Source organism: Moschus berezovskii, chromosome 1, assembly GCF_049115385.1.
Source record: "Moschus berezovskii isolate FMDL1 chromosome 1, NW_MosBer_1.0, whole genome shotgun sequence".
Lineage (NCBI taxonomy): Eukaryota > Metazoa > Chordata > Mammalia > Artiodactyla > Moschidae > Moschus > Moschus berezovskii.
This window is the reverse complement of record NC_142460.1, coordinates 131,801,796-131,855,082: the sequence shown is the minus strand read 5'-3', so window position 1 is coordinate 131,855,082 and position 53,287 is coordinate 131,801,796. Positions and strand designations below refer to the sequence as shown.

The 53,287-nt window shown below is 38.7% G+C and overlaps 2 protein-coding genes across 3 annotated transcripts; one reads left to right on the top strand and one right to left on the bottom strand.

Annotated features, from left to right (window-relative positions):
- Nucleotides 1-3,889: 3,889 nt before the first annotated feature.
- GFM1 (G elongation factor mitochondrial 1) lies at nt 3,890-52,662 on the top strand. 2 transcript variants are annotated; one of them, XM_055410835.2, is made up of 18 exons: nt 3,890-4,081; nt 6,306-6,458; nt 7,903-8,035; nt 8,485-8,689; nt 9,800-9,916; nt 12,671-12,821; nt 20,081-20,235; nt 20,800-20,884; nt 23,440-23,577; nt 25,025-25,126; nt 26,178-26,234; nt 28,757-28,894; nt 29,954-30,036; nt 40,000-40,162; nt 43,121-43,265; nt 48,940-49,100; nt 50,097-50,150; nt 50,310-52,661. In XM_055410835.2, exons 1-18 carry the CDS (start codon nt 4,001-4,003, stop codon nt 50,439-50,441), a joined length of 2,253 nt encoding a protein of 750 aa, XP_055266810.2. In that variant the 5' UTR covers nt 3,890-4,000; the 3' UTR covers nt 50,442-52,661. The 2 variants fall into 2 exon arrangements, with proteins under 2 accessions (XP_055266810.2, XP_088695599.1); XM_088839473.1 differs by lacking the exon at nt 3,890-4,081 and adding an exon at nt 4,116-4,136 and having other exon boundaries at nt 50,310-52,662.
- Nucleotides 30,053-36,005, bottom strand: LXN (latexin). The gene is made up of 6 exons (XM_055410863.2): nt 35,675-36,005; nt 34,257-34,319; nt 32,812-32,989; nt 32,382-32,518; nt 30,677-30,739; nt 30,053-30,406 (listed from the first exon to the last, which is right to left on the bottom strand). The coding sequence occupies exons 1-6, from the start codon at nt 35,801-35,803 to the stop codon at nt 30,308-30,310; spliced, it is 669 nt and encodes a 222-aa protein (XP_055266838.1). The 5' UTR covers nt 35,804-36,005; the 3' UTR covers nt 30,053-30,307.
- Nucleotides 52,663-53,287: the final 625 nt, after the last annotated feature.

Sequence of the window (53,287 nt, the reverse complement as noted above, 5' to 3'; positions counted from 1 at the left end):
TCATGGGAAATAGATGGAAAAACAGTGGAAACAGTGTCAGACTTTGTTTTTTTGGGCTCCAAAATCACTGCAGATGCTGATTGCAGCCATGAAATTAAAAGACGCTTGCTCCTTGGAAGGAAAGTTATGACCAACCTTGATAGTATATTAAAAAGCAGAGACATTACTTTGCCGACCAAGGTCCGTCTAGTCAAGGCAATGGTTTTTCCCGTGGTCATGTATGGATGTGAGAGTTGGACTGTGAAGAAAGCTGATCGCCGAAGAATCGATGCTTTTGAACTGTGGTGTTGGAGAAGACTCTTGAGAATCCCTTATACTGCAAGGAGATCCAACCAGTCCATTCTAAAGGAGATCAATCCTGGATGTTCATTGGAGGGACTGATGCTAAAGCTGAAACTGCAATACTTTGGCCACCTCATGCGACGAGTTGACTCACTGGAAAAGACTCTGATGCTGGGAAAGGTTGGGGGCGGGAGGAGAAGGGGACGACGGAGAACGAGATGGCTGGATGGCCTCACCGACTCTGTGGACATGAGTTTGAGTGTACTCCGGGAGTTGGTGATGGACAGGGAGGCCTGGCGTGCTGTGATTCATGGGGTCGCGGAGAGTCGGACAGGACTGAGCGACTGAACTGAACTGAACTGAAGTCAGTGAAAGTCACTCAGTTGTGTCTGACTCTTTGCAACACCATGGACTATACAGTCCATGGGATTCTGCAGGCCAGAATACTGGAGTGGGTATCCTTTCCCTCTCCAGGGGATCTTCCCAACCATGGAATTGAGCCCAGGTCTCCAGCATTGCAGGCGGATTCTTCACCAGTTGAACCACAAGGGAAGCCCATTCTGAAGTCAGCTAGCATAAAAAAGAAGGCTCGCCGTAACTTGTCGTTCACATATTATTTTTTCTTTATTGACAACCACTGATCTTCCTGGAAGTCTATGTCTTTGGGGACTATAAGGATATTAACTATTTGGTGAATGTGGCCTTGACAGTAAGACCAAGTTAAGTACTTAGATTCCTTGCTACTTTAGCGATTTTCCTGGCAACTCAGTCCCAGGGATAGATTTCCATTACTTACCTTTATGATTTCATTATCTATTACAGTCACAGGGCAGTGGCAGGAGCACATTGGTATCAAATGATGACTTGCTCATGGCAATATGATGGTATTTGGATGTGGGGCCTTTGTAAGGTTATGAGGGTGGAGCCCTCATGAATACAATCAAAGCCTTTATAAAAGAGACCGACTCGATGGACTTGAATTTGATCAAACTCTGGGAGATAGTGGAGGACAGACTGGTACGCTCCAGTCCACAGGATTTCAAAGAGTGGGACACGACTTAGAAACTGAACAACAAAAAGGAGACCCTGGGTTTCCCTGGTGGTTTGGCGGTAAAGAATCTGCCTACCAATGCATGAGATGCGGGTTTGATCCTTGGGTTGGGAAGATCCCCTTGGGGAGGAAATGTATTTTCCTGGAGTATTTCCCACTCCAGTATTATTACCTGGGAAAATCCAATGGACAGAGGAGCCTGGTGGGCTACAGTCCATGGGGTTGCGAAGGGTCAGACATGACTGAGCAACTAAACAACAACAGAAGAGACCCTAGACAGCTCACCTGTTCTCTCTGCCTTGTGTGAACACAAGCGAGAAGTTGGCTGCCTATGAACCAGGAAGTTCCACACACTGTCACTAAATCTCCTGGAACCTTGCTCTCAGGCTTCCCACCCTGCAGAACTGTGTGAAATAAATTTCAGTTGTTTACAAGTCACCCAGTCTACGGTGCTTTTGTTATAGCAGACTGAATGGACTAAGACCGTAGTATTCGGCTAGTCAGGCTAGGATATTTTGGAGAGTCTACTGAGGTTTGACTAGACCCTCACTGCAGTGAATCAGGACCTTCATTGAATTTATGTTTATTCTTATATATTATAAAGTGACTGAATTACCAGAATGTGCAACTACTTTAAATAATATAATGTATGTGTATTTTTTGCCATTTTAAAACTTAACAGAAGTAATTTATAAAGTGTACTCAGAAACCAAGCTAGACAGTTTTTGGTTTTTGTCTTCCAGTTCTTTCTGTGGAGCAAAAAAAAGTTTATTACTTTGGTTAAAAGTGGTGATTAATAAAAAAAATTAAGAATATACTTGGTATAATAATTACAGAAAAATATGAATATAATATACACACACAGGAAGAATATGAATTTTTACTCTAGGAAATTTAGTTTGTTATAATGGTAATTTCTAAAAGCAATTTCAAAGTAACACACTTTTTTACTTAAATTATATCTTAAAATTAAAGTAAAACATTAATTTTATTACCATTTACATAACTATTATTTAATTTGTATATTTTAAACACATACAAAGGTTTACAAAGACTCAATTTTTGAAAGCCTACAAATAAAGTTTGCTTAAAACTGTATTCAACATTAATGGATTTATTCATCAAAGTCAGTCCTTTACTACAAATTAACACAAGGTTGATATACAAAAAATAAGTCCAAAATTCATCATCGAATCTATGATTTTTCTTGTCTCTTGTAATTTACTCTGATTTCTATTTATTTGCTCTTACTCATTTAACAAGTATTTATTGAGCACAGCAAGGAGTACAGCAATTAACAAAATTAAATCAACTGTCCTTTTGGAGCAGTTCTCATTGGGAGAGTCAGACAATAGACGGTCGTGTGAAGTGTGTCTGGATATATCTAAGAAGAGATCTGAAGGAAAATGAAGCAGTGCACAAACAGGGAAGAGCTTGCTGTTTTGGAAGAGTTGGTCAGGGAACACCTAATTGATAGAGGATATCTGAACAGAGAAGAAAGGGAAAGAGCCATCCCTGTATAGGAGGAAAGCAATGGCTCTGAGTATGTGAGGGTCAGCAAGGAAGGCGGAGAGGAAAAAGAGCGAGTGAAGCAGGGCCACGCTGGAGTGGCTGCTCAAGCAAGGCTTTCTAAGTGCTTATTCTGAAGGTTAATTTTTAAAAATTTAGTTATTTACATTTTTAAGGTAATGAAAAGCTTTCAGATTAAAAAATTAGTTAAAAAAAATTTCAAGCCTACGCTAAAGTAGAGATGACTAACAGTGATTCACTGGATGGGTGTTTTCAGCAGAAAAATGACACCGTCCGGCTTAAAAGGATCCCTTTTAGTGACTGTGAAGGGAATAGACCGAGCAGCTTCAGAGCAGAAGCAGTAAGGTCAGGTAGGCTATGACAGTAATTCCGTAGAGACAGCAGTGCTTTGAGAGGGGAGAAGGTGAAGATTTTGGATCCATTTTTTAACGTAGTGCCCGTACTACATGCCGACTGACTAAAGCAGGAAAGTCAAAGAGCGGTTCAAAGTGACATTTTTGGTCCCGGCAACTCGAGGAAAGGAGTTTCCGTTGAGACGAAGACTGCAGAAGAAGGTTTTGAGGGGAAGATCATTAGCTCCGATGCCTCCAAGAAATCGAAGTGGAATCTCAAGGAAGCTACCTTCTATAGGGACTAGACATATAATGTTTAACACCGAACAACGATGGAACGTCTTGAAACGAGAAAAATCACTTGTAGATATTTTATTTTCCCAAGTTTTTTACAGAGCATATCCTGTAGATTATTTTTTCATATTTTTGTAGTAGCATAAATAACGATTTTGAATTTTTAATTTTAAGTATTATTATAAACATTTCTCCACTTTGCTGTATAGGCAAAGCAAATAAAGGCTGCATCTTTCTGGCAGCATGCATAAAAAGCCTGATTAGCTACGCAAAGCGACTGCACTTTCTCTTCCCAGTCGGTAGAGGGCATTGGAGCAGCGGAGGACGCCGCTCTGCGCTGAGATCCGGAAGCTTCTCCCTCTCTCTTTTTCTCTCTTCTCCCTCCTATCCTTCGCCCCGGAAGTGCTCTTCGGCACTGATTGCCGGCGTGACTTTCACCGCTTCCAGTAGTAGTGCTGGTTGCTGGACAGAACCGGAGTCGCGGGACCGTCTCGCCTGTGCTGCGTCCGCCATGCGGTTGCTGGGAGCTGCCGCCGCTGCGGCTGTGGGCCGCGGGCCGCTCCCACGGGCCCTGGGCTGGCAGGGGAAGCAGGTAGTGGAGTCCGGCGGGGCGAGACCGCACTACGGTCTGTCCCCGGGACCTTGCGGTGCGTCCGGGGCCAGGGGGGAAAAGACACCTCTCCCTCCCTGGCATCTCCTTACTGGCAACTCCGAATGGACCTCAGTGTGAAAAGCCCCCTGGGTGTCTGCACCGCTTCTGGTTTTTAATGAGCAGCGTCTCGGTGCCCTGGGAGGTTGGGCGGCCTCCGGTTAAGCCTCGTATTTTTGATATACCTTAAAGAGAAGACGTAACTAGAGTGAAGATCAAGACGACTGAAAATTTAGTTTGTTCAGGGCTCGAACCCAGGGCTTCTGGCTCATTATCCAGTGCTCTTTTACAGAGTGTCCTTCGGCTGAGTGCTCTTTTAGCTGACCTGGGTTATTTGATTTGTAGCCTGACCTTCCCAGCACTTTTCCTTGGTTCTGTTTGCTTTTTGGGAGACGCGGGGAGAGGTCGCAGAGTGGACTAGCATTCAGTTCAGTTCAGTCGCTCAGTCGTGTCCGACTCTTCGCGACCCCATCGACTGCAGCACGCCAGGCTTCCTTGTCCATCACCAACTCCCGGGGCCTACCCAAACTCATGTCTGTTGAGTCGGTGATGCCATCCAACCTTCTCATCTTCTGTCATCCCCTTCTCCTCCTGTCCTCAATCTTTCCCAGCATCAGGGTCTTTTCAAATGAGTCTGCTCTTCGAATCAGGTGGCCTAAGTTTTGGAGTTTCAGCTTCAACATCAGTCTTTCAAATGAACACCCAGGACTGATCTCCTTTAGGATGGACTGGTTGGATCTCCTTGCAGTCCAAGGGACTCTCAAGAGTCTTCTCTAACCCCACTGTTCAAAAGCATCAGTTCTTTGACACTCAGCTTTCTTTATAATCCAACTCTCACATCCATACATGACTACTGGAAAAACCATAACCTTGACTAGATGGACATTTGTTGGCAAAGTAATGTCTCTGCTTTGTAATATGCTGTCTAGGTTGGTCATAACTTTTCTTCCAAGGAGTAAGTGTCTTTTAATTTCAAGGCTGCAGTCAGCATCCGCAGTGATTTTGGAGCCCAAAAACATAAAGTCAGCCACTACCTCCACTGTTTCCCCATCTATTTGCCATGAAGTGATGGGACTGAATACCATGATCTTAGTTTTCTGAATATTGAGCTTTAAGCCAACTTTTTCACTTTCCTCTTTCACTTTCATCAAGAGTCTCTTTAGTTCTTCTGCATAAGGGTGGTGTCATCTGCATATCTGAGGTTATTGATATTTCTCCTGACAATCTTGATTCCAGCTTGTGCTTCCTCCAGCCCAGCATTTCTCATGATGTACTCTGCATATAAGTTAAATAAGCAGGATGACAATATACAGCCTTGATGTACTTCTTTTCCTATTTGGAACCAGTCTGTTGTTCCATGTCCAGTTCTAACTGTTGCTTCTTGACGTGCATTAGGTAGGAGTTGATCCTTTCCTGTCATGCAGACCTTTGCTCTGCTCGCTGATATCCCTGGATTTTAATCAACTAAGTGCTGATCACCCTGATTCCATTTTACATCTTCTACTTCCCCTTATCTAGAAGTGGCTGCAGTGAATTTTGGATGTGCAGTCCTATAAGGAGAAATTTATATATGTCTTGATTGCATAAAATGCAGAATTCTCCGTCACCACTGGAGTAAAATAAAGTTGTCGTTTTTAAAAAGTTATTGTTTGGGGGTAGAAGGAACTGGCAACCTTTTGTACACTACCTTGAACATGTTGGCACCCCCGCATACAGCTTAAAAATCCTCAAAAATCCCTGCTGGCTGTGAATCTACAGTAAGAAGGAACGGGGGGAAATCAAAGTAAACTTTAGAGTGAAAACTATTTCCTATTAAAGCAGCTGTTGGGAACTGTCTTCTTGCTTTTATCAGCCCAAGTGTATGTTTTCAAACCTGTGCCATTTACTAAAAATATCTGTCCATTTATATTTATTTAATAGAATGTATTTTTTCTGAGTTTGTTTTTTTTTTTTTTAAGAGTATGCTTTTCCTGTTCTCCCTTGCAGTCTCTTCTTTGGTTATAGCAGTTGGCAGTTGAGACATTCACTGTTTTGCCTTTTCAGGCTATCTCCTATGCCGTTTTGTGTTCATTGAGATTTCTTAGAAGAGAGATGTCCACTCAGCCCTTTCTAATTGTCCATTGTTATCTCATAAAAAGTGCACTGAATTGAGCTCTTATTTTTTCAGGCTAATTGGAAGATCTGCCGATGGTGTTCATCAGAGGTGATTCCTAATGAAAAGATACGAAATATCGGGATCTCAGCTCACATTGATTCTGGGAAAACTACATTAACAGAACGAGTGCTTTACTACACTGGCAGAATTGCAAAAATGCATGAGGTATGGGGTTCATGGTTGACTTCAGATTAGTTTGACCTTGGTTTTGATTGTTTTGTAAGGATTTGATAAACTTCACAATCCTGAAAGATTAGAAGGATGGTAACCCTGGAAATTTAATCAGAGTCACAAAGTGGATAGCTCAGGTTGGCTTGAAATGTTGCTCTGAGGAGTTTCTCTCGAAACCATCACTCTGGGTGTCCTGGGTAGATTGTTTTTTTAAGAATGTTAAGTCAATCTGAGAAAAACATAATTGAAAAAGACACGTGTAACCTAGGGTTCGTCACAGTGCTATTTACAAGAGCTGGGACTTGGAAGCAACCTTGATGTCTATCAGCAGATGAGGAGATACACACACACACACACACTAATGTTTGTGAGATGGAGTCTGTTATATAGAGTAAAGTAAGTCAGAAAGAGAAAAGCAGATATTGTATATTAACGTATATATATGGAATCTAGAAAAATGGTTTTGACGAACCTATTTGCAGGGAAGGAATGGAAACGCAGATGTAGAGAATGGATTTGTGGACACTGGGGGAAGAAGAGAATGGGAGGAATGGAGAAAGAAGCATAGACGTATATGCCCGGCTATGTGCAAAATGCATAGCTGGTGAGAAGTTGCTGCTTAACACAGGGATCCCAGCCTGGTGATCTGTGACCTAAAGGGGTGCGATGAGAAAGTGGAGGGAGGCTTAAGAGGGAGTGGGTATATGTACAGTTATGACTGATTCATGTTGATCTGTGACAGACCAATGCAACATTGTAGAACAGTTTTCCTCCAATTAAAAAATAAAGAATGTTAAGTCAATATGATACACCCCTAAGCAGCCAGTAAAATAATGTTTACATACTTTTAAATGTTTTGGAGAGATGTTTATAATGTTAAGTGGGGAAAGGGTTTAAAATGATGATGTATAGTATTAGTCTACTAGTTAAAAATTACAGTTATCAGGGAAAAATTATTTTAGAAAATCTTGGAACTCTCCCAAAGGCATTACATATGCAGTAACTCAACTTTCCACTTAAAAGTGTTACTTCAGATGAAGACCATCTTGTTAAATCACAGACTTTAGAAGCTGAATCCTTCCCACCCAGCCCTCAAAGTCCACGAGTAGCATAGAAGGGAAATAGCTGTTCCCTGCACACCTGCTCACAGACTAACACGAGGCAGGTAGGAGGAAACATGGCAGAGGGAGCACGGTTGGCTTTAAGGCCGGGTAACGTTCAGTGGCAGCAGCTGCAGACAACAGCAGTGAGAAAAGGGTTACTGTTAATAGAGGCCAAATACTGTAATCAGTTTTCAATTGATATTTCCTGAGATTGGGTTTGACAATTAGGTTTCTCTAAAATTAGGTTTCCCTGTGTTCTGGTTCCGTCTGTAGAGATGTCTTCCCTTCTTGGAATGCAGGGACAGAGAAATCTGAATTGCTATGCTTGTGTTTAGGTGAAAGGTAAAGACGGAGTTGGTGCTGTCATGGATTCCATGGAACTAGAGAGACAAAGAGGAATCACTATTCAGTCAGCGGCCACCTATACCATGTGGAAAGATGTCAATATCAACATCATAGATACTCCTGGTGCGTTGAGTTCTTGGTTCTATTGCAGCCTTTTGGGCAGCACCACACTTACTTCTGTCCTCTCCTATGACCTAGCTGATTTTTGAGTATCAAATAAAACTCCAGAAGTGTGACTGTGAATTCCCTATTAGAGAAATCTGAATGGGACCTAGAATACTTCATCCTTAAGTGGTTTCTTTGAACAATAGTGCAAATAAATAGTGATTAGGAAGATTCTTGCCTTTTACATGTTGCTGCTCATTCCAGAGGTGCCCATGCCCTAGTATCTTTTTGAAGTTTGATTTTGTTGGCCCCCTGGACCTTATGGTTGGTGAACGATATTGATGGTTTAAAAAATCCACATTCTAATTAGAAGACTTCCATAATGATCAGAGATACAAAGACTTGTGCATATTGTAAAAATTCAGACTGCTTTTTAAGACGCTCACACACTTCTCTGTCTCGCTCAGGGCACGTGGACTTCACAATAGAAGTTGAGAGAGCGCTGAGAGTGCTGGATGGTGCAGTCCTTGTTCTCTGTGCAGTTGGAGGGGTGCAGTGCCAGACCATGACTGTTAACCGTCAGATGAAGCGCTACAATGTTCCATTTCTAACTTTCATTAACAAACTGGACCGAATGGGCTCCAACCCAGCCAGGGCCCTGCAGCAAATGAGGTACTGCACCTTAGAACAGAGCAGAGTTATGATCTAGCTAACAGACCTTACATCTAGCTGCTGCTGCTAAGTCGCTTCAGTCATGTCCAACTGTGTGACCCCATAGACGGCAGCCCACCAGGCTCCCCCGTCCCTGGGATTCTCCAGGCAAGAACACTGGAATGGATTGCCATTTCCTTCTCCAATGCATGAAAGTGAAAAGTGGAAGTGAAGTCGCTCAGTCTTGTCCGATTCCTAGTGACCCCATGGACTGCAGCCCACCTCTCTGTCTTACTTTTTCTACCATACTTTCTCATACTTTCTGTTTCCTTCTCATTTTTCACTGGGTTATGAGAAAATTTTTGAGGTTAGTCTTCTGACTACTTCTCTGGTATTCTTCTGTTATTTAGCCTGGTTTTTGTTCTTTTTAATCCCAGCAATTATGTAGTTCAGTTTCATATTAATAGAGGTAATTACTTCTTGGATCTTTACATTTTATTTTCTCTAGTAACTCTTTCCTTGGAAGTTAGTACTGTTTCTTAACTCCCATCTCTTTCAAGCTATTCGTTTCCTTCAAGTATTTGGTTGTTCTTAGTTATCTGGTCAAAGTTACAGACTAAACTGTGTTAGCTAGAGCATATTTCTACTTGAATGTGAATTCCTGCCGATGAGTGTAATTTCCATTCTGTGGTTGTGCCTGACTGGGTGTACAGGCTGATGATGTGTGTCTAACAACCGCTGTATGGATTTTCCCCCTAAGGAGCTTCCTTTTCAGATAGCTGTACTTGGCTTCACTTGTATTAGCTGATCTAAGAAGGAGATGTGGGCCCAATTATCCCACCATCCTTTAATTTCCTGGCCAACCACTCAGTGACCTGTCTTCTCCCTTGGGTCTGATTCAGAGTATTCTGGGGATCTAATGGGAAAAACACTTATCTTACAGTTATTTTTGTTGCCTAAATAGGGTTGTGCTTCCTGAGAACAATGAATTTGTCAGTCTGTTCCCAGCTGCTTTGTACCTTTGGCTAATCAGTTCCAAAGATCTGCCATTGATTTCTTTTTTCATATTTTGTCAGTTGAAAGAAATTTGGTGAAGAGAAAAAGGGGTAAACATGTATTTTTATTTTTCAGGTCTAAACTAAGTCATAATGCTGCATTTGTGCAATTGCCCATTGGTTTAGAGAGTGATTTTAAAGGTATTATAGATCTTATTGAGGAACGAGCCATCTATTTTGATGGAGACTTTGGGTAAGTGTTAAAAATATACTATTCAAATCTTATATTTTAAAAAAGTATCAAAGAGAAGGAAATGGATGAGTGCTTTAAATATAAACTTTTTTGAAATGAGACTGAAAAAATGTCATCTAAGATGATTTTCTTTTAATGCAGTTAATTCTAGTTACTTCCCATTTTGCTTAGCATTCGTTCCATGGGGGAGTATGTTACTCTTTGGATGATATATGTATATCACATGATAATATACATGGTATGGTGAAAGGAGGCCTTCAGCTTAAACTAATGATGTAAAAGCTCTTTTTCTACTTTTATTCATTTATCTGTTCATTCGTTCTGTAGATTTTGTTGGAACAACTACTGTGTCATGAGTATTGTTATAAAAGCTGGGAAGAAAGAAGGGATTATAAATACTTTTCTACTTCATAGGATTACAAAGATAAAAAGATCAATGTGTAAAAGAAGTTACATATTCTTTTATGTAAATAAAAGAATGTAGTTTGGGCAATACAAAAAGCAAATTGGTAACTTTTGACATGGTAGTTGGTCCATCAACCAACTTTTGAGAGACCTCTGCATACAAAGCCCAGTGGTTATCAAACTGTGGTATTCAGAAAAATCACCTAGAAAAATGCACATATCTGGATCCAGTAGCAGGGATTCTAATTCAGTAGCTATAGAGTGGGGCCTGGTATTTGCATTTCTGGAATGCTCCCAAGTGGTGCTGATGTTTCAGGCCTGAATGCCACAGTTTGAGTGGCACTAAATAGACAGTGTGGGGAGTTGTAAGTGATCCTTTGCTCTTAAGAGTCACTCCGGAGCCTGGCAGTTTCTCCAAAGGTCCTTTTGAAGAGGGTCCCTTCCTCTGTTTTAGAACTGAGATTGCTAGTCTGGCAGGTGGATGAAGGCCATTGTGATCAGGTAACTGTAGAGTTTGTCTTTGTTGACCATCTTTTACATAAGGAGAAGATCAGGCCTATTCAGTGGACAAGGCGTTTCTCTCACTTTTTGTTCCACAACTAAGTAATGACAACCAAATTTCCCTCTCACTCCTTAGAGTGGAAGGGACAGGAATTTTTATCAGGTTTATTCGCTGCTATGTCCCCAGCCCTAGAACTATCTGGTACAAAATAGGGACTCAAAAAATATTTTTAAGTAAATGATTGCATCGCTTGCCCAGAGTTACCAGTGCACACATTTCTGTCTTCTAAAGTAGAGGTTTTTAAACTTTCATGTGCATCAGAACCACAGCTGGAACTTCTTAATACAACTGCGCCTTTTCCCAGCCATAGACCACTGGGTATGTATGTTTTGAAAGGAAGTTTCTGAAATGAAAGACTTAAGCAGGGACCTTGCCAGGATGGAGGAAATTAGATTCTGAAGACTGTGAAGAACCATTCTTTAGGATAATAAGAATTATTTTCTGACTATTTGAGATTTGCTTCTGCCTTCCTCACCCCTTTTTTTTTTCAGGAATTTTTTTTCTGAAAAGCTTGTTATTACTTGACATTAGATTCAGTTTTTAAAGAAATACTTTTAAAGTGTTCAGACTGATGTTTGTAAGTATCAAGTATGTCCATTTCTCTGTTGTGTGTATTTATTTGTGACTTTCAGCCATCTGGCCCCTAAAGGAATGGAGAATGGAGGTCAAGTTTGAAGAATCTGTCATAATTAGTAAACTTTTTTTTTTAACTACAAAATTGAGTATTCTGTATTAAAAAATATTGTGTAATTGGATTTGTTATTAATGACCCGGAATAGTCAATTCTTTAATCTTGCTTGTCAAAGACTGGGATATTCTGATTAATTTGGTTAATAGAATTTTCCAGTACAGTTGACCCTTGAACGGTATGGAGATTAGAGGTGTCGATCCCTCATCCAGTCAAAAGTTCAAGTATAACTGTTGACTTCCCCCAAAACTTACCTATTAATAACCTACTGTTGACTGGACGCTATCAAAAATGAAAAGATAAAAGAAATTTATATTTATTTATAGGTATAACAGTTCATGCATTGATAAGAAAGAGGCAGCAATGTGTTGCTTTATGGTGCCTAGTGTAATTGGTGTAAAGCAGTAGCCTAGCCTAGTCATTATAAAATTGTTTATGGCATATGATATTATAATCATATTCCTAATACAGTATTGGAAATTGTGACTTAAAAAAATTACCTGTGATGGTATGCAGTTTCTCTAATTCTGTGAGAGAGGCACACTGTATGGATGTCCTTCTTTGAAAGCAAAGTTATAAAATAGTAATAAAACTAACACATTTTTAATTTCATATTAAATACCACTTATTCCTACATAATGATAGGCTGTCCACTTCAATACAAGTCTTGCACACAATGTAATACACGTATTTTTGCAAGTTTATTGAAAAACATCTTTGTATAAGTGGACCTGCACAGTTCAAACTTGTATTGTTCACGGATCAGCTGTATTCATGGCTTTGGAGTCAGTTTGGCTTTGAATTGTGTGTGGCTTATACATTTACTGGTAACCCTGAGCGATTTGCTTTGCCTGTTTTAAAGTATTTTGTCCACTATTCCGTCTGAATTTTACAGGTGCATATTTTTCTTATTTGGATTTTAATGCAAAAATAGCAGATCTGTTATCTCAAAAAACATTTTGGCCATTAGTTTATCTTTTTCATTGATAACTTATATGTTTAATTGAATATTCTTTTTTCAAATTAATTTTTATTGGAGTAAAGTTATAATTTAATTGAATATTCTTAAAGTACCAAAATAAAATATTTCTTCTCTTAGTCAGATAGTTCAATATGGGGAAATTCCAGCAGAATTCAGGGCGGCGGCAGCAGACCACCGGCAGGAGCTGATTGAATGTGTTGCTAATTCAGATGAACAACTTGGAGAGATGTTTCTGGAAGAGAAAACTCCCTCAATCTCAGATTTAAAGGCAGGTGCTCTCAAAATATGTCTTATATTAACAAGAAAAACAGCGATTTTTTGGTTTTTGTAGGGAAGGGACATGATGCTTTTATGTAGGGGCTTTATTAATGAAATCCGAGCAAAGTTGTTTAACATAATTGGTTCCTTCAGAAAAAAGTGTGACATGGCATATTACTCTTTTTTTAAGTAGTGAGTTATATAAAATGGGAAAGGAATCAGTTTGTCCTAAGAAAAAAGATATTTAAGCAGCAAACCTCTTGGACCTATCATTATCAAAAAGAAGAAAAAGATGAACTATAAATGTATGCTGTTGACTATTTGGAAGGCCATACATAGATTCCTTTACTTAATTGTTCAGCTCTTTAAAATGAAGTGATCCTCCGCCTAAGACTGGTATTCAGTTTTTAAATAGATAATTCTCCATTGTTGCTGCTCGGTCGCCCAGTAATGTCTGACTCTGCAACCGCGTGGACTGCAGCACACCAGGCCTCCCTGTCCCTCACCATCTCCCAGAGTTTGCCTGAGTTCATGTTCAGTGCATTGATGATGCCATCCAGCCATCTTCTCCTGCCCTCAATCTTTCCCAGTATCAGGGACTTTGCCGATGAGTTCTCTGTTTGCATCAGGTGACCAATATACTGGTGCTTCAGCTTCAGCATCAGTCGTTTCAGTGAATTTTCAGGGTTGATCTCCCTTAAGATTGATTGGTGTGATCTTGCTGTCCAGGGGACTTTTACAAGTCTTCTCCAGCCCCACAGTTCAAAAGCATCAGTTTTTTGACATTCTGCATTCTTTACCATCCAGCTCTCAGAACCGTATGTGACCACTGGGAAGACCATAGACTTAACTATATGGACCTTTGTCGGCAGAGTAATGTCTCTGCTTTCAACACACTGTCTAGGTTTGTCATCGTTTCCTGCCAAGAAGCAATTGTCTTATAATGTCATGGCTGCAGTCACTGTGTGCAGTAATTTTGGAGCCTAAGAAGAGGAAAGCTGTCACTTCTTCCACCTTTTCCCCTTCTATTTGCCATGGAGTATGGGGCCGGATGCCATTATCTTAGTTTTTTTTTTATTTAGTCTTAAGCCGGCTCTTTCACTCTCCTAGAGGCTCTTTAGTTCCTCTTCACTTTCTGCCATTGGAGTGGTATCATCCCCATATTTGAGGTTGTTGATGTTTCTCCCACCTATCTTGATTCTGGCTCGTAACTCATCCAGCCCAGCATTTCTCATGATGTGCTCAGTGTGTTGATTAAGCAAACAGGGTAATAGCCCTGTTGTACTCCTTTCTCCATCTTGAACCAATCAGTTGTTCCATACAGGGTTCTGACTGTTGCTTCCTGACCCACATACAGGTTTCTCAGGAGACAGATAAGATGATCTGGTATTTCCATCTCTTTAAGAGCTTTCCACAGTTTGTCATGATCCACACAGTCAAAGGTTTTAACGTAGTCGATGAAACAGAGATAGATGTTTTTCTGAAATTCCCTTGCTTTCTCTACAATCTAGTGAATGTTGGCAATTTGATCCCTAGTTCCCCTTCCTTTTCTAAACCCAGCTTGGACATCTGGAAGTTGGTTTGCATAATGCTGAAGCCTAGCATGCAAGACTTTAAGCATGACCTTACTAGCGTGGGAGATGAGTGCAGTTGTCCGATGGTTAGCACATTCTTTGGTACTACCCTTCTTGGGAATTGGGATGAGGATTGACCTTTTCCAGACCTGTGGCTACTACTGGGTCTTCCAGATTTGCTGCCATAAAACCTTGATGGTGTCATCCTTTAGAGATTTGAATAGTTCTGCTGAAATTTCATCACATTCACTAGCTTTATTAACAGCAGGGCTTCTTAAGGCCCACTTGACTTCGCACTCCAGAACGTCTGATTCTGGGTGACTAACCACACCATTGTAATAATCTGGTTCATTAAGATCTTTATATAGTTCTTCTGTGTATTCTTTCCATCTCTTCTTGATCTTCAGCATCTACTAGGTCTCTGCCATTTTTATCCTTTATTGTGCCCATCTTTGGGCTGAATGCTCCCTTGATGTTTCCAGTTTTTCTGAAGAGATCTCTCGCCTTTCCCCATTTGTTGTTTTCTTCTATTATTAAGCATGGTTCATTGAAGAAGGCCTTTTTGCCTCTCCTAGCCATTTTTTGGAACTCTGCGTTTAATTGGATGTACCTTTCCCTCATTCCCTTGCTTTTCACTTTTCTTTGTTCTTCCACTGTTAATAAGGCCTCCTCAGACAACCACTTTGCCTTCTTGCTTTTCTTTTTCTTTGGGATGATTTTGTTTGCCACTTCCTGTACAGTATCATGGACCTCTGTCGGTAGTTCTTTAGGCATACTGTTAATTAGATCTAGTTGCTTGAACCTATTTGTTACCTCTACTGCGAATTCATATGGCATTTGATTTAAGTCATACCTGGCTGGCCTATTGTTTTTCCTGGTTTTCTTTAGTTTAAGCCTGAATTTTGCTATGAGACACTGATGATCTGAGCCATAGTTAGCTCCAGGTCTTGTTTTTGCTGACTGTATACAGCTTCTCTATCTTCAGTTATAAAGAATGTAATCAGTTTGATTTCAGTATTGACTAATTGATGATGTCCATGTGTAAAGTCATCTCTTGTGTTGTTGAAAAGGGTATTTGCTATGACTAGTGCATTCTCTTGGCAGAATTCAGTTAACCTTTGCCCTGCTTCATTTTGTTCTCCAAGGCCAAACTTGGCTGTTACTCCAGGTATATTTTGACTTCCTACTTTTGCATTCCAATCCCCGATGGTGAATAGAACATTTCTTTTAGGCGTTAGTTCTAGAAGGTCTTCTAGGTCTTTGTAGAATTGATCAGCTTCAGCTTCTTCTGCATCGGTAGTAGGGGCATAGACTTGAATTACTGTGATGTTGAACAGCTTGCCTTGGAAACGAATTGAGATCATTCTTGTCTTTTTGGGGGCTGTAGCCAAGTACTGTATTTCTACTCTTTTGTTGATTGTGAAGACTACTCCGCTTCTTCTATGGGATTCTTGCCCACAATAGTAGATATAATGGTCATCTGAATTAAATTCACCCATTCCCGTCCATTTTAGTTCGCTGATTCCTAAGATGTTAGTGTATATTCTTACCATCTTCTGCTTGACCATGTCCAGTTTTCCTTGATTCATGAACCTGACATTCCACATTCCTATGCAATACTGTTCTTTGCAGCATGGGATTTTACTTTTATCACATCCACAACTGAGTGTCATTTTTGCTTTGGCCCAGCCACTTCATTCATTCTGAGGCTATTGGTAATTCTCCTCCACTTTTCCCCAGTAGTATCTTGGACACCTTCAGACCTGGGGTACTCATCTTCGGTGTCATATCTTTTTGGCCTTTTATGCAGTTCATGAGATTCTCACGGCATGTATACTGGGGAGGTTTGCCATTCCCTCCTCCAGTGGATCACATTTTGGCAGAACTCTCTGCTATGAACCATCCATCTTGGGTGGCCCTGCACGGCATGGCTCATAACTTCATTGAGTTGTACAAGCTCCTTTGCCACCAAGGTAGTGAGCCATGAAGGGGATACTTAAACAGCCAACCTCTTGGACATTTCCTTATTAAAAAGAAAGAAGATAAACTAGAAATGTACACTGTTGACTATTTGGAAGGCCATATAGATTTCTTTACTTGATTGTTCAGCTCTTTAAAATGAAGAGAAAATTACCTGCCTAAGACCGGTATTCAGTTTTTAAATAGACAGTTCTCCATAAAAGAGGACAAGTGGGTCAATAAACACATGATAAGATGCTCAGTATCACTAGTCATTAGGGAAAGCAAATCAAAACCACAGTGAGATACCACTTTATTCATTAGGACGACTGTTACTTAAAAAGCAAAATAACAAGTGTTGGTAAGGATGTAGAGAAATTGAAATCCTTGTGCATTGCTGGTGGGAATGTGAAATGATGCTTCTTCAGTGGAAAACAGTAGGTGATTTCTCCAAAAAAAAAAAAACCAAGAACTACCATGTTGTTGTCATTCAGTTGCTAAGTTGTGTCCGATTCTTTGCGACTCCATGGACTGCAGCACGCCAGGCTCCCATGTCCTCCACTGTCTCCCAGAGTTTGCTCAGATTCATGTCCAAGAACTACCATACGGTCCAGCAATTCCATTTTTGTATACACAAGAGAATTGAAAGCAGGGATCAGATATTTGCACACCAATCTTGATAGCAGCATAATTCACAGTAGCTCAAAGTTGGAAACAACTCAGTGCCAATCTGAATGAATGGACAAATAAAATTGGCATTTCATACAATGGGGTATTATTCAGCTTTAAAAAGGAATCAGATTCTAATACATGCTACAATATGGGTGAGTCTTAAGGATATCACGTTTAGTGGAATAAGCCAGACATAAAAGGACAAATATTGTATGATTACACTTCTGTGGGATAGTCGGAAGAGTCAAGTTCCTAGTAGGACAGTGGTTACCGGGGGCTGGGGGAGGGGAGAATGGGAAGTTTAATGGATCCAGAGTTTGTATTTGGGGTGATAAAAAAGTTTTGGAGACAGATAGCGGTGACAGCAATGTGAATGTACTTAATGCTACTAAACTGTACACTTACCAATTGTTAAAATAGTCACTTTTGTGATGTTTACGTTATCATAATAAAATAAGACTGACACTTATTTTGCCAAACCACCTGGTGCACTTAGCAGAGATCAGATAAGTAAACACTGTGTGTAGTACAGTGCACTCAGGGAGTTTATGGATCAGGAACACAAGGAAAGAACCCTATTGAAGCTGAGATGCTTACTAACCTATCTCAGCTTGAGTTCAGTACCATTCACAAAGGCCTTATCACCTCAGCTCTAATGACTGAAGAACTCCGTATAGGAAAGTATAGGTCTGGGCCTTACGTAAAGTCAAGCAGTGTATTCTAAGAACCACCAGAGAGAGGTCTTGATCTATTAAAAGGAATGTGTCAGGAGTCCCCAAGACTACTCCAGATTTTGTGATTCACTGGGACTCAGGACTCAGCACGTAATCACACTCATGGCTATGGTGGATTACAGTGAAAGAATACAAAGCAGAATCAGCAAAGGGAAAAGGCATGTGAGGTAACATCCAGAAGAAACCAGGTGTAAGCTTCCAGGCATTCTCTCAAGTGGTGTCTTGCCGTGCATGCCTGTGTCCTCGAGCAGCAAATTGTGACTGTACCTGTGAAATGTCTATCAGAGAAGGTCATTAGAGACTGAGTGCCCAAGGTTTCACTGGAGGCTGGTCACATAAGGCTTCCCTGGTAGGTTAGATGGTAAAGAATTAAACTGCATTGCAGGAGAGCTGGGATCAATCCCTGGGTTGGGAAGATCCCCTTGGAGAAGAGAATGGCTACCCACTCCAGTATTTTTGTCTGGAGAATTCCATAGACGGGAGCCTGGCCAGCTACAATCCATGGGGTCACAGAGTCAGGCATGACTGAGCAGCACACTCACTCACATAGACAAACCCTGCGTAGCGCATACCAATTTCCAGACTTCCAGAAGGAAAGCAGGTATTTAGCATACATCCCATTGTTTTTGCAGCAGTATAGGCACAGTGAACCAGTCTTACCAGCTCTGGAATGCTGGGAATCCCCTGATATCCAGATTCCCAGAAGCCAGCCAGGGGCCAGCCTTGCAGGGGGCTTTCAGGGAGAGCACTTGCAGTCCTGCTGTATTTCCTGTTTTCTTCCAGGATGCTGTGTACTTTAGTTTCTGTGTTGTTGTTGCATATATTAGGGACAGTGGGAAGGCAATAGTTTTCAAGTGTGAATGTGATTCTCACAAAAGTAAGGGAAATTTGGGGTAAGAACATAGCTTTTGTTAGGCTGGTATAGGTTTAGTTTTAATTTCTCCTTTTTTCTATTCATCAACCACACTCATGTGTTTCTCTATTCAGTGGAAGTAAAGTGTGGTAAGATTCATTCGTTCCTACTTTTGCATATAAGGGAGGGTTGGAAAGTAAAAAATGTGACTTTGTGGCCTAAGGTAGCCTCAGTGGTTAGTGACCAAGCCGTTTCCGGTTCCTAGGAAAAGCAAGTTTTTAAGAGAGTTTCAAATAGTAATTGCTTTCTTAACACACTTATTTTCTTCTTTTTATACTCCTTTTATTGTGCTCAGTTGTTATCCTAGTTTTCATTGTGATGTTTAGAAATTGTGGTTATAAATGCTTTGCTTTAAGCTTTGTGGAATGTCTAGGTTTCTGTTTTTCTTGAGGACTGAGAAATAACTATGCTGCTCCATATTTCTGCTGCACCAACAACTGTGGTGGGTTGTGGCCACAGCAGAGACTGCTGTTGGCCTCTTCCAGCCACCAGAGCTAAAGCTCTACTGCCCCCTCTGCGACCTGTAGCCAGTAGCCTCTGAGGAGCAAGGCTGGGGCACATGGATGGTGCTTGCACGAGAGGTTGGTACAAGACCAGGAGGTTGTTATTTACAGCCTGTTACTATCAGGACCCTTAATTTATGAGCAACTTGCACTGGTTTGGCTTCCCGTATGTATATCCTTAAAAAAAAAGAAAACAAATTGGTTATTTTTTTTTTTTAATAGATGATACTTTCATATGGTTTAAACATTTTAAAACTATATAAAGGTACACAGTAAGAAGTCTTTTACCTGGCTCTCGTCTGCCCGGCGCTCTGTGCTATGCTTAGTTGCACAGTCGTATCCAACTCTGTGACCCCATGGACCCTGCCAGGCTCCTCTGTCCATGGGGACTCTCCAGGCAAGAATACTGGAGTGGATTGCCATGCCCTCCTCCAGGGAATCTTCCCAACCCAGGGATCAAACCCAGGTCTCCCACATTACAGGCAGATTCTTTTCTGTCTGAGCCACTCTGGGCCCCATTCCTAAACCAGGTTGCCAGTTAATAGTTTCTGGTGTTTCTTTTCATAGATTTTTGTTTTGTTTGCATATATATTGCTTTTTCCTCTATTTTACACAATTGTTAACATACCATTTACACTGTCCTGTGTGTATATATATAGTTTTTTCTCCAAATTGAAAGTTAGTTCTAAGGGTTGAAAGCAGTTACAGTGTTGAAAGTTAAATAGCCTTTTTCTTTCTAATTTTTTTGGGGGGATATTTTGACCTTAAGTTGTAGAGAACCCCATTCCAGTCTCCACTAAAGCCAGTACTCCAAAGAGTATCAATTTATTTCATTCATTTGTCACTTTGTAATTGATCTGAAACACAAAATGTAACTTTAAGATGAACTAATTTTTTTTTTTTTTCTTTTGTAGCTTGCCATTCGAAGAGCTACTCTAAACAGGTCATTTACTCCTGTCTTTTTGGGAAGTGCCTTGAAAAACAAAGGAATTCAGCCTCTTTTAGATGCTGTTTTAGAATACCTCCCAAATCCATCTGAAGTCCAGAATTATGCTATTCTCAATCAGGAGTAAGTCTTGGAAATTGATTCTTAGTCTGTGCACAGAGAATTTAACATCTGTGCACTGGAAAAGAATTTAAGAATGGTTTTTGAAGTTATGTTGCATTTGTGGGTTTTTTCCAATATTTTGTAAAAACCAATCTTTGTTTCTGTTTGGGTAACAAGTTTGGCAAAGAGAAAAATATTTATTATACCTTACCATATCATATTCTATTCGTAAGTTAGAATATGGTTTGTTTCAGTATCAAGATTTACATCATTAGAAAATTTTCTCATTTGGAACCAATTTTTTTTTTTTAATGTTTTTTAAGAAATAAAATTTTTTTAAGTTTTCATTATTTTTTTCTGCGAGACTCATTTTGTGTTTTTTATTCTACTCTGGTCCTGTCACATTGCAGTATTGGCCAGAAGTTATTCTTGTTGATCCCATTAAGTGAAATTTCACTTAAGGATAAGCTCAAAAATGTTTAGTGCAAGTGTGCTTTTTCTCAGGTAATATTCTGATGAAACAGATTGAAATAAAAGAAATATCAAATATTGCATCTCACAAATGTGTATGTCTGTTATTTTAAGTGACTCCCAAGAGAAAACCAAGATCTTAATGAACCCCCAGAGAGACAGTTCCCATCCATTTGTTGGCCTGGCTTTTAAACTGGAGGTAAGTTGCTTTCTCATGTATTTAACTGATGTATATAGAATTTTTCTTTTCTTTTAGGCTTTTATTCCTATTACAGAGTGACTCTTAGGAAAGATTTAGTTATAGATTTCTCCACTGTAAAGTTACTTTGTCCCCCACCCTGTTCCATACTGACTCTAGAAGAAGGTTTCTATGGACAGTCCACACTTAAGGGGTGGGGAATTATGTTCTTCCTCCATGAGGGGGCAGTGTCTCTGTGAGTTACGTGGGATTCTTCTATAAAGGAGAGTTGTCCTTTCTCCCCCCTATTTATTTATTCAGTCATTTGTTTTTATCAGTCTGAACGTGTGTATATTTGTTTCATACTTTGAGTTAAAATCCAGTACTGTGTTATTTATTTTATTGACAGACTGACTAGTTTTTGCTGTTGGTGCTCTTTCAGGTGGCTTTTGTGTCCCTTAGACATTTCCCAGTATTTTGTTTCTTTGAGCACTTGTTGTATATTCCCTATCCCAGCCCGAGAATCACCTGTTTGTCTTGAGTCCTGGTTCCTTTTAATTGTGAATGGTATTAGGAACCAAGATTTGGGGACTGGGTGTGCTTTTTGTTGTGATGGTGTTGCTTCTGTGTATAATATTTTAAGGAGGAAAAAGGTAGGTAAGTCGGAAGTGTTCAAGGGTGGTTATTTCTGGGATGGAATTATACTGGGAGGGTGCTTTTTCCTAGTTTTTATTTTTAAATTTTTACAGTATGATTTTTATTCTAAATCCAGAAAAAGTAATTTTAAGTTAAAAAGTAGAAATAACATTGCAGTGACAGTGTGTGTTTGTTAGTTATTTTTGACTGCACTGGGTCTTTGTTGGCTGTGTGCGAGCTTTCTCTAGTTATGGTGAATAGGCGCTGCTCTGTTGCAGTACCTGGGCTTCTCATTGCAGGGGCTTCTCCTGTTGCAGAGCGTGGGCTTTAGGCACACCGTCAGTAGTTGCAGCACACGGGCTTAGTTGTTCCACGGCGTGTGGAATCTTCCTGGACTAGGGATGAAACCCATGTCCCCTGCATTGGCAGGCCAATTCCCATCAGCTGTGCCACCAGGGAAGTCCTGGGAATATTTTTCTTAGGATTCCCAGAATGTGTTTCTTGAGTAAAAGATACAAAATATTTTAAATGTTTAATGGTATGTATTGCCAGATTGCTTTCATATTTTTAGTTTCTGGTGAACAGGGAAGAAACTCAGCCATACATATTCATATATCAATTCTTCCCCAAACTCCCCTCCCATCCAGGCTGCCACATAACATAGAGCAGAGTTCCCTGTGCTAAACAGTAGGCCTTTATTGGTTATCCACTTTAAATGTAGCAGTGTTTATATGTCCATCCCAAACTCCTTAACCATCCCTCCCCCCAATCGTTTTCCCCATATCTTGCTTTAATTCTTAATAGTAGAAAACATTTTTCCATAGAATCATTATGCAATTCTGTGTCCTCTTTTGTAATTCCCTCTTTATTTTTTTGTCTTTCCCTTTTTAAAATTAGAGTCAGTGTTTTATTACTTGTACGAACCTTTCTCTTATAAAATAAAAGCAGTTTAAAATTTACATAGTCAAATACATCAGTCTTTGTCTTTTGTCATTTTCTCAATCTTCCTCTTTGATTATATTCTGTAAATACTTTTGTCTCTTCTACTTTCTTGTGGGTTTTTTTGTTTTTTTCATTGTTAATCCTATTGGACTTTGTTTTGCTGAATGCGGTGTTAGGATCTAAGTGTATTTTCTTTGCCTCCAAATAGAAGACCAGTTGTACAGTTACCAGTTTTTGAACAGTTTTAAAATTTTTCATTGATTGTCATGTCTCCTTTTTCATCTGTTGACTAATGAATTAAACATTTTAGATATTTATTCTATAAGGGCTATTACTTTTAATATTTTGAAGTATTTAATATGTTCTTATATCAGTTATTTTCTATTTTTAGCTTTTCCTCTAAATATTAAAAATCACTAATAATATATTTAAAAAGTCCTCTTTGGAATTTTATTGCTATTGTGTTAAACCTAAATATTAATATGGCAAGGACTGGCAACTTTTAAATACTTACCTAACATTTAGTGTTAATATTCAGGAGGAAATGATCCTGATTATTCATTTTATATTCAGTTACTTTACAGAATTCATATTTGTATAGCTTTCCAGGTGATTATCAGTTTTTCTAACATGTATAGTCTTTCATTTCTAATGATATTTTGTTGTCTTTCTAATATAATTTTACCTTATTTTTATATCTTACTGTATTAAACTGAACTTATGAAATAACCACCTTATTATATAATTTAAAAACTTTTTCTAATAACTTTTTTCAGAGGAAACAGAAGGTAGTATCTTGGAATTTTATATCAGAAAGAACAGGAACCACTTAACTTTATTCAAAACTAGCATCAAAGTAGTTTATGACAATAAGCTGAAACATATATAAGTTGTACTACTAAAACTGAGAGCAAGTATTTGAAGGCGGTTATGAAATTTTCCTCTTATTTTTGATTTCTTTTTTACTCTTTCTGTCCTTACACAATCTTGACTTCTAGGCAGGGCGATTTGGCCAGTTAACTTACGTTCGCAATTATCAAGGAGAGTTGAAGAAAGGTGATAACATCTATAATACAAGGACGAGAAAGAAAGTGCGGGTGCAGCGACTGGTTCGCATGCATGCCGACATGATGGAGGTGAGTACCTGGACTTCGTTGTACAATCAGAAATTTCTCTCACGCAGTTGAAATAGGTCTACTGTTTTGGTATCCTGAGCTCCACAAGAAAATCACTTCTAGTTGAATGTGTTTTCCTAGCTTCTTTCTTTTTAGTTAGGTGGGCTACATTTCTTATGTAGCACTTTGGCGTAGGCTAAATTAGCGCATATTAAAAACATGTTTTGTACCACCATTTGTGAGTTAGCTGTCTTTCCTCAGTGGCCAGGGTTAGGGAGAAGGGACAGCACTTTCATCAAGAGCTAGCCTTGGAAAGAGTATAATAGGTTTTTAGTTTAGTGGAACTGTGGTTCTCAATAGGAAATGAGAATAATAAATTTACACGTAACTTCCCATATTGCTCAGTGAATTTACTTCCTGAAATATGGAAATAGAATCAACCCCTAGAAGGGCTTTATTGGTGCTAGAATTCATCTAAAGATTTAAAACCTGAAGGCCTAGTCTGGGAGATAAACTTTGGCTTATGATTTGACTTCTTGAATTGGCTCTGAACCTGTCCGAGCCTTCTGTGGTCCACAGAGTTAAGCGTTGGCAGGAATACCAAGTACAGGAGGTTGTCCTCTCCTCGCACCCTTTCCCAGTGCAGCTCTGTTATTCCTGGAGAAGTTTATTAGTCTAAGCAAAATCTCATGGGGGATGTTTTTGGCATCCATAACTGTTGTATCTCCTGGAAAATGAATAACTGTTGTATCTCCTGGAAAATGAATAGACAGTCTTTCAAAATTAGACGTTGTTTTTTTGAAATAGGCAGCAGGGGGCAGGTTAGAAGGATTAATGATTGTCACAGCTGTTTCATGGGCTAGAAGGATCCCTATAGCTGTGTAACCATTAAAGCAAGACACACACACTTGCTCATTCACAGCCACAGCTGTTATGAATGAACTGTTAATTTAAAAGGACAAAGACTTGGAAGTTTAAAGGCCCCAGTGCTTTATTCTTAGATTTCCTGTGTTTTCTTAACTGCTTACATCTCCTGCCTTTGTTTTCAAAACTTCCTTTGCAAGTTTTCCTTGTATGCCTTTGTCATACACATTTCCTTGTTAGACAATGGCCTCACATATAGTACTACATACTTTTTAATTCTATAGGAATAACTTCAGAACCATGAGGCTCTGTGTTCTGTTGGTCCTGCAGATCCTCCAAGTAAAGATGCCATGTTCTGAGTTTCCATTTACAGTAGAATCTTGCCAGTTGAGATGTGGTTTAAATAAGAGCCCTGTTGAAGGTGTATCTTGCCATGGTTGATTGTTGGTATTGCACTGATTCTATCTAATTGTTTGTGGAATTCATGGTGAGATTCTGGCATGTTTGTTTGTGCATAGTGTGTTTATTGTGCAATTACTTTTTAGTGATTATGTACAGATTTGAATTACTTGCAGGTATCATGTTGTATTCTTTCTTTCTTTAGGATGTTGAGGAAGTGTTTGCTGGAGACATCTGTGCATTGTTTGGCATTGACTGTGCCAGTGGAGACACATTCACAAGCAAAGATAATAGCGGCCTTTCTATGGTAAGTCATTTAACTTCAAAACTGTTTATCACTTGCATTTCAAAAATGTATGTTTTAGTACTTCAGAAAAACAATCACAGAAGTTTTCATTGAGTGCCACAGGCATCAAGTGTAGATTGGTTGTGGCTCTTTTAATGTCAGCTGAACAAGTGCCCTGTGTTAGCTAACTTACCTGATTTTTCTTAGTAAAATCATTCCACCCTCCTCCAAGGTTTAGCATGGAGGGAAAATTCCCACTAGGTAACCTGGCCTGTGTGGCTGTGACTCCTCCCTGAGATCTGCTTCCCCATTGTGGGTGCATCACTGATTGCTGTTGCCATCATCAGGCTGGTCCCAGCCAAGTGCTCCTTCCTTAGTAATTCGGCAGCTGGAGAAAGGATGCCTCCCTCAGTCTCCTAGAGAACCATAAGAGCAGACTGTAACATTTAGGCTGGACTCCGGGGAATTGCATGACAAACCAGAACTGTGCTCTGCGGGCAGGATGCAACTAGGAGAGTATGCTCAGGGCACTTCCTGCCTTTCAGTCCCCTTCACTCCTGCCCGCTTTGTGCCCCCACAGGAGGGCGGCTCTTCTACAGTGTGACCATGTGTTCATGAGGGTGCTTCCTCTCCTGAATTCAGTAAAGGAAGAATATGAGTACAAAGGGGATAGGAGCTTACAGTAGGTTGTTTATATATAAGAACTCGTCCAGCCCTAACAGATGATCTCTATAATAGCTCCTATATTATATGATGAATTCTTAATTTTATAATTTAGCTTTTTTGTTTAAAGTATTCTCTGATGTCTGTTGTTTTACATGTGGAGTTAGGACACTACAAAAATCAGTTTCAATAAGTGGACTTTTTAATAAGTATTATGGATGAGACTTTCTCTAAACTTGTCATTAGCAGTGTGAAGGGACTGGAGGTTGTGGGAAGTGCTTGAGCTTTGAAGCAAATAGACCTTGGTCAGTGCCTTACTTCTGCCCTGTGCTACCGCTGGCCCTTGACCAAGTTATTCATTTTTAATACTGTATTTGAATTCTTCTCTGTTCTTTTAAAACTATTTTAGGAGTCAATTCATGTTCCCGATCCTGTCATTTCAATAGCAATGAAGCCATCTAACAAGGTAGGAGTTTGATTTAGCAGCTAATAAATTATACTTTAGCTCATTTTCACCTGTCTTCACAATGCATATGGTGTCTTGTGATGGCTATAAGCACTCTTACAGACTGTTTCCTTTTCTGGTATTCAAATCATCTTTTAAAATTTACCAGTCTATTACTAGTAAGTACTCCTTAGAATATTTGAAGAAGTTGATGGTTTTAACATATTCATGAGACTGTGTTTTATAACTGTTACTGTAGTAAAGGTATATCATTGGCTCCAGAATGGTAAGTGTAAGTAACTTCCTAGATGCAGAACATAAGAGATAGAAAAGAGGAAACTGGGGCATTTGTCCTAAATTGCAGAAAAACCTCACTGTAAAGAACATTAGAATATTGCATCAACTAATTGCCTCATGGATTATAGTACATCTCCACATATGTGGTAGTTATGTAGTAAATCTCTGATTATAACATGGAAGGCCTGCAAATAAGACTGTTTTGACTCACTTTCAGATATAACAGTTTTATGGTTGTATTTCATGTCATTTAGCGTTTTAGCCAAAATTGCTTGAATAGGTTCTGTATTTACATAACTTGTCACTGAAATTAGTCTTGATCTTGAACCATAATTGTTTAGTTCTTAAGTTAGTTATATTCATAACTGTCATGTTAATGTGCTATATTGAAATTAATTCATTTATGCATTGAGTGAACATTTTATGATCTCTTGTCATCTAGGTACTATCATTGTAGAACATGTTCTGATTTATTGTCTTATGGATACATTAACGGCTACTGCTTCATCTGTTTTGAGGAACTTGAGATTTTCCTTCTCAAATTACAGAAAAGAGAATGTCGAGGTGGCAAGAAACATTTAGTCACTCCATCTCAGAAATTTGAAGCAAGTTGAACCTTATATCTTACCACAGTGATACGCCAGTTTGTTCAAAGTTCTTTGCCAAATTGGTTGCTTTTCCATTCAGAAGACAAAGGACTAGAAGTTAAAAATATTATTCTTTATTCCTAAATTCAGAGTTTATGTAGACATTTTACTGTTGATAGTTCACAATAATGGAAATCAAATGGATTGATATTCAGAAAGCTTTTTCGTGTCTCAGGGTTGTCTGCTTGCTGGAGTTAATACAAATCAAATAATGAAACCCTGTATAAAACCCTGAATCTCAGTAGTGGGGCAGCTTGTAAGTTGAGTCCCTGGCCAATGCAGGGAAAGGGAAAAGACTTTGGAGATAGACTGACTTAAGATTCACTCCTAGTTAGCTGTGTGGCCTTGAGCAAGTCACTTGACTTCTCTGTACCTAGCTTCCTCACCTGTAAGTGGGGATAATTCTACCTTGCAGCCTTATGGTTAGAATTCCAGATAACATAAACAAAACACATTAACACCTCTTTAGCCACGTGTGTGGCTGCTAACACTGGTGATTCAGGGCATGCTAATTTTCTATTGCTGCCATAAGAAATTAACAAAAACTTAGTGGCGTAAAAACAGTATAAATGTATTATTTTACAGTTGTATAGGTCACAATTCACAGTTCTTAATGGGATTAAATCAAGTATTGCATTGGCAAGATTGTGTTCCTTTCTTTGAGGCTCTGGGGGACAGTTTGGGTCCTTGCTTGCTTAGATTGTTGGCAGAATTCAGCTCCTTGTTGTGGGACTTGAGATTTCCGTTCTGTCATCTGAGGACCATTCCTGGCTTCGAGAGGCTGCTTGTAGCCCCCTTTCTCCTGTCTTCAGTGCCAGCAACTGTGAAATGAGCCCCTCTCATGTTGCAGACATCTCCTGTCTGTCGCTTCCCGCTTCTCAACTGCCCTTCATTCCTCTTCCATTTTTAAAGTCTCATGCAATTACACTGGACCTGTCCAGATTATTCATGATAATCTCTCCATCTGAAGAGTCTGTATCCTTAATCACATCCACAGAGTCCCTTTTATCAGGTAAGGTAACAGTCACAGATTTGGGGGGAATGGGGAATGTCCTTAAAGAACATCATTCTGCTTACCACATAAAGAATTAACATCTAGGGAGGATAGAGGTACATCAGACTACATCCAGGTAGATTATCTGGAAATGGAGACGTCTCTGTGCATTTGCTGGTCTTAACTGTCCTCTCGAACCTACAGTAGAGTCTTGGTGACCATGCTGGTTTCTTTGATTTAGGATTTCTAAACTGTGACACAGTTACAGTTGATTACAGCCTCAACCCATCCTTTGGTTTAGGATTTCTAAACTGTAACACAGTAACACAGATTCTACTTTCTGTTTTATGGGGAGTTTTCCACAAATGAAGAGATTTTGTCAGTAGGAAAGGGCATAGAGTTAAGTCTTAGACTCTTGAATCTTGGTGTGAAAAGAAAATTCTCTAAGTTAGCTGTTCCTTGCTCTCTTGTGTGGTATCCAAGCTCATATATTAAAATAGCGTGAAGAACTTAAATGATATATCATTTTTATTTAACTGCCCATGTATTAACAGTTTCATTGCTTATCATGCTTAGTACAATGCGTAATGTTTTTTGTTTTTAAGAATGATCTGGAAAAATTTTCAAAAGGTATCGGCAGGTTTACAAGAGAAGATCCCACATTTAAAGTCCACTTTGACACTGAGAGCAAAGAGACAATTGTATCTGGAATGGGAGAATTACACCTGGAAATCTATGCTCAGGTAGTGAATAACCAGGAAGTTAAAGTCATTTCATGTCTGTGTTTTAAGAGTGTAAAAGTCAAGAATTCTCAATGTAATGGTCGTAAACTAATAGTGGTTCTTCAGTCTTCACTCTGGTTTTTTATCCAGATGTGGTATACTGTATCTTCTACTATCTGTTACTAATTAATTACTTTTGATCTCTAAATCTTTTTATTTGTAAAACATTGCAGTAAGACCATCCATCCATACCTAGGTCATGGTTCTTTGGGTCAAGTATATCCCTAAGGTCTCAGCCTTAGGGGCACAACCTCAGGGAGAAGTCAGCCCACCAGTGCTCACTCTCCAGGCCATTTCTTACCTGTTTTCTTCTCAAGTCAGTACTTGAAGATCAATATAATGTAGATAAACAAATGGGTAGATGGAGACCCTACTTTCCTAGGAAAGGTCTTATGTGTGTATGAGTGAGATCAAAATATGACTTATTTTTTTAATATATCTGACTTAGGATTAAAAATTCTGGTTGTGATTATATCTCTGAAGTTGAGATAGTACAAAATTATGACCATAGATCCATATACCATTCCAATGAATATGTAATAAAATGAAGCAAAGGTAAAGTTTTAGTAGATTAACTGGAGGTAAGTGTAAGTTAATCAGTCTAAATTAGAATTTGTTTATATAAAATCTGTAAAAGTTTGTAATGTATTTATCCTCATAAGGTACTTAAGTGATTTTAGATTTATTATTTGCTCATCATAACCTTCCCTGGTGGCTCAGATGGTAAAGCATCTGCCTGCAATGCAGGAAAGCCCCGGGTTTGATCCCTGGGTTGGGAAAATTCCCTGAAGAAGGGAATGGCAACCCACTCCAGTATTCTTGCCTGGAGAATCCCATGGACAGAGGAGCCTGGTGGGCTACAGTCCGTGGGGTTACAGAGTCGGACATGAGTGAGTGACTAACACTTTCACTTTTAAATGAATGCTTCTAAGGTAATTTAGACTCTTAGGACTTTTCTTCTTTTAGTTTATTATTTTTTAATTTAAATATATCAAAAAAGATCTCTCTTGTTCTTTTTAGCGAATGGAAAGAGAATATGGCTGCCCTTGTATCACAGGAAAGCCAAAAGTTGCTTTCAGAGAGACCATTATGGCTCCTGTTCCGTAAGTATCCAACACGATGAAACAAACTATAAGGCTGGAATTAAAAGCTTTTATTAGGGTTATACATGGCACTGTTGCTGTTATAAGACACTTTTACACTGTGATGCTCTTTATTATGGAAGCTATATAGTTCTGTACTGTAATCAGGCCATTTATACATAATGACACTTTTGGGATTTGTCTAACCCCTTAAGCTAGATATCAATGAAGACTGGTACACAGGTCATCATTAACAAGCATGTTTATACTTCATCCAATGTATGGTCTTCGTTTATTCCAATTGTGCTTCCTTTGGCAGACGGCTATTATGTTTTACTTTAGTACCATATTGTGGATGCCAGAGAACTTGCATTTGCCAAGGAATAATCTCCTGCAAGTAAAAGAGACTAATGCTGTGATAAAATTAATAAAAACATTTAGGAAATCAGTTGGATTTATATTCTGTTGGAGACAAAACGGTCCTCATAAAGATAGCACAAGACAAGTTAAATTGCTACAAGTGGTAATATACTTCAACCTGGTGCCTATTTGATTTACATGAATTCTGATTTAGAGTCAAAATTAACAAGGCATACACTGAGGCTACAAAGTGAGTCTCAATTTCCAAAGTGACATTAAATAATGGTAAATGATACTATACCTGAGATGCAATGTCATGAAGGAGGATAGTGTAGTCTAACTCGATGAAATCATCATTTCTTTGCTATAATAAAAAATAAAAACCTGGCATTTAAAACTTAGTATCATTGGCAAAAAGTATATTTTAATTTTAAAAATCAGTTTTCATTACTAGATGATGATAATACTTAAGTAAAATTAAAAATTGAATGTTGTGGAATTCCCTGGCAGTGAGTATTTAGGACTCCACGCATACACTGCAGGGGGCATGGGTTCAATCCCTGGTCGGGGAACTAAGATTCTACGTGCCACAGAGCGCAGCCAAAAAAATTACAAATTGAATGTTATAATTAATTTGGCCTGGTAGAAAAACTATTCTCTTAGAAATAAGATTTCTTTCAAATTATGTTTTAAAGTCTTTTTTTTTTTTTTCATTCCTTACTCTATAAATCATTTACCCTTTCTGTTTTTAGTTTCTGAGTTGTGGAACTCATAACATTATAGTCTATAATTTGAACATTTTAGAACATTACAGTCTATAGTTTGTCATTTAAGATTCCTTAATATTTCCATTGCTTAAAAAAGCATCTTTTAAGGGATAAACAGCTGAAATGAGTGTTTACACTAAAGAAAACAAATTTTATAATAGAAATTCTCTTTTAAAAAAAACTGAAAATAGTAAAATGTAATGTTTGATTTTGTAACGAAAGCTTTGATCTATGCTGCCTACTGCTTTGGGCATGTTAAGTGTACCATCAACTACACAGAAATATCATTATCTACGTAGTTTCAAACCTTGATCATCAGAAATTTGCTGTAACAAGGCTCTTAAACGCTTATAATGAGGCATTGAAAAATCCTGTGGCTCCTTTGGTTAACAGTAATTATATATAGTCTCCTGAAACAATCCGTTCTTTGCCTATATCAACAAAGAAGGTCCTTTAAGGATGAGGTAAAGATCAGGAAGGTTATTTATGTGTGATGTAGCCCAAAGGTATCTAATAAGTAGTTGCAAAAGTTTGTGGAGTAAAGGTGCGCCAGCTTTCTTGCAGTTTGTTGTCAACAAACAGATAAGCCAACGGAAAGTGCTTTTCTCTTATAGACTCTTTTTTTTGCATTCCATTAAATACTACTAGTTGACTTTTTTTTTTCTTCTAAACCTCTTAATAAAGCTAAACTCAAAGAATTTGTTTTAATCTCTTTAAGGTCTAGAAAGAGGCAGTTTGGAGTAGTTCTCTCAGACTTAAAGTACATGCTAGCAACAAACAAGGCAGGAGGCGGGCAGTGATGACTGAATGGGTTATCAAAGACAGTTGTGTGCAGCAAGCTTCACAGAGACTGAGATGCTGATATTTTTTTTGGCAGATCCAGGTGGGGAAAATGTCAACCCCATATCTAGCTCTGGCACTAACATTTGAGGAGAGGAAAAAGCAGAGGTAGTTTCAGTATCATATGATTATAGTAATCAGAACACAAACAGGTTGCCAAAGGAAGTGATCTGTATTAAGCTGCACACAAAAACCATTGCCAAATTATAACTGAAGACTTCACTCTTGAAACTGCAGCTTCACCTTCTCCAGCCTTGATAACTGACCTCTCCTTCAAATACTGAGTTCACTACTGCAAATACAAAATGACTGATGGGGCACCATTTATCCCGTCATGAATTATGACACCTTTTGTAAATACTGAACCTATTTAGAGTGTATTTTATAGAAATTACTTACCACTTGCTTGACAGTTTGAATTTTTGCCATTTTATACCATGTATTTTCAGTAGAATTCTGCCATATTATATAACCACTGGCAACCCAAGCTAAATGTCGAACTGGCTTCATTTCTGGAGGTACATTTCCAAAACTGTCTGGTGAAGGAAATATTTATATGATAAATGGAATTATTTTACATAGAGAGTATTAACCTTTTAAAATGTAAATTCTAAGTCATTTCTTACATTTCTTCAAATGTGTGCAGAAAGTAATTAAGCTATGTCTATAAAGTCCTAAGGCCTTTATTGTTAGATTATTTAATGAATATTTTTGTGAAAGTCAGTTTATTTCCAGCATAAGGTAAACATCTTAACAATTTTGAGCATAGGTAAATTGATACTGTTTTTAAAATTGAAAAAATATTTTCCTCTGCTGTATATTTATATACCTGGAATATTTTGTGCTTCTAGTGGTTCCTTCATGGACTTGAGTCTTTGATAAAATGTATTATCTTCTTCATCTGGATTTTTTCCAATTTCTCCTTCAAATGTGAAGTTGACTTCTGGTGCAGTATCTTGTCCCATTGGAGGGTACAGTATTTCAGCTGTGCAGTTCACTGTAACTTCCTGTTTGAAACATTTTATAAAAGATCTTTACTAGATGAACATCCATTACTAATTATTCTTGGAGACAGAACCTTTAAAAGCATTGTCCCCCTTATGGTATTACTTCAGACTGGACTTGAATGCCTATTTCAGAGGTATCTAATTCATGGTGGCCCAGTAATTTTCTTGAAGTGAACTCGCTCAGTAGTGACCGACTCTTTGCAACTCTGTGGACTGTAGCCTACCAAGCTACTCCATCTATAGGATTTTCCAAGCAAGAGTACTGGAGTGGGTTGCCATTTCCTTCTCTAGGGGATCTTCCCAACCCAGGGATCAAACCCAGGTATCCCGCATTGTAGGCAGACGCTTTATCATCTGAGCCACTAGGGAAGTCAGTTTTCTTAGAGGTAGCTAAAATAGGTAACTTATAAAGTCTCATAATCTTGTAAATTTGTTGAAAACTTTGAATGTATTTCAGTAGTAATGGAAAGTCCATCTCTAAGGCAGATTTTATTCTGACTTTAAGTCTTACTATTCTTCTCTACTCCTGAAATAATAGAAATTTTCTCAAACTCAGATTCTTCAATCTGTATCCAGATGTAAACTGAGAAGATTGTAGCATTGGTTCTGCTTTATAAAGATGAATATTCGTCTAGCAGCTCAGATGCCTTTTAGTGGATCTGTGTTAGCCTGTATCTCTTAGTTATGCTTAACAAATGGGCAAACTTTAAAATTTCAAGATGGTTATGGTACAAGTGGCAGTTCCTTCCTTTTAAGTTTGTCTCGTTAATAATTTGATAGGTGTGTAATTTTTTAAATTGTCCCTGCCCCATTATTGAAGGATTCTAATCTGAACACAGTGGTATCAGTTGGCCTTTCTGTTGTTTATAAATAACTAAAAGCACTTGCTTTCTTTAAATAAAAGAAACAGAATGAGACAGAAATAAAATCACCTAATGATGATTAGAGAGTTAATCATTTCACTTCTTCATATTAGGCATCAATTCACACTGACCTATGCATATATAATATTTTTAAAGGAAATTTATTCATATTGAAGTATCTAGAGCCTCTTTCCTAACTAGCTCAATAGAAATACTAAGTGTATCTCAGAATACACAAAAAGTAAAAACTAACCCTTGTATGGTGATCATTTTTTTTTAGGCAGGAATTTCACAACAACTTTTTCTCAAAAAAAAAAAAAATCAATCCTATGATTTGATCAGCAGAGGTGACCTGGAATGTTAGGAATCAAATTTTATTTCATAATAAAGGATATTTCACTTACTTTTTGGATAATTTCTTCCACAGAAAATTTAAGGCGGTACTTATGTCCTCTTCCTGGAATATCCTAAAATTAAGAAAATGTGTTTCTATAACAACAAATAAAGTCTTTATATTGTTAGAGGAATCCATTCTCTTTTGATGGGGCCAGGGGAAGCTGACTGTTGGAGGTAAATGACTAAAGCCTTAGACCTTGACCAAGGCATTTCACCCTGTGTGTGATGTCTAATTTAGCAGGTCTTCTAAGCAGGGTTATTTTGGATGAGAGTGGAATAAAAGCATATATCAGATCAGATCAGATCAGTCGCTCAGTCGTGTCTGACTCTCCGTGACCCCATGAATCACAGCACGCCAGGCCTCCCTGTCCATCACCAACTCCCGGAGTACAATATAATCGGTTATAATTCACTTTCAGTCATCAGAGAACTTTGACATCTGGATCCATGACCCTGAGTTCCACATGAGAAATTTTAACATTTTTAATTCTAAAGATGACAAATAGGATACCCACTGAAAGATTTTTCATAAAGCCTCCAAACAGAATTCCATTTTGAGGCAGATTACTGCAAAGTGATTAGAGATGTTAAGTACTGCTTTTACTTGTGTATTAGTGGACCTGCAGAATGAGACTTTAATAAACTGTATAACAGATAAACATTTAGGTACTTCACTTTTGAATCAAGATACAATTGAAAGTTTATACCTAATTATGTTACCTGGTGTGGTTTTGAAATATGTACTCCCTGTCAGCTCTTAGAGACTGTTAGCAGTTAAACTTCTGTCAGATCCATTAGATTTCAGTAAAATGGAAAAAAGCTTAGTGATTGCTAAGGTCTTAAGCATAGCATTTTAATTTAACCCGTTAGCCAGAGAGAGCCCATCACTCACAGCCGTCAATAGCAGTGGTGTTTGGGTGGCTGAAGTGAAGCTTCAGCCCCCAGTTCCTTCACTCTGACTTCGTTGTGTCAGTTTCTGTTGTTTTTTTTTTGGTTGCCCTTCGTTTTGGTCAAATGAACAACTGGTCTTAAAATTTAGGCAATGAAGAATCTTACGCGAGACCAGCTTTTGTTGGTCCATATTGGAGCAGTAGATGAGAAACATGGTACCAAGTTTTAAGAAACTTCTTGAAAATGGTACCTATAGGTTTCACTTGGGGAAAGGCGAGAAGCCGCCCCAAACGGAGAACATTTATCCATTTCCTTATAATAGTGCCCATAAAAACTGTATCAGTGTGTGTTTCCCTGTGAAAACAATAAACAGCCCCGGGGCTGCCCCCAGAGACTAGAGAAATGCCAGAAATGCCAGCTTCTTTAGAGACGGCAGCAGTGAGACCCGAAACAGGCTTGGTGTCTGGGGGAGTTGGGAGCGGAGGGAATGGAGGGAACGCGCGCCGGTGCCCCCACCGCCCTCTGCCTGACTCACCTCCAGGCTGGCTTGTTTGACTGTCTGCACCAGAAACACCTTGTGCGGAGTCCCCTGCTGGTAGTTGATGCAGCTCTCTGCCACCGAGGCCGCCCTGGCGGCCGGGTAGTGGGTCGGAGGGATTTCCATTCTTGGAGAGTGTTGGCTGCGCTTGCGAGCGTCCGCGTCCCGGTCCCCGTCCTGCCTGTGGCCGGGTACCCCAGCCGGAAAAGTCCTCCCGCTGTCTTGGGCTGGGCGTGGGCTGGGGCGGGGTCACCAGCTCCTTCCCGCTCTCTCTCCCGCCTTCCCTCCTGATTCTGAAAGCAGCTGCCTGGGAGCTGGCTCCTGCCCGGGCCCCTTGTGTAGCCCCGCCCTGCTGCCGCCTGCAATTTCTCTCTGGTTCCTGCACTAAGAGCCCCCTCCTCCTTTAAGTGGGGGTGGGGAGGGAGGTGGATTGTCCGGGACTACATCCTTCCTTTATTAACAGAAGCGCGGGGAGGGGCTTTCTGGCTTTTGCCTTACTGCAGCGTCGCCTGTGGGGCTTCGAGTTTCCTCTGCGAGAAAAAAGTCTGGTTGCTTCACTTGCAGACTGGAGCAACTTCCTTATCCACCACCCGTAGTGTCAAGCTCGGGGCAAAGTCCAGAGGAGCTCCCGGTAGTGAGTCATTGTGATTCCTTCTTTTCCCTCTCCTTTCCAGGAACAAGCTTGCTCATCCCCAGCTTTCTGTGATGTTGGACCGGTTCTGCCCAAATCAGGGTTTGAAAGACTGCATGGATAGCATTAATTTGGAGGATTATGTGATTTAGGGCAGGGTAATTTTAAAAGATACTTGGACCCCTCTCTTCCTTTGCTAAACTTAGATAAGATTTTGATCACGCCATGCTTCCAACTTTCTGGATCACTTTGAAAGAGGATTAAAACATCGTTTAAAACTGAGTTTATACAAGGCACTACACTTAAGTACCTCTGACAAAAGCAGTTTTTAAAAACTCCTTAAGGAAGCACAGACTTTTAGTAAGTGCGTTTTTACTCTCCAGATCTCTTAGTTACCTTTATCTGTCACCTTTAAAGGCACTGTAGTCTAGACTGCTCTTAAGAAATGCTATCGAACTGGCAGCTAAGATTCGTTTTCTTCAGATATATAACCAAACTGACACTGTAGCTTGTTGGCTTAGAAATAAAGATTCTTAGGTATTTTTCCCAAAATGGATTTTGAACGTTTTTTGGGTAGATATATATGTTGTATTGCTTAAAAAAAAAAAGTTAAAAATGAATTTGTAATGTGTTGTCTTCTTCAAATACCCTTTTAAATTTATTTATTAATAAAGTCTTTGGAGTAAATAGATTTTTTTTAAGAATAGTAAGTAGTAAGGCATTCCCATCCTTTCTAGTTACATTAGCCAACAGCTGTCCAGTAACTAGAGAAAGAAAGGGTTTCATTTCTTCTCTTAAGGCTTTTTCTGAAAAATTGAAAGCTGTTTTTCTTCTTTTGATGGAGGGGCCAGTGACTCATTCATCTAACAGCCAACCTCTTAGATTGTTGTTTGTTTGTGTTCTTAATAGTTGTGTGAATTATGTGCTCCTTTGATAGTGCCCAAGAAAGAGTGGTCAAATACATTCCAAATACATAGATCTTTTTGCTGAAAATGAAATTTTAAAGTTTCACATGCAGCTCGTTAACATCTCCTGTGTTATTACTAGTTAGAGTTGTGAGAAATACAGTTATGTGAGCCCTCCAAAGTCACCAGTTTGAAGCTTTAAGAATGTAATTACCATCTCTGTAGATCAAGACTAATAATAGAAGTGCTGGGTGACAGACATTATCAGGCTGTTTATTTGCTAAAAACACACATACCAATTTAGGTTATTTAAAAAATATAATTATTATATTATTGCTCAGTCATGTCTGACTCTTTGCAATCCCATGGACTGTAAACCGCCAGGCTCCTCTCTCTATGGAATTCTCCAGGCAAGAATACTGGAGTGGGTAGCTGTTTCCTTCTCCAGGGGATCTTCCCTACTCAGGGATCAAACCCAGGTCTCCCACATTGCAGACTGAGTCACCAGGGAAACACATAGTAAAAACTTTAAGCTGCCTGTGTAGATGTTAAATAAACTTCATTAAGAGAATCTTATCCCTATAGAGTCCTTGAGATCTTAGTTTCTTGATAAAATTTCATTAATGGTTAATCTAGAGATCATTATCCTCAAAGTTGAATAATGTATGAGTTACCTTGAAAGTAGCAAGATTATTATAAGTCTCTGGGATCATGCAAATTAAATTATTGTTTTAAATAACTATGAAAATAAGTAAAAACACCTATGGCTTGCAACTTTGGTAAGACTATAAAGTCAAAATAAATCTACAAAATAAGATATACAGTAAAACCAACACAATTCTAATTAACATTAACTTTTATGTGAGAGATGATGTTTTGCCTAAATGAAACTTTCACAGAATGCCAGTGGTCTGACCACAAGAGCATGGATTCTTTTACTTTCAACATGTCTATTCACTGCCCACCAAGTGGTGTCCTAGTTCTTCTGCTTCTCTAAGCTCCAGGAAAATCTCTTTGTGCAGTGTCCTTATAAGGCTTTTGAGTTGAATGCATCATGTGCAGGTTAAATCCGTTCACAGTCATACTGTCCTTCTAGAAACATGTTTGATTGTTGGTCTTGGTGCAAATTCTGGCTCTGCCACTTAACAGTTGTGTCACATTTGCCAAGTTACTTAGCTTCTCTGACCTCAGGTTTCTCACCTGTAAAATAATGATTTAAAAAAATAGTGCCTACTTCATGGGTCTTTAATGAAGAATAAGTACTACAGTCCATGAAAAGCACTTAGCACAAGCCTGGCACTTGCATCCTCTTATTTGGCATCCACTCGGTTGTAAACTCAGCCAGGATCCCTGAACCTGCGTGGATAACTCGATTGTAAGCTGGTCCTCCAGGGCACTGTTGTCCATTGGAACTTTGTGCAGCAGTGGAAATGTTCTGGCGGTGTGCTGTCCCGGACAGTAGCCACTCTCCACACTTGCCTGTTGATCATTTACAATGTGACTGGTGCAACTAAGGAACTGAATTTTAAATTTTATTTAATTTTAATTAACTTCAATTAAATATCCATGGTTAGTGATTACCGTATAAACAGCACAGATCTAGAGTATGTTGTATGGATATTATTGTTAAATTGAAAACAAAATTTACATTGTCTTGGGCATTTTGAGCATACCTGAGAATATGTCAGTGGACCCATTTTGAAATCCCTTAGTAATTCTGCGGTGATTTGGCAGTTAATTTCTCTTTTGTCCTTCTTTGGTTCTGATATCTGTTTACCTTTCAGCATTGTTTTCGCCAGCCCGTCCTGAAGCTCTTGGCAACTGCAACATTATTTAAAGGCAATTTATCAGGCACGTTCACACTGAGGCTCTTTATGAAAACTTATTCCAAGCTGACATCTCCTACTGAAATTGCTATTTACTTCTGCCAAACCATTCACAGATCTCTATGCAGGAACAGATTTTCATTAATGTCCACTTAACTGCAGTTATCTGCAGACAACTCTGAAAGCAGCCAGCTTCTTCCATCTTATGGTCTTGAGGAAGGTTGCAGTTTAAAGGAAAAATGCCTTGCAAACAGTAGAAACTCATGAAATGTTTTTTAAGTGATATAGTAGCCTATATTTACATATATTTAATATGCATGCAAGATGCTTATGCCATCTTATTAATGTTGTCTTTAATAATTTGAAGTAAACACTGACCTGTGTCTATATATGTGTCTATTTGGAGGACTTATGTTAATTGTGATGATTTTGCCATTAATCGTTTTCAGGTGTTAGTTATCCTTCCTGAAACTCCCATTTTTGTATTTTCTTAGTCCATAGTGTCCAAGTTGTAAAATCAGATAACTGTCTGAATGAATTAACTTGCATAACTCCTATTTTCAGATAACTGTCCTCAGAGAGATTCAGGACAGAAACCTGTGTCCCAGGGAAACAAAACCCTGTTTCCAAAAGAAAATGGGTAACCTTTTTGGAATGTAGGTTAGATAAGAACCTTCCACTGACTTTTTAACACTTTTACTTTCTACTTGTGAAATTCATATAAATTAGTAGAATTAAAACCATGTCTTACTTGATGGAGTACTCTACCTCTAAGTAAGAACAGAAAGGAGTGAATTCCTTTTTAAATAAATTCTATAATAACCTTTTATAGCAAGGCCATCCTATTTGAAGGAAGAAGTAAAATTGGTGAGAGGTGGTTTTTAATTTCAGTTAGTAGGAGTTTATTTCATTTTGGTAATTATGTGCTGATTTTTTTTTTTCTTCTCATATTACTTTCAGGTTTGAGTTTACACATAAAAAACAATCAGGTGGTGCAGGCCAGTTTGGAAAAGTGATAGGTGTACTGGAGCCTCTGGACCCAGAGAACTACACGAAGTTGGAGTTTTCAGATGAAACATTTGGGTCAAATGTACCAAAGCAGTTTGTGCCTGCTGTGGAAAAGGTAAAAACAAACAAAGCCTTTATTGCATTAAAAAAAAACAGTGTATTGGATATCAGTCATATTGCTATCATGACTTCTGTGGTTCATTTTTGTTCCAGTCCTGCTTCTTTGTCTGATTGAGCTCTCCATCTGGTTTAGAATCATTAAGTTCAAAAGCTATAAATATAAGCTATGACAATGAGAGGAAATCATTCTGTTTCTGAATCATAGTTATTACATTTCTCTTGATAAATTGAAACTATTTGATTGATTATAATTAGCAGTTGAAATTTTCAGTAGCCATTAGGGGTTTGTGAAAGTTTTACATATAGTACCCTTGTAGTAGAATGGTCATTCACTAAGCTTTCCAACACTTGTATGTGTTGTCATCTCTGCTAATGATTAATATGTCCTTGGGTAAATCACAGTGTTCAGAGCCACTTTCTTTTGTAAATTGAGCATACAGAACTTAATCCTGAACCCCTCACAAAATCGAGGATTAGGTAAGACTGACATTTCTTTGGGAATTGTGAGGTGCTTTGCACATATAAGGGGTTATTTGTTTTGCTAGCTTTCTACATCACTGGCTTTAAGACTATTGTAAACCTTTAGCAACCATCTATTTGTAAAGATTGAGGTTATTTTTTCAAATCCTTTAAGTCTTTATTAACAGACCATGATTTTGGTTTTAGCATTAATTTTGGTAGCAGTTTTTGTGATTAGTGTGTTTCATCCATTATACTTAATTTCAAAACAGTATTTTGTCATTCGAATGTGTCATTCACACAAATTTAAATTATCTTTTATTCTCCAAGATTAACATAGGTGAAGGAAAGCTTAGATATTTTACAGCATTGAGTTTACAATTTTGAAATGTCAGAAGTATATTGTACTGCATGAGCAACTGTGTCAACTAACTTGAATTGTAGCAGCTCTGCAAGTATTTAATGGATGAAAAAGAACTGCACACATATCAAATTGCACTCTTTAAATATGTATAGTTTATTGTTCAGTTCAGTTCAGTCGCTCAGTCGTGTCCGACTCTCCGCGACCCCATGAATCACAGCACGCCAGGCCTCCCTGTCCATCACCAACTCCCGGAGTTCACTCAAACTCATGTCCACAGAGTCGGTGATGCCATCCAGCCATCTCATTCTCAGTCGTCCCCTTCTCCTCCCGCCCCCAACCTTTCCCAGCATCAGAGTCTTTTCCAGTGAGTCAACTCGTCGCATGAGGTGGCCAAAGTATTGCAGTTTCAGCTTTAGCATCAGTCCCTCCAATGAACATCCAGGATTGATCTCCTTTAGAATGGACTGGTTGGATCTCCTTGCAGTATAAGGGACTCTCAAGAGTCTTCTCCAACACCACAGTTCACAAGCATCGATTCTTCGGCGATCAGCTTTCTTCACAGTCCAACTCTCACATCCATACATGACCACGGGAAAAACCATTGCCTTGACTAGATGGACCTTGGTTGGCAAAGTAATGTCTCTGCTTTTTAATATACTATCAAGGTTGGTCATAACTTTCCTTCCAAGGAGCAAGCGTCTTTTAATTTCATGGCTGCAGTCAGCATCTGCAGTGATTTTATTGTATATCAGTTATATCTCAATAAAGTTGTGTCTTAAAAGAATTGCTTTGGAAAAATGAAATTAGTTTTTAATTTTAGTTCTTACATTGTGTAGCACAAAAATTATTATGTAGTGGTCTGCCAGTGAGTCAGAGCAGTGATAGGTATAGAGTAGGAGCTTAAGACACAGCTGTTGATAAGATGTCAGTTTTGATTAAACTTTTACTTTAGGGAATTTCTTAGATTTGCCTTTCCTCTGTTTACGCCTTGTAAAATTAAGATCATGCTGACTCTATAATGTATCATGATAGTTTAGTAATTCTTGAATATTAGGTTATGAGAAAGTGATTTCTAACACTCAGCATCATTTTCAAACCATTTAATACCTTTAAGTAATAGACCGTTCCAAAGGATTGCTCATCTACATTCCACAATAATAAAGCTTAAATAGAGCTGGAATCAAGATTGCCGGGAGAAATATCAATAACCTCAGATATGCAGATGACACTACCCTTGAAGAGGAACTCAAAAGCCTCTTGATGAAAGTGAAAGAGGAGAGTGAAAAGGTTGGCTTGAAGCTCAACATTCAGAAAACAAAGCTCATGGCATCTGGTCCTATCACTTCATGGGAAATAGATGGAAAAACAGTGGAAACAGTGTCAGACTTTGTTTTTTGGGGGGCTCCAAAATCACTGCAGATGCTGATTGCAGCCATGAAATTAAAAGACGCTTGCTCCTTGGAAGGAAAGTTATGACCAACCTTGATAGTATATTAAAAAGCAGAGACATTACTTTGCCAACCAAGGTCCGTCTAGTCAAGGCAATGGTTTTTCCCGTGGTCACGTATGGATGTGAGAGTTGGACTGTGAAGAAGGCTGATTGCCGAAGAATCGATGCTTTTGAACTGTGGTGTTGGAGAAGACTCTTGAGAGTCCCTTATACTGCGAGGAGATCCAACCAGTCCATTCTAAAGGAGATCAATCCTGGATGTTCATTGGAGGGACTGATGCTAAAGCTGAAACTGCAATACTTTGGCCACCTCATGCGACGAGTTGACTCATTGGAAAAGACTGATGCTGGGAAAGGTTGAGGGCGGGAGGAGAAGGGGACGACGGAGAATGAGATGGCTGGATGGCATCACCGACTCTGTGGACATGAGTTTGAGTGTACTCCGGGAGTTGGTGATGGACAGGGAGGCCTGGCGTGCTGTGATTCATGGGGTCGCGGAGAGTCGGACACGACTGAGCGACTGAACTGACTGAGTGACTGAGGCTGTTCAACTTTAAAGAAATTTTTAAAAAAATGAAATATACATGAAAATGTTAAACTTCTGAATACTAAAATGTTTGAGGGTTTTTCTTAATGCATCTGCGAGTGAAGAGACACTCAAGAAGCTTATTCATTAACAGGGGTTTTTGGATGCCTGCGAGAAGGGTCCTTTGTCTGGTCACAAGCTCTCTGGGCTCCGGTTTGTTCTGCAAGATGGAGCACACCACATGGTGGATTCCAATGAAATCTCTTTCATCCGTGCAGGAGAAGGTGCTCTTAAACAAGGTATGCTGCGTCTGGCACCTGCCACATCGATGAGTCTTCTTCCCTAGTGGACCATCAGAGCCACAAAAGGCGACACTGTGTTGCTTAGGTCTTCCTCCCAACACCCCCATTCCTTCTACCCCCTTCCCCTGGGGCAGTAGGCAGCACACCAGGGAACAAGATAGGTTCTGGACAGGTATTCATAGAATCAGTGTGAGGATAGATTACTATGTTTTCTTTTTTTCAAAACTAAGATCCTACTTTGTTCTCTTCAACTATCTGGTATTGTTCATGTTTAAATTCATAGATAATCTGTAAGCTGTATTTTTAATAGAGAAGACAAATGCTTAGAATTTTAAGAAATATTTTAAAGAAACATTAACTATAGTCATGCTATTTTTAGTGATTTATTCAGATGTCAGAAAATCTATAAATTTGTAAACAGTTTTTTCATGTATGACATTGTAGGCTTTTAGGCATTTGAAAGAATTCAGTGAACCTTATTCTCAGTGCAGATTTCTTACTACTAAAATTGTCAACCTTTCTCACAAGGATAACATGTATTAAAACCCTGATGATACCAGAACCATAAACAATTGCAGGTGTATCTGACTGATTGCTTTTAAGAGAGAAAAGCAAATGACACAGCAGTTTGATATCAGGGTTATTCTACAAGAGAATTTTAAGTTATAACTGAAAGTTAGAAAATTCATCCTGTTTGTCATCTCTTCCATATCCATTATATGATGATTCATTAGTTATGTCCATAAGTGTGTTTTCACAGAAAATTACATTATAATTCATAAAACATTTCATAAATATTTTTATCAAAGAGGGTCAAAATGGACAATAGAAAATTCTAACACATCATTTCCAGGCATTCAGAGAATCAGGATTTTATTGATTTTGTTTGAATTTTGGACTTGGTTGTTTTCAGTCTGTTTGCATCTGTGATCAGGTGTGGGGCAATGGCTGGAGAAGGTTACTTATTTCTTGACCAAGCCGCTAATTCCTTATTTTACTTAATGGGAGCCATTAGTTATTTGCTGTTTCATTTCCTAGTTGTGAAAGAGTAAAAGAATCCTTCATTTTCTTTATGCCAGCTAGCTGTCTATTAAAAATGCAATTGAAATCTATGATCTAGAAACTTTGTCACAATCTGAAAATTATGTTAATAGGAAAAGGGAAATAAAGTCACAAGGTAAGATTTTATTAGGCATGACTGAGAAGGAAATGGCAACCCACTCCAGTATTTTTGCCTAGAGAATCCTGTGGACAGAGGAGCTTGGTGGTCTGCCGTCTATGGGGTCACACAGAGTCGGACACAACTGAAGCGACTTAGCATCAGATTATAACACCTGCCTTTTGCCTTCAAAGGTGTTTACCACTTTAATAAGTCTTAAATTGACAGTTTAGTTGTAATCACTTTATATTTTTCTCAGCTTTATTGAGGTGCAGTTGACAAAACTGTGACATATTTTAAGTGATGATTTGATAAACATATGCATTGTGATACTTTTTTTTAGTATAGTTAAGACAAATTAGAAATCACCAACTATTCTATCCTGGAAATAGGTAGCTTTCCTGGATAGAGGTTATATAAAGCAAGATAATTGGTAAAATCAATAAAGAGTATCATGCTTTTCAGTTGTATCTCTATGAAATATAAATGAATGTAGATTAGATGTCCATAATATACAAATACGTATATCCATGAAAAAAATCTGTATGTCTATGAATATTAATTAAACAGATATGTACTATTTAGTTTTTAAATACTTAAGTGTGCAGATATTCTTATGTGTGATTAATTGCCTGATGTGGATGCAAAGGAAAAGCACTAGATGATAATAGAACTGAAGAGTATTGTGGGGTTTTTTGCCAGAAAAATATGTGCAAATAAACAGGGTGCTAGCCTGAAAAATGAGTTACTTTGCTGTTTCATCATCTTATTCTTTTTTCTCCATGATTAAAAGGTAAAAGTGTAAAAGAGTAAAATAAATTTTGCCAGGCTCTTAAGAAAATCAGCTTTTCATACACATACCTCCACTGATTATCATATGAGAGTTTAAGGTGGTAAATGTTAATAACTGAGCTTAATATCAGATTAACTTATACTTTTGAACTATTATCAAAATTGGAAGAAAAATAGTTCATGTTCTCATATGTTTTTAATTTAAAAAAGTGGAAACTGGGACTATATTCAGTCACAATTTAAACTTTATCCCTGAAATTAATCAGTCATGTAACTAAAACTGAGATGTGAAATTAAGTGTTCTTTCAGGGGTTGGTTCACCTCATGGATGTTAACCATTACCATCCTTTTCTGCTCTTTTCTTAATTTTTCGTTTTCTTCTCTGGTCTTAGTTGCAACATGCAGGATCTTTGATCTTCTTTGTAGCTGCAGGATATTTTTAGTTGTGGCATGTGGGATCTTTAGTTGCGACATTTGAACTCTGAATTGCAGCATTCAGATTCTTAGTTGCAGGATGTGGGATCTAGTTCCCTGACCAGGGATTGAAGCCAGACCCCTGCATTGGGAGAGCAGAGTCTTAGCCACTGGACCACCAGGGAAGTCCCACCATCATTTTCTTTGGCCAATATTTAGACCACTGTGCTTGGTCTCCCCACAAACATTTAATTTGTGGTTACTGTACAGGAGAAATAAAGGCCTACCCAGGATTACATTAGCTCATTTTACTCATTATTGTCCCTTTTTTGATCTCCTGGGCTGAATTTGAATCCTGGCTCTTCTTCATACTTAACTCTGTGGCAATGGGCATGTCCAGCTGCTTGCAGATAGTAATTCCACACTATTAAATCGGAATGTACTTAATCATTGCACAGGCTTCCCAGGTGGTGCTAGTGGTAAAGAACCTGACTGTCAGTGCAGGAGACATAAGAGACACAGGTTCGATCCCTGGGTCAAGAAGATCCCCTGTGGGATGGCACGACAACCCACTTTAGTATCCTTGCCTGGAGAATTCCATGGACAGAGAAACCTGTTGGGCTATAGTCCATTGGGGTCACAAAGAGTCAGACACGACTGAAGTGACTTAGCACACAACACACTTCCACGTATGTGTTTGGGCATATTGAAAGCTTATCCCTCTTCCCTTCATATTACCTTTGACCTGTTATATGCCACCCATTCCCAGCTTTTTGTCTCAGAGAAGTCACAGTAACATTTATTGATGACTTTTGTGCTGTGTATTAATATTATGATCAGTACACCACAGTGACCTGATAGTTGAGAAAACTGAGACTCAAGAGTAGTTAATCGAATGACCCAAGGCTACATGTTAGTGGTGGAACTGAGAGTTAAACCCTCACCAGGGTCCTAGCCCTTGACCACCTCCTCTCAAAACTCTTTGGCACCCAGCACGGTGTTTTCAGCTTTATCCCTAGTGGACTGAAATAGAAACATTACCACCTCTGCCCACCACTTTAGACTTAAAGGTCTTGTGATGGATGGTGTGGATATTTTCACTTCCTGGTATTCTACTTCAGGAAAAATTGCTTTTAGGACTTGGCTGCCATGTAACTATTGAAAAATGGCAGGATGAATTAGCTCTGGAGTCTTATCATTACAGAATGGGATAGAGAAAAGCATGAAGAAGGGCAAGTGAATCAGAAGGTGGATTTAGGAAGAAAGAAGGAATTAAAAGGAGGGTGGGGGAATATGAAACAACTGGACAGGTCACCCTCAACAGTTACGGGATGAACACTATACTTGGCCCCTTCTTTCCCTATAGGATATGATGACTCTTTCACACTTTAGCTCTTTTATATTACTGACCTTTTGAAAACACTAGATAATATGTAACTAAATATGTCTGTTCACATCCCTCTTTCTGGGTACCTCTGTGCATGTGTGCTCAGTCACGTCTGAGTCTTTGCAACCCCGTGGACTGTACAGCCCACCAGGCTCCTCTGTCTATGGGATTCTCCAGGCAAGAATACTGGAGTGAGTTGCCATGCCCTCCAGGGGATTTTCTCAACCCAGGGATTGAACCTGCATCTCCTGTCTCTTGCATTGACAGGCAGGTTCTTTACCACTAGCACCACCTGAGTTTTACATTAATTGCATTTATTTAGAGCCAAGGAAGCCCAGCCATTGTGGTGACCCAAGAAGTTACAAGAAATAGAGCTGCTTCTACAGTCTAGAATTTTTAGTCTATACTACTTTAGATGTCTACATAGAATTCTGCAGGGCCTCGCTAATGACACTGAGGAATCTGCAGAGCTCACTTATCCCTCTTTTGAAATCAAAACTCACTAATTAGGACTAATGAGTCAGAGGTAAGTCTGAGCTAAGATATGATTTGAACTAGAAAATATTTCAAAGAAATGCAAGTATATTAAATGGCTGTTCTTCTAAGTATTGCACTTAAGTTAGTATCTTTAGAACAAGTGCTTTAAGGAATATACAAGAATAATTGCTGACTAGTTTATGATAAACAGAACTGATGCTTGGGAAATTAATATTTTTTGAAAACTTAAATATCTCTTTGTCACCTTTTCATGCTTTGTTGAAAGTCTTTTATATGTTGTTTATTTATTTTGGGCCGTGCCGGCTCCTCGTTGCTGTGAGTCTTTCTCTCGGTGCAGTGAGAGGGGGCTGCTGTTCGCTGTGTGCACAGGCTTCTCCCGGTGGAGCTTCTCTTGCGGAGCATGGCTCTGGGCTCGCCAGCTGCAGTAGTGCAGCATATGTTCCCAGTAGGTGTGGCCCACGGGCCTGGTTGTTCCATGGCATTTGGAGTCTTTGCCGGATCATATCAAACCTGCATCCGCTGCATTGGCAGGCAGATTCTTACCCACTGTACCACCAGGGACATCCTGCTTCAAGTCTTTAAAGATAATCCATCCAGTCTGAGGCTGAAGTATTATTCCACACTGTCATAATGTCCATATTAAATCTGAGTGTTGGAAGTTACATTCTCTCCACATCGTTACATTTCTCCCTTAAGCATCTGTCACAGTAAGAAGTATTCTGGTTACATTACTAAGTAGGATGAAAACAAAATAACGTGCGGACATACATATTGGGGTATAGCACTTAAATGACCGTTAGCATCTCAGCCAGTGTCTTTATTTTGTAGGTGAAGAAACTCAGTACCTGGATTGACTGTGTTTTTCCAAAAGGCATGTCACTTACTAGAGGCAGAGTAGAAAGCAGAAACTTGGATTTCTAGCTGTCAATCAGGTATTGAAATTGTTTAGCCTAGTCAGATCTCAGGCCTGACTTGATTATTGTCTCCAAGAATAAATGTCTGCCAGGGACCAACAAGAAGGGGTTGATTTACCTAGGTCAGAGACTCAACAGCTAGTGAAGGATCTCAGAATTAGTTACCGTTAACTGCATAATTTAAGTGGGAAAGGACTTTATTGAATGTTGTTCTAAGACCCCTTTTATATTGTTCTCTGCAACCTCATGATTTGTAAGGATAAAAATACGGTAATGAACATACTAATATTAGAATTAGTGTTGTCTTTCTGGAAGTTCCATTTAAAAGAGTGGCTGCTACTGCTGCTAGAAGAATGAGTCCAGATCAGATATTTTAATCTTATCATTTGTTTGTGTACCTTTGGGAGAGCACTTTCCATCTCCCTTTTGTACATCTGGATAAGGAAAGAGTTCCAGTTTGTTTAAAGATTAATAAACTGATGTATTATTTATTTTTTTAAACCCCAGCCCTGGCAAATACAGCATTATGTATTCTTGAGCCTATTATGTCGGTGGAAGTTATAGCCCCAAATGAATTTCAGGGACCAGTGATTGCAGGAATTAACCGACGCCACGGGGTAATCACAGGACAAGATGGAATTGAGGACTATTTTACACTGTATGCAGATGTAAGTACTGTTAGTTACTGATAACCTTGCTTTTATTATCCACAGGAGAAAATCAGGATTAGCTTTTGTGTTTGGAATTTGTAGAGCAAATTGGCACATTTCCCTAGCTATTCAAGTGTTGAATTTGTGCTTATATATGTGTATGTCAATTTCTATACTTTGCTGTTAGAGCATCTCTTTAAGTGTAAAAGGTAAAAATGAGGTCCATTTCATGTAGGCCTTTTGTATGTCATTTTCTTAGATGTATAATTACCTTTCTTCCTCATGATGGCTTTATTTACATAGCTGTTTTCTTATGTTCTCATTTATTAGGATAATATTTATCTCCTTTGCCTTACTTGACTTAAATTCATGGGAGAAAGGGTTTAGTCATATTACCTAAGGTCTCCTAGAAGACATTACTGTGGACATATCATTGAGGAGTCCAGAGGAAAGTTGTATTAATATTCACCTTTTCTCAGAAGAAACACTCTGAGTACTTGAGCTGCAGCCGTGTGGAGTGGGGATGAGGGGAAGGCTGTCAGTGGTGTCCACTCCGCGAAACTGAAAGATCGATTTGCTAGTTGTGACTGTCAAATGAAATTATCTTCAAATTGGGTTTCTACTCACAATAAAACACAAATAAGTTTTTCTTGGGCTTCTAATTCTTTTAAACCAAGAGTTATTAGTAGAAACCTGACTCTAAAGGAGTTAAATGGCTAAGAAAGAAAGTGAAGTCACTCGGTCGTGTCCGACTCTGCGACCCCCACGGACTGACTGTAGCCTACATGAACTTCCATCCATGGGATTTTCCAGGCAAGAATACTGGAATGGGTTGCCATTTCCTTCTCCAGGAGATCTTCCCGACCCAGGGATTGAACCCGGGTCTCCCACATTGTAGGCAGACGCTTTACCATCTGAGCCATCAAGGAAGTCAATAAATGACTGAGGCTTCTGTGTTTTTCTCAAATATTTTCCAGTAAGCAGTGCTGAAGTATTTACTGTGTTTGTTTTCAGGTCCCTCTGAATAATATGTTTGGTTATTCTACTGAACTTAGGTCATGCACAGAGGTAAGCAGGTGTTTAAATTTTACTTCAGTGCTCTTCAAGAGACCATCCTACAAAATGATCATTTTTGTGAAATCTTGGCTTTGCATGACTTTCTTTACTTGATAGTTTTTGAAGGTCTGGTTTTTTAAAATCTTTTTTGATTTTGTTTTGAACCCCCAGGGGAAGGGAGAATATACAATGGAGTATTGCAGATATCAGCCATGTTCACCAGCTACACAAGAAGAACTCATTAATAAGTATTTGGAAGCTACAGGTCAACTTCCTGTAAAAAAAGGAAAAGCCAAGAACTAATTTTTCTCACTTTGTTGACGAACTTTAACTGTATCTGCAAGTTTGGATACTTTAATGGATTCCAGTGGAATAAATTCAGGCTGAAAATAAGTAACTTTAGAAGCCCTTCCTATATAGTCAGGAGTTTCTATTATGTAAAGGTTAATTCTGTGTATATCTCAACTCTGTTGATTGGTTTTATACCTCAAATAAATTATGGTTATTATTGAAATATATTTAATATTTATTTGAGAGAGGAGACTTATTTCTGTTCTACTTATAAATTTAGAACATGTATAAATGTGCAGGTTTTTCAGCATAAGAATTTTCAGTATACAGAAAAGCTGAAAACACAGTAGAAAGAACAGCCATATACCATCCTTCCAGACTGAATAGTGAACAGTTTTGTTAAAGAGTGTTTATTAGATAATAATTTTGTCATATTTGCTGTTTGTTGTCCATCTGTGTCACATACTTCCATTCTTTAAAAAAAAATTGTTTTGCTGAATACTTGAAAGTGAATTGCCTATATCATACTTCTTGGAGTGTCACTTTTTTTTTTGTTTAAGAGTGGGGTTCCTTTGTGACAACCTGGATGGCCCTAGAGGTTATTATGCTAAGTGAAATAAGTTAAAGACAGATACTATATGATTTTACTTATATGTGGATCTACAAATCAAAACAAATGAACCAACATGACAAAACTAAGTCTCATAGACACAGAGAACAGAAAAGTAGGTGGTTGTTAAAAGGGGGGCGGGCAGTGAAATCGCTGACTGAGGTTAAAAGGTACAGACTGCCAGTTCTAAAATAAATGAGTCATGGGGATAAGATTTCTTTTTTTTTTTTCAAACAAAAAAGGATTCCATATGATCTTAGTGGAGAACGTTTTTCAGATTCTTCATTGGGGTATTAAAATGCTAGCTAAATTTCTAGCTGTTTTATATAGAGCTGATGGCTTCAGCTTATGGCTTATACACATTTATAACTGCTTGTTCTCAGGGGTATAAATGTTACTTTTTTACAGACCTGTGAGGTAAAAAAAACAGACCCTTGCATATGCTTGTCTGTGTTCATTTTAATGTTTCTGCAGTTTGGAAATAATAAAATGCAACTTACAGGGTTGTTGGGTAGTCTGTTTCATCCGCGCAGTAAATGTTAGTTGAATTTGAGTCTGTTGGAATGTATCACATACCGTGTTGAGATTATGAAAGACAAATGCTAAGCTTTTGTTTCTAGGGTATATTGGACTTTGCCAGGAAGTTCTACCATATTGTTCAGCATTGGCTCATCCAAAAAACAAGAATAAGATCTCATAGGAACCCATCCAAGACTAGAACCAACATCTTTTGTTGACTCAGTTTGGTTGTAGTTGGTAAAGACCACGTTACCAGCCAAAGTCTGCAAAAGGAAAAAATTGATGACATTATAAATAAGGGTTACTTTTATACTGCTCTTAGGATAATTGTTGGTTAATTTAAAGAAAGACAGTATTATTTGTGTTGGAGAATGGTAGCAGCACTAGACAGTAGTATCACCCTGATTCCCAACCCTGGCAGCAGAGTTGGGAATTTAAAAATTACTTGCGGAGCTTTAAAAAAAATATCCAGGCCAACCCTTAGGTACTACTGCTGCTTTGGATCAAGATCAAAAGTTTTCCGGCGTATTCTAATGTACAGGCACGGTTAAAGACCCCTGCAGTATCACCTGTACCTCCAAAACATGAAATGTTCACGTGTCATATTGTTAATAATCTTTTATGTGATGTTAGATTTGGGGCTGTTAGTTCTTAGCTTGGTAACTTTATCTGTAAAGACATACAGTCGATTTTCTATCATTCCTTTCCTCCTTGCTCACTCTTAGATTTAGGTTGTGAAGTCACTACATTGTGGCTGTGACAGCCGGGTCTTAGTTATGGCACTCAGGATCTTTGATCTTTGTTGTGGCTTGCAAACTTCTAGTTGCAGCACATGGGATCAGTTCTCTGGCCAGGGATCAAACCCAGGCCCCTTGCATTGGGAGCACAGAGTCTTAGCCACTGGACCACCAGGTAAGTCCCACTAAAATTTAATACTGAAGTTTTAGAGTTTTTCATATTTTAATACTTTTGAAATATGGATGGGTCTTAAAATTGATGCCAGTTAACCAAGGCACCCACCAGGTTAAGTAGTAAATTGTGACATATAGGAATAAATCCCTTTGTAGAAAACATCTACTTGCCTTGCCAAAAGTAAAAATTTTTGAATTTGAACTTCAATTGCTGCTTAAAATGTCTTCAAATAAGACTAATGCGTCATTGAAATAGTTAATGTTTTCACAGGCAGTTTATTGTGAGCATTCACTCATTTATTCATAAGTGCCAGGCAGCATGTTATGTGGTTGTAGCACTTTGAAAGTTAGGAAAGGTCACAGAACAGGTCATAGAATATCCTAAGTTGAGAGAAATTAGTGTAATAAACTCATGTCATGAAGGACTACCATTCAAGGGCCAACATAGAAACTTCCAATTGACTTTCAGAGGAACTTATTAACTTCTAACTATTCATAGCTCAAAACAAAACTATGAGTAGAATCAAATGGAATGCAGGCAAAATCCTGGTGTTATCGTGTATGTCTTAAAATTTTTGAAAATTGGAAAGAGATTAGGAAAATGAATGTGATGCTGTCCATAACTGTCATTGTGTCAGAGTGACTAAGAATTCTTTAGACTCTTAATGAAAAGAGGGCTTAGGGAATTTAGAGGTTTTCATTTTATGTCAAGACAGATGAAGTAATTTTTCTCCTTTGTTAGTTGGCAAAATAAAGTCAGCAATTTTAGAGTTTGTGCTAGAAGAGATGTTCTAATGGTGATATTGAGAAATTTTTAG

Bases quoted from the DNA above. Each gene is read 5' to 3' on its own strand.
- LXN (XM_055410863.2), bottom strand. From the start codon at position 35,803: ATGGAAATCCCTCCGACCCACTACCCGGCCGCCAGGGCGGCCTCGGTG. The intron at 32,990-34,256 runs GTAAGTGAAATA...TGTTTCAAACAG, and splicing joins TGGAAGAAATTATCCAAAAA to GAAGTTACAGTGAACTGCAC. The intron at 30,740-32,381 runs GTAAGTAATTTC...TTTTTATTATAG, and splicing joins TTCAAACTGTCAAGCAAGTG to CAAAGAAATGATGATTTCAT.
- GFM1 (XM_055410835.2), top strand. From the start codon at position 4,001: ATGCGGTTGCTGGGAGCTGCCGCCGCTGCGGCTGTGGGCCGCGGGCCG. The intron at 4,082-6,305 runs GTAGTGGAGTCC...TTATTTTTTCAG, and splicing joins TGGGCTGGCAGGGGAAGCAG to GCTAATTGGAAGATCTGCCG. The intron at 30,037-39,999 runs GTAAGTATCCAA...TATTACTTTCAG, and splicing joins ACCATTATGGCTCCTGTTCC to GTTTGAGTTTACACATAAAA.